The following is a 68,864-nucleotide window of genomic DNA, read 5'->3' as shown; positions in this document are numbered from 1 at the left end:
TTTTCTTTTGCTGTAAGAAATTGGAATGCATTTGGTATACAGCTTTTAATGTAAATTAAAAATTTGTACAATTAAAAAATGGTTTTTAAGATTATATCTGTAGAAGATGCAAATGTTTCAATTTAATGGATTATAATGAATTAGGATTTTTAATTTTTGTATAACTGCTTTCAATTAGTTTGATAGTAAATACTAATCACATAAGGAATTTCTCTTTTGGTTATTTTTTTATTCTCTTAGGAATATTGTCATCCATTGTTTCTTAAATAATTTTAAAATATCACAGTTTAAAAACAAGTTGGGCAGAAGTAAACTCATTAAAGACTAAACTGGAGAGGTAATATTCAATCTATTTAGTTATTTTAAGGATAGTGAGCAGGTACTTTCTGTGAATAATGTCATTGAAAAACAGCGACTGCAGCTGAGGTTAGTACAAGAACTGTTTGGAGGATTTATCTTGAATCTAAAACATTATGTCAGTCATCATTTTCCACACCAAATATTAGTAGAACGAGGAGAATTCTATTAAACGAATTATTTCACATAACTGTTGATTCTGTTTGCAATAAGGTTGTTACCTTTGTTATGTTGGAATTAAAATGTCATTTTGCCATTTCATTCAGAATTTGGATTTCAAATTGAGGAAAACTCTTTTTAGAGATGCATTCTCTTTGACAAACATGATATAAGACTGAAAAGAAATAATTTTTTTAAAAAACATGATACGATATCAGAAAGATGGTTGGAATATTGTGTAGGTAGACAAGACTTATGTCCATAGCAATTATACAACCAGTAAAGCTTGGACAAGTTGAAGTAAAGAAGACCACTTTGCTCCAATTTCTAAAGGAAATCGTCTAATTTTAATTAATGCTGGTGGAGAAGCTGATTTTGTTCCAAACTGTTAACATTTAAGTCATTTTTGATGTCAACGAACTATCATGATGACATGAATTTCTTAGTTTTAAATGTGGGTTGAAGAACTGTTAATTCCCAACTTGCCAGATGAATCCGTTATCATTCTTGACAATGTAATTGTCAAACCCTCTCCCAGTTTAAATACCTGTAAGGCTGAAATGCAAAATTGGTTGAGGGAAAACTGAATTTCATGTCAATGTTAAAACTGAATTTGTATCAACTTGTACAAATTGTGAAACCTAAAATAATTAAATATAAAATTGACCATATTTTTGAATTAGAGGGTCATAATGTGCTGCAATATATGTGCCTTATCATGCACTACTGAACCCAGTAGAGGAAGTATGGTCAGAGGTTAAATGTCATGCAGGCAATAACAGGCAATACTGACAATATGCATGAGACTGTTGAAAAAGTTTTAAAAGAAAAATTTGAAAATGTCATGGCTTCTTAGTGGCAATGTTATCGTAATCATGTAAAGGAAATCGAAACAACTTTATGGAAAAATGAGTGTTTAGTGGATGTTGCTGTAGACGAATTAATTATTAATTTAGATGATACTGATTTATCCACGAGTGATTAATAAAAAATTTTGAGTGTTTAATTTGTTAATTGCTATTATGTACTTTTTTATAAATGATTTTTATGTACTATTAAAAATTTTTAAAAAATCAGGTTAGACTATCTAATATAATGCTAAATATTGGTTGAGTTTTATATTATCTTTGTGCATTTACATTTGACACTTTGTTTAATTTTATTAATAAAACCATTTGTTGGTTAGATGATATTTCCCTTTTTTATTATAATTACATATAAAATATAAAAAAAAAATTTAATTCCCTTTACGATAGCATATTACAAATCAGCTGATCTTAGACTCCCATGTAACCAGTATTATCAAGCTGTTTGAAAGCAACTGTAGGTTGTATTTTAAAGAGTAATTTGTGTCCTAACAATTCTGTTTTGTTCTTTCAAACAATATTTAATATTGATAAATAAAAGCACTAGATCATACTGGGTTTTTTCTTTCTGTTAAAATATATGCGTTATTGAAGTTTTGTTTTTTGACTTACTAATTTAATTAGTTAATTGACCCTTATTTGTTTTGTTTAAATTCATGCATTTTATTTTTTAATGTGTCCATATCAATCTTAAACTAAACACAATATAAACTGTTCCTTAATTAAAAGTTAGAATTTTTTTTTGCCGTATCTTTTGAATTGCCAATATTTTAAATAACTTAATTAAGAGGATTCTTGTTTTATACTGTGTTAAATTTATGTAACAGCACACCGTTAAATATGCTTTGATTGTATATATATATTTCCTTTTTCAAATATCATTATTATCCTTTTTATCAATATCATTATTCCTTTTTCAAATATCAGGTCCTAAGTACTGACAATAAAAATTAAGTTGAAAAATTATTAATTTATTATGGTTATTTAATAGGTAAATATTTAAATGGATTAAATAGCACATACTGAATGACACCAATGAAGTAGATATTTTATTTTTATATATTTGATGTTATAATGTACATCAAACATGTAATATTATACTCCTATACTGAGAGATACATCAGAGCAATTTTGCTGTAAGTTATTTTTCTGTTGTTATATTTTATTGTTAAAAAAAACATTACAATCATACAAATGTTTTAGTCTTCCATGTAATCAAAAAAATAAGAGAAAAGTATAACTCAGTGAAGTGATTTTACTAATAATTAAGTTATATTTATGATAATTATAATGATTTATTGTAATAAGTGCAAAGATATAAATGTTAAAAGGAAATGTAAATGTATTTTAGCATCTTATGTTAGTTTATAAGTAAATGTATTAGTAAAATATACACACATCCATGTGTTATAATTATTTAGTAAAAGGAAGAAATACTCGTTTTTGTTTTGCTATTATTTAGTTGTGTTCATAAAAACTTCAAATCATTCCATCAATAGGTTAAAAAATGTTTAATTTATATCTTTTATAATTCATTTTGTTTGCAAATTTGTTCTTTCAGTTTTTTGTACGTTTCTTGAGGAATAGTAAAAATTTGTTTTAATTTTAAGTTACATTCTTATCATTTTTATTTTTGTATATTTCTGTTTTCTACACAAAAATAATTTTTGTGTGATTACAAAAAAATCACAATTTTAAGTATACTGTTGACTTTCTAAAACCATGCTGCTGGTCAATTACTAATTCTTAGTATACAGTGGAGAACTACTAATTTTGTTATTTGAATGGAGATCAGGCTGTTTGCCTACATAATTATCTGACATTGTGTGCTTCTAAACAAAAATCTAATTAGTTTTATACTTAATAGCTGTAAACCTAATGCAGTTGATCAGCTCAGAAGTTACAACATATTCAGGGATAAGCAGGTGCATTGTTGGTAATATATTCAGAAGTAATGTTTTATTCAATGCATTACACTATGTAATTTTAAAGTTCATTTTTATCTAAAATACTTTTGGAAGCTATTCATTTCCTATCAACCCATCAGTTTTTAAAGAAGAGAGAATCTGGCAAAGAATGATTTAATTTAATTCACTTTTTTGTAATTAATTCTGTTCAGAAGTTGTAACATTGTTGAAATGTTGTAAAACCACAGAAATATTTAAAACCTAATGTTTTCCCTTTCAGCTATCGTAAAACATGATGCAAAAAATGTAAACCGTTTAATATAAAATTATAAGAAAAATTTTCATAATAAAGTTTGTAACAATAAAGTTCTTGTGACATAAATTAAGGTAATACTAAATAGTTAATACTATAGTTAATACTAAATCAGCAAAAATAAACAAATGAAAATTTAAAAATTGTACTTCTACATCTTTAGATATCAGAATTATACTTTATGAATATTATATATTGTATATTATAATAAAAACAGAAACACAAATATTCTATTTTCATTAATCTTCTAACCAACCATTGTAACATTTTTTACAATATTACAGTTGTGCATAAAATAAAAAAAACCACAAACAAATGACATGATGTTTTGGTTGAAATGTGAAGCTTTATCAAATGCAACAAAATATAATCTAAATATTTATATGATCCACACTATTGGACTGGTCAGTATGTTATGATGTACTGGCTTATACCCTTATCACTTCTATTATTTGCCTAACCTGGAAATTTGATGGCAGTTAATACCATATCATATAATTAAATAGCCATTCCTTTATAAATCAGTATCTAATATTACATAGTAATCATTCACCTCTTTATTTAAATTAGACTAAATACATTATTATACTAGCATACAAACCAGTAATATCTGCCATATTGTTAGTAGAATTTTAACATTTTTATAATATGAATCATTTCAAGTATTAGTCTCTTAGTATTATTTATCTTGATATAAAATGTTTACTTCCTCATAATTAAAACTGTGTTTATTTCTTTTTCGTGTTTGGGTAATGCTGTAACTTCATTTTTCCAGTGTTTATGCACCTTTAAACGTGTTTTTAGATATTTCATGGTTTGTCCTTTATATTGTCCTGGCAGTCATTGCAATGAATGCTATATACCACATAGATTGTTTCAATTTTGAGAAGAGATAGTTAAAACGATTAATGTTTTTAAACATCACTTTAATATCTTATTTCAAAACATTTTTAATATTTTCTGGCAAATTCTGGACATATGGAATAGTTATATAGTGCTTATTACCACTCTCAGCATCATGGTCTTCCATCACGTTGTTATCCGTAGAATTACATACTTCATAAATGCTATCACAATAAACACTGTTTAATAATTATAACAATAATTTAGTGAGATAATTATTTTTTAATAAAAGATTAACATTAAAGATCTCTCTACTAAATTTTATACAACAGGATTTTTGTATGACATTGGCCGGGCTGACAAATAGTTTAAATATCTATCCGAAGAAGTCCTTTTAGCAAACCAACTAGTGCAAATTTTCCCATTCTGATGGGATATAATCATATCAAGAAACTTAGACTTTTATCACGATCAACTTCTCTTGTGAATGCAATATCCTTTTAATATTTGTTAAATTCGTTCAGTATTTAATCAATTTGGTTCTCTAGTAAACATAAAATATCATCTACATATTTTTTATAAAAAGCCACCCTGTCCTTCAATTTTGGCCATTATTTGATTCGTAAAATTCCATCATCAAAAATTACCAGGATTTAATGAACATTTATTATATGAAATTCCATCACCAAAAATGCAGAAATAGTGATCCCATGGCCAACCCATGAGGTTGTTGATTAAAATTTCTTCAAATTTGATAAACGTGTTATTTATTCACAACTTAATTCTATTAATAAAATCCTCTTCTTTTATATTGGTAAACTTCTTAATTTCATCCCATTTACTTTTAATATGGTTAATTCAGTACATATGCTGGTGTATAGTGACACCATATCAAATGACACAAGACTAATCTTTCGGTACAGTTTGTTCACAAATAAAATTATGGAATTCCCATGAGTCCTTTATACTAAATTCATTTTTTCCCCACTATTTTTTGAATTAGTTTCACAAAAAATTTTAAAGTTATACATGAGCTCATGAATACAGCTGACAGTTGGTCTCACTGGATAACCTTCTTTATGTAATTTTATTAAACCACACATTCTTGGTGGTTTTGCATCATTAATGCATAGTGGAATTTAATATAACCATGCTCTTTCGACTTATTATTTTCTTATTGTATTTTATTAGTGTTATCTCGGTGTATAATTTCTATGTATTACTATCATTTAACAAATCTACATTTTTTTGATTAGCTATCTGCATCCATAATATCACTGTTTTGTTACATTTATCAACTGTTTTTAAATCATCTTTGTGTGTTTGAAAAAATGTTTTTGTTTTTTGTGCATTCTTGCTAAGATTTGTATTTGCTATTTTAGCTTCTACATTAACAAATTTATCCTTGAATAATTTTATGTGTACAATACTTGGTTTTGTCCCTTATTAAAATTTTTTATATGATTACAAACGTTATTTTTAATATCATTTTTAATTTCCTCGCCTTTGTCCATTATTTTTAATCCTCTTTCAATGTTAGCTATAGTATCATTAACAGGCAATGTTTTTTTTTTAGAAAAAGCAAACAATGTCTGTCTTGTCTTTTGTTTGTGTTTATTTGAACATTTATGAAAATAGAATATTTATGATCTAAGTATTTTATCTGTGTATTTGTATTTTATTTTCATCATCTATATAGTGATTTATTTGTGATCTAATTATTTTGTGTATTTATATAATTGCTATTAAATACCTATTCTTTATATTAGAGTTTTGGTTTGTATTATAGAAAAGTAAAAATATAATAACTTGATTGCTATTTTCTGTCTAAGAAAAAATATAGGGGTGCAAGATCAGACCTAAATTAACATTTAACAGCCATATTCTTTATTTTTTAAGTTAACTTACATATATATATATATATGCATTTTTTCTAGTATTTTTTATGCATTTTTTTAATCCAAATCTATCTGTTAAAAGTTATTTTGAAATGTATAAAAATGTTATTTTGTTTAAGAACTTAAGACTTTATTGTTTTAATTGTAATTTTAATAAAACTAGCCATCATAAAGTAGTGAATTTTGAACGTATATTCCTAAAATGTAAAAAATGATAAAATTAGTAAATAAGTAATTTTATTTATTTATTTCAAGAAACAGTGGTGTTTCTTCCCATTATTCTGATAACATTTAGGCTGACATCAAAAAAAGTCACAAGAAGCATTTAATTTGCAAATAATTCTATGTAAATGTTGTGGATGAAATGTAGTAAAAAGATTGTATTTATTCTGTAGAAGAATTAACTAAATTCAGTAATCTCTTTACAGACAAATATTAAAAACATCAGGCATGTGTACCTTTGCATCTGCTGAATTTTCAATCTGTTGATCTTTGTAATCAGTATGTTCACAGTAATACATCAGCAACTCAGTTAATTGGGTTTTTTTTTATGTTTGACTCCATGTAATGAAACTGCTAGAGGTTGGAAGTAGGGTAGAAAGGTAACAGTTAATCTGTTGTGTATGCTTTTAAAAAATTATCTTTTAGATTATTTATTTAAATACTGCTTTAAATTCTCTATAAGCTACTTACATGCTTATTAATTACAATTATGTATTATAAATTTATTATAATAAAAGTTCTGTTAATTTAAAAAACAAAATTAATAAACCAAAAAGTAACATAAGTTAAACTATATTTAATTAAAAAACATGTGCTTATTTAAAGCAAAAAAAGAAAACTACCGTTATTCATTTCGTTTGATTATAAAAATATAATTAATGCAAAACATTTTATTTTATCCTTTAAGTATTTAAAAAAATAAATAGAAACATGGGATTTGATCAACTTTAAACATACTTTTCAACAGCACTGATTATAACACGCCCTGCTTTCCCTAGTCTTTGCATTATATAGCTAGTAGTAGATTGGTGAGGATTAAAAAGGCTTTTAGGTTAATAATAATATGTGTGTATATATAGTCTTATTAAATAATTTGTTGCTAGTAGTTGTTTAGTTGTAGAGTCTATTTTTATCAAGATATGTGTATAAGATAAATGTCCAAAGTTGAAGGTGGTTGATAAAAATAAATTCTTTCCAGCTCATAAATATCTATTTGAATTTTTACCGTTACTTGTTTTTAAAAGAAATTTTGTGCTGAGAATAAATGGTTTTTTGTACTCCTGTCTAAAAAATTTACTACCTGAGAGTTGAGCTCTGCCATTCTTAATTGCTCATTCTTAGGTGATTGAAATTTCTACTTTATATAATTACTTTATCAGTAATCCTGAGACTTGTTCATGTCACATAAAAGCTACTAAATGGTTTTAGTTAATAAAAAACAGTGGCAGTGATTTTCCATGTTTGTGGTTTGCTTGAATTATTTTCATCATTAACAAAAATTTAATTTTATCAGACTCAACAAAGATGCAAAAAATTAACATTCTATTGCCAGTCTAGTGTGAGGAAAGCTTTACTTACACTCCTTCTTGTAGTTTCTGATTTTTATTAATTAGAATTTTATGAATGCCAGTAGCAATTTCAAGCCGGCCTCCATAGTGTGAGCGGTAGCATCTCGACCTTTCATCCAGTGGTTCCAGGTTTGAATCCCGGTCAGGAATGGCATTTTCACACATGCTACAAATCATTCATCTCATCCTCTGAAGCAATACCTAATGGTGGTTCCACAGGTTAAACAAAAAAAAAGATAGCAATTTCAATACTCATCTCACACAAATTTATGAGTGTACTTTAACCTAGCTTTTTCTTTAAACATTCAAAATACTGTTCTCGGTGAAAGGTTATAAAATTCTTCAACAAAACATTTTTATAAAGTGTCAACCTTCTTGACCTTTTAAATTACACTTTGATCAAAGCCATATGTTGTTCGCTAGGTCTTTTCATTATGACAGTTGTGCAGCCTTCTGTGAACTCACATCACCAGTGCCTTATTTTCACTTACTGTTGTAACTTTGCAAATCTACAGAGACTTTTGGATTATTCATATAGAGATCAAGTCTCAGACTGGGCTTTACAATTTGTTTTATTCTCACAGCCATTATTTATTGCTTTTTTAAATCAGTTGATTACAGACTGATAACAAGATTGCAGTTTCAAATTGCTTGAAAATACTACTCATACATGATTAAGTTCATGGTTAGCAACCCTTTTATTAGAAACTACTCTTTTTTTAAAAAATGTATCTTGTATTTATACTTTCATCAAGTTCAAAGCATTGATTTTTCTAGAAAGTATAGAATTTGTATTGATAGATTTTTTTTATGTTTTTAACAATTAACTACATTAAAAAAAGTTTTTTAAAATTGCAGTCATCCTTTGATATCTGTGTAACTCACATTTTCATGTTTATAAACAAACCTGAGTTAATTGTCTTCTTTTAATAATTTAACTCTTAGAACAAAGTTTATGTCTAGACACTATTAGGTTAAAAGATTTGTTATTAATTTATAATAAAATTGTTTTTTTTTATGTGTGCAATAACCATTAATTCTACAAATTAATAAACAATTAGGTAAAATGTATGAACTTGAGTTTTGTTTCATCTCCGAAGTGTTTAATAAGGCTGCAATATAGCTTTCTTTGTTGATAGTGCTACCAAATGATATAGCAAAACTCCAGGGTTGGAGCTGGAAGTTTTTCATAATCTCCGTTTTTAACTCGTACCTGCACATGAGTTGCAGGTAATGTAAAGTATTTATATATATTGTTTAAAAAAATCCAATCCAAATAATTTACGTAAAGTAAACATAGAAATTATATTTTATTTATGAAGTCTCTGTAGTAAAAAATACCCAAAAACTGTATAAGTCTTGCTTTATATATGTATTTCAGTGTATTTTTATTATTATTACACTTTGGTTAATATGTTATTACTGTTTTTTTGTCATTTTATTGTATTATAAGTTTTTCTCACTTTTCAGTATTAACTACCATGCTTAGTTTATATTTTTACCAATTTCAATTCTAAATTATTAAATTAGCAATATTTTACTAATATTATTTGTAGTTGTGATACTATATTTCAGTAGAACATCATTTGATTGACTTATGTAATTTTCTGATAGATAAAAAGCATCTTACATCAGGCATACTTTAATGTAATGACTAATGAACTGCACAGTGAAGTTTCAGTATACTGAGGTCATGCCAAAAACATTACATGTACTGCTTTAGGAAGATATCAGGAAAGCTGGTATATGTAGTCCACACGTACTACTCTCTACATCCGCCTGAAATGTTTGAGTAAGAACTTGTCTTGTTGCATTTATGACACAAAATCGTGCTTTTTAAATAAATAGGTATAATTTTATTAAAAGCGAAGGCTTTTCAGGATCCTATTTGCTTAAAGTATTTCCTTGCACAACCACAGTATTGAATACTTTTTAGGTTATGAAAGTAATTATGTAAATTTTTGTAATAGTAATCTGATAATTAACATGTTTATCTGTTTAGTTTAATAATTTTAAGAGTAGGAAATAGTTTGGTAAATGGTTGCAACTGAATTTGTAAGGAAATTTTTTTTTCAAATATGCGCAATATTAAAATTATTTACTGAAGATGAAATTAGTAATTATTAAATATATATACATTCTGTGTATACATATATATATTGTGTGCAGGCCGACTTACTGACACAACCCAGGCCCCCGAGCCTACGGCCAAGGTCCGCCAGAACGGATTCAAACCAGACAAAACCCCTAGTGCTCAATTTGAGCACTATCCACCCCGCATTAAGACTGCATCCGCCCCCTAGGAGGAGTAGATAGGGACAGCGAGAATCTCGTTAATCCATTCATGCGCGTCACTAATTGGATAACGAGGCATTTGGCTAGTTAGATGTAGGTACTGCCAACAATGCCCCGAAATGGGTGAGATATGATGTTAACGAAATTCCCCCGAAGGGTATGGAAGATGACTCTCTACCCGCATCCAAGACGCGCAAAGATCCCCGCTGCCTCAAGCGAAACACTGCCCCCACGAGGCCAACACCAATGACGAGCATGCCACCTAAGGCACCGGGCCACTCGTCCCCGTGATACCCAATCATCGGCTTGGGTCGGCCGTAGACTCTCCTAATAGCAGGAAAAGAACAAAACGCAAGAGAAACCAACGAAAACCCAAACTAAAAAAAAAAAAAACCAAAACCCATCACCCGCAATCAAGATGTGCCGGGCAATCGCCACAGAAGAACGAAGAACCCGAACTAAAACCGCCTCAACTTCCAACGCATCGCCCAAACCGAGCAGCGCAAGGTTACGGAGCGTGGAACTGATCAACCGAACGCCGAATGGGAACGCCGACGAGAACCCCTAGCTGGACGATCAGACCCAGAAGCACCCGGCACAGACAAAGAGGAAGGCTCAACAGAAGACTCAAGATCGGCAGGGGCATGCACCACCGCAGTGGTAACAGGCTCCACCTCCTCAGCATCAGATTCAGAGCCAGAACCCCCACCACACAAGTGGAGTGAGTGGACCGGGCAAACGAACCCGCAACTGGCACAGAAGAAGACGTCGATCGAACAGATGAAGGGGCAGAACTAGAAAGGTAGTGCTGTCGAAGAAGACGACAACACCCCTCGAACTCATCCAAAAGTCGCCCATAGTCCTCCAAAAACCCACCAGCCACAGGCTTGGAGGAACCACCGGAGCAAGAGGCCATACCAGAAAACACACACCCACACACACAACCAAGACAACAAGACAAGAAAAAGGAAGAACAAACAACAAACCGAAGTAAACAAAAACAAAACCAAATGTAAACAAAGTAACTAAGCAAACAAGCCTTAGCAACCAAAGAAAAAATAAACAACCAATATAAAAAACACAAAAAAATAACGACAACAAAAAGGCCCTAAACAAAACAAAGGGGGAAAAGAACAACAAAAAGAAACACATAAATAAACAAGAAAAGTAATCAAAAAAAGGGAAGCTTTAAAAATCAAACCACAATAGGTTAGGTTAAAAATCAAACCACAAAACCCGTAAAAAAAGTAACACCAGCCACCTAAAAAACAACAAAACACAACACTAAATGAACACAAAAAACTGGAACGAAAGAACCCGCAAAAGATAGAAAGGCAAGAAAAATAGACGCACTAACGGAGAGTGCATATGCGTGTGTATATATAATTTTTCAGTTTTTTTAATATTTTTTTTAGACTCATAAATACATTTTTAGTGATTGCTCTTCTTTAGATTAATTTTTATTAAAAACATTATTAAAAAAAAATAATTAGAAAAAATTCTTTGTAATATTTCTTAGTAAATTTATCTTCTTCCAGTCATTTGACAAAACTGATTATACAAGTCTATTTATGTATTATGTTAGATAATTAACTTCTTTTACTACATAGCCTTGCACATATATACATAAAAATTATTACACTTCTGTTTAGATAGAAATTAATGATATTTATCCATATCAATAATAATAATAATTTTATTTTAATTTTTAAAAAGTTTTAAATAATCACTAAAAACCTACAAATTAACTTTTATACCTTCTGTCATTATATAATAATTAAAATTTAACCATTAAAACTCATAACTTTATTATACTTTAAGATTTGAAAAAAAATATCATCTAGAAAATGCTTGATGAATTTGTAATTGATAGTTTACTTATTAATAATTACATTTAAAAAACAATTATAATCCATTGATGGCCTTGTAGTTTTAAAAGAATTATTTTTAGAAATCGGCAGTTTCAGCGATTAGGATTTTAGTAATGCTGAATATATTTATTTATTTGTAATATTTTTACTGGCATGATATTTACTTTTTTTTTTTTAATTATTGTATATCATATTATTATTAATTTTGAATTTTTATTATCACTTTGTAAAATAATTATTTGCACAATTAGACTGTATATTGTATTTATGTAAATATCAAGTATATACTACATACTGTTAAAAATTAAGTGTATTATACATTATACGATGCATTGTTATTATATCAATTTTATTAATTTAAGAAAACAGTTGAAAAAGTTTGTTTTAAATTGTATAAATATAAACAAATATACATCAAATTTGTGTTTTTATGTTCTTCCTGTAAATTTGAACTCGCTTTCTTATTAATGCAGAGACCACAGTTGTTAGTCCAGCTGTGACTAATTTAAACATGTAACATATTTGTTGACTAGCTACCCTACTTATATCTGTAAAGTGATCAGTTATTACTATGATGGAAAAAGCTAAAGCCAGTAAGTATATGATGTTAAATACATTATCCCATGTGCATTGGTGACTAAGAGGAGTAGCTCTATCCACATTACTTCCATTGTGTAGTAGATTTTCTATGGCCTAAAGCCTTTGGTTCAATGGATAAGTTTTAACTTATTTTAACAAAGTTGTACATACACACACACACACACACATATATATATATATATATATATATATATATCAGTTATTTTTTCAATTTCAGACTTATTAAGAGACACATAATAATATAATATATATAAGGAGACAGATAATATTAGTTATAAAATTAGATTACTTAAAAGATCAGTTAATCAATAAAGGAAGTAGATAAAGCAAAGGCTAAGAAAAAAAAACTTATGTCAGTTATGTAAAGTGTTTTTGCAAACATACAAAAATATTCCTACTATCAGGAACATATAATAATTGTATTTTAATAATTATTAAAATAATAATTAAGCCTAAAGATTTCTTGCTGTGAGTTTAATTAATAACACACTCATATAACTAAGCTTATATTAAATTACATTATTCTGCTTGTAGTCACAATAATAACATGCTTACCCCCCACCCCCCCTTTCCATAGCGGAGAGAAATATTTTCACTTGCTGCTGTGTGTGCAATGTGTCATCAGATTTATGTGATGACTCAAATGCATTGATTATGAAGTTAATTAGAGGTTGACAAAACAAATGAGTTTGAACATTAGTGAGTTTCTTGATACACCCTTTAAGTTGACAGTAATAATCACTTAGGCTTTAATAATCACCCTTTAAGGTCACAGTAATAACTGTCCTTTTAATATTATCAGGTTAATTCAAGGAAAATCTTCACCAAAAGTTAAATTCATAATACTGGGGAAAAATTTGGCAAATGGAGACTATGTAAAATATTGCTTTTATAAAACCTACCAACCCAGACAAAATGCAGTCTTAAAACTCAGGAATTTTATGGGTTAACACACTCCAAAATCTGTAGTATTTTTACTATTCAGATTAACATTAAATTCAGCCAAAAAGCAAACATATTTATTCTTCCAAATTATTTATTTTAAAATCATAACTATACTATTTTAAAAGATAACCCAAATATTGACAAATAAATATAAACTCAAGATGAAAGCCTTCAATGGACTGTTAATAATTTCAGCTTTAAGATGAACAGAAAAGGCATCTGAGTATTTTTTTACTTGCTCAAAAATCCAGTATTTTTACATTTATATCAACCTAAAAGCTTTGAAGTTTTAGTGAGTTATTTGTATGAAATCAGCTAAATTAGTTATTACATCTGACATTTTCTACAAGTCTGAAAACTCTCAGCAGTTTATTTTGGGCTTTATTGACCAAGTGGTTATATCACTAGACAAAATGTAGGTGGTTTTTTGTATATCTTGAATATATATTCTTAGCAAACTAAGAATATTAAGCATAAAGTCATTTTTCTTGTAGATGTAAATGTATGTTTTTGATCAACCTTTGTGTTCCCAATAATTTAATGAAAAGTGGTACAAGTGAAAAAATTTGGGAAAACTGAACCAGTAAGAGTTACCCCTAATGGAGCTCATAAATAATCAAAATGAAAAATTACACAGAAACTGGTTTAAACTTGTTTGAAAAACCAGCTTAATTTTGACTTAGAGGTAGTTGAGTAATTGAAAAATTTGTTTCATTATGGGGACATATATATAATAAAAATCTCTAACAACATTAAACCGTAGAAAATATATTAGAAGGATCAGGACTATAAAGAAATGCATATGGACTTGACCTTGTGTCTCATACATTGACAATTCCATTAGTTTCTTGAAACAATATACTGTTGAAGTTATCAATGAATTAGGAAACCTGATATTTTAACTGCATAGTTTGGAGTGGACTTCTCAGAGCAAATTATTTTATCAATCTATATTAAATATTACGTTGCAATTAAACTTTATTTTTGTTACATCAAATGGTGCATTTCTGCTGATGTAATGGTTTATAGTTAAAATTCCAAATTCTTTTGTAAAAATGTTTTTTGTAGATGTGTTAGTTAAAAAGTAAATTTTGTAAGATTTTCTAGCAAAAATATGAGTATGACTCATTTAATGAAATGAAGTCATAGTGGTATGTTGTATACTGGCAGTGTATTTTATCAGTTAAGTAATAACACAAGCTATAGTTTATCCAGTCTTTTGATTAGTTTATTTTTACTTAAAATTTCTCAACTTGTATGCACTAATCTATTTATCTATGTTAAGGTGATTTGTACTGGCTTTTTAAAAATATTTCTACATTTCAATTTTGTAGAACATTTTCACATTGTAATAAAAACTTTCAGAATACTCATGTAAATTTTACTGATAATAATGCAATTGTTATCTTAAAACAAAATAAAAAATAAAATGTGAATAAATGATTACAAAGAGTAAGAAGATAGATAATAACTTTGGAGCAGCTGCAAATGAGGGTAAATGTAAATTAAAAGATATTATTAAACTCTTAAATGACATCAGAATGAACATTAAAAAAATCTGAAAGAAATCTATCAGTTGTTATTATGCAATAATGGAAGACATTGTGAAGAAAATAGAGAAACGGGAAAATATAATAAAGCATCACTAAAAAGATTTTGAGACCCATGAAACTGACATCATTATATTAATAAAACAAAAATACTGAACCTGGAAGCTAAGCAGTGATCCTGAATTAATTGTGTAATACAGTATTAGCTTGAAAATTTATCTGAACACCGGGAACATTTTTTTATTTCTATGTTGTGGCTAAGTTGCTTGATCACAACCATTATTTAAGCTGTCTGTGTAAGTGAGGTCATTTAGCTATTTTCATGTTATAAATAGTGTTTTGTGAAAATTGATATAATTTTTTATTACAAAATAAATTTTTTTTTTTTCTGTATGTCTTGAATATGTATAATAATAATAGACATGACTAAACAAGAAAGTGTTTGAAAATTGTTTCTCTTTCTGAGCATACCAGTATGACAATGATATAGCTTCTTAGTGTGGTGTTGGGCTAGGGACAATGAATGCTATTTTAAAACAATTTAAAGAAACTGGTTCCTTAAGGCAAATTTTGCCATAAAGGGAAGTTAAAGAGGATCATTTATTAGTGAGAAAGAATAAACTTGATCCAAAATTATCTAGTGTGGACTTAAATTGAGAATTAACAGCCAGTGGAACAGATTTGTACATGACAATTATTATTAGACACAAACTTTGTGCAACTAGATGGAAAACTTGTCAGCTAGCTAAAGAACAGCTCTTAACAACAGCAATGTGCAAAATATAGGCTCGTGTAGACCAAAGCACATGTTAACTGTACAGAAGACTGGAAAGATGTTTTCCAAGACACATTTTTATGTTCGGGGACAAAGGGTTCCGTACATTAGAAAAGCATCAGATGAAAATCCATCACTGGGTCTTATATTTAACAATCTGTTAAATATCCTCAGAAAAAAATTGTTCTGGGGTTTTTCACATTTGAAGGACCTTTTTCATTACTTCCAGTGGATGGTATCTTTAAAAGTGATGGATATATTAAGATTCTGAAGGAAGGAGTTGGGACACAACTAAGATTTGGTGCCATGCTATACTGCCAAAAAAGTGGAAAAATTTTTCATAGAACAAACATTAAATTGCTCCCAGCCAGGCAAAGATTAATTGAAAATCTTTGGATAATAGTCATAAAATAACTCTCAAAAATGAATTTTACCATAAAAATTGACCTCATTAAAGTAATATCAAAATGGTCATGACAAAAAAATGTGTAGTGCACTTGTTGAATTGATGTCAAATTGTGTACATGAAGTGATTAAGAATTAAGGAGTACATATTAATTATTAGATATTCACAAATTGTACAGGTATGATTTTTTTCTAAATAAAATTACTTTTTATTAAATAACATCTGTGTTTAATTAATTTGCACACTACTGTTCATGAAGTCTCACAGTATCCTAATAAAGATCCAAAACAAATATATGTTTCTGTTTTAAGAGTACTGGGTATGTTATGAAGTTAAAGAGTTATGTGATAGAAGTATACCATTCTCAAAAGAAAAGGAATGATGTCAAAGATCCTTCACCAATAATAGTGAAACGGTAAAAACTGAAGAAAATAGTTGAAAGGGATTTTCCGTTGTGCCATTTAAATTTACCTATATTGGCCGTGGCTGGTGTTTATAAAAGAACTACTTACTTCCAAAAAATTGTAATGAAATAATGGATTCAGTTTAAAGCATACGATTTTCATATTTATGTTCGTGTTACCTTCAGTGTTACCTTCACTGTGTATGCGATCAGCAGTCTTACTCTCAGTCACGACAACATCGTAGCAGAAAGCTAAGTGCATGGTCTGATTCAGTGAAATAAGATCAGTTATCACAGTTCAGCAATTATCGACGTGAATATGATGGTGCCACGCCTAGAAATAAAACACCCCAGTGATTTAATCAGTTTAACAAAGCACGCAGTGTATTAAAGGGAAAGTCAACAGTCACGCTGTGTGTATCTGAACAGAATGTGAAACAAATTCGAGTATCTTGTATGTGTAGTTGAAAAAAATCATTAGCAGTTTAGTTAGATATACCTAAATCTATAGTACACAAAGTAATAGGCGTAGATTATGTGCGTATAATATACAACTTTTGTATGAAATCAAATCCAATGACAAAGTGAAGAGGTTGGTATTTGCAGCTTTAATGCTTGACAACATTGATGAAAATGATTACTACCTGAGAAATGTCTCAGAAATTCAGATGAGACGACATTCTACATTAGTGGGTTAGTAAATCTGCACAATTGCAGGATTTGGGGATCAGAACCACTGTATGTTGAACATCAGTATGACTCCCAAAGTTAATGTTTCGTGTGGACTGATGAATAACTATATTGTGAGCCTGTTCATATTTGTAGGAAGCACAATTAATGGGGATATTTTCTGTGATATGCTCAAACTTTACATCTCTCTACAGATTCATAATATAGAAGAAGAAAAAGAATTAATTTTCTATTTACTAGATGATGCTCTGCCTCATTACAGCAATTGTCTCCATGCTGCATTAAATATTTGGTTTCTAAGCAGGTGGTTTGGAAGAGGAGAGCTAATCCCATGGCCACCATGGAGCACAGACATGACCCTACTAGATTTCTTATTCTGTTGTAGGCGAAAAATATTGTTTATTCAGAGAAAATCCATGACTTCAACGTCCTAAGGGAGGATTGTTGCAGTAGTACTATCCATTACACCTGATATGTTGGCAAGTATATGGGAAGAGCTGTATTACCACCTGGATGTGTGCAGGGCAATGAATGAATACATCAAAGTATATTAAATACAAAAAAAAACTTCATATTTACCCTTTCAGAATGTATACTCATGTAATAATTTAAATATAATGCTGTTTAAATAACACTTGAAACTGAAGCGTTCTTTTATAAACTGTAAAAAATGTATATGTATTATCATACATCATATGAGTATATCAACAACTATCTAATTAAAATTTTTAAAAACTTAGCATGATGGAGAATTTCTGAATTCAGATTTAGATTTGTTTTCAGTATTAAAATGCAGATTGGTTTCATGTATCACATATTAAGAAACAAAAATTGTGTTGATCTGTGATATATTAAGTTATTTCCATATAAGTTAGTTACTGAAAACTTCTGTTGTAAAAAAGCAGCATTTATATTGTTCATATGATCATTGTTTATATTGTTCTTTCTTTCTTTTTCCTGTTTAGCCTCCATTTAACTACCATTAGATAATACTTCAGAGGATGATATGTATGAGTGTAAATGAAGTGTAGTCTTGTACATTCTCAGTTCGACCAATCCTGAGATGTGTGGTTAATTGAAACCCAACCACCAAAGAACACCGGTATCCGCGATCTAGCATTCAAATCCATAAACATAACTGGCTTTACTAGGACTTGAACGCTGGAACTCTCGGCTTCCAAATCAGCTGATTTGGGAAGACGCGTTCACCACTAGACCAACCCAATGGGTATTTATATTGTTCTGAAAGTGACCTAAAGTCACTTTCACTTTGGATGTATATAAGCTGATGGGTGATTTTTTGAACCTTAATACAGAGTTGTGTCATTAGAATTACTTAATGACTTTGTTTTTTTTTCTTTCCCAAATTTCTTCATCTGTTCTGATTTCACCTTTTCTTCTTCACTCCATTTACTACCATTGGGCTTTTTCTGTTCCACAGGTATGTTCAGATTGTACAAGAACATTCTAACTTAATCTCTGCTTGAAAAACTTTCCTGAGTTAAATTGAATTTTTGCATTTCTACTTTCATTTATTTGATGAAACACTGTTGATTTTTATAATTCCAAATTTCATCAAAGATTTGTTTACTCTAGATTCATTCATCCTAAAAGGAAATTTGTGAACCAGCCTGTTCAGTTATAATTTTAAAATCTTCAATTTGGTTTGTTGCTGCTTCTTCTGATCCTGCTAGTAAAGCTAAATCATCAGCAAATGCTAAATATTTAACAGTTATCCCTCCCCAATTGTTGGTATCCAATTCCCCTTGTTCCTTTGTTATTCTCCAAGAATGTTATCCTAATTTTATCTAATACAATATTGAAAAGTATGGATGTTGGACTATCTCCCTGTCTTAAATCCTATAATGATTTGGAGTAGTTTACTAATTTATCCCCACAGTTTAACTTTGGAAATTGTATCCATAAGAGTAAGTTTCAAAGGTTAACTATCTTGGAATCAGCTCCCAAGGCATTTCTAAACATTTAATTTATATTCTAACATTTAATTAATGTTTCTCTATCCAGAGTCATAATACGCTTTTTGAAAATCTATAAATGAGATTAATATTGGTCTGTTTTGTAATATGCGAGTTTTAATTTTTACTTCCTTGTACGAAGTAAAGGAAGTATTGTAATCGCAAAAAATTTTGGTTTTCAGATTTCAATGGAAATACCCATTTTGACCATCCCCGAATCCATTTTGACTAGTTTTGGTGTAACTTCTCTACGCATATATGTATCTTACATAACTCAAAAATGATTAGCCATTGAATGTTGAAATTTTGGATTTAGGACTGTTGTTAACATGTACTGTACATGGACTGTTATTTTTTGGTTCAAGGAAGTCATGTGGTGTCCATATCAGAATTTTAATTTTACAAGAACAAAACAAAAGTAATGAAATGTAGTAGAAATAACAAAGATGGACCACTGAATGTTAAAATAGGAGGAGAAAAGATTATGGAGGTAGAAGAATTTTGTTATTTGGAAGGCAGAATTACTAAAGATGGACGAAGCAGGAGCGATATAAAATGCCGAATAGCACAAGCTAAACGAGCCTTCAGTAAGAAATATAATTTGTTTACATCAAAAATTAATTTAAATGTCAGGATAAGATTTTTGAAAGTGTATGTTTGGAGTGTCGCTTTATATGAAAGTGAAACTTGGACAATCGGAGTATCTGAGAAGAAAAGATTAGAAGCTTTTGAAATGTGGTGCTATAGGAGAATGTTAAAAATCAGATGGTTGGATAAAGTGACAAATGAAGAGGTATTGCGGCAAATAGATGAAGAAAGAAGCATTTGGAAAAATATAGTTAAAAGAAGAGACAGACTTATAGGCCACATACTAAGGCATCCTGGAATAGTCGCTTTAATATTGGAAGGACAGGTAGAAGGGAAAAATTGTGTAGGCAGGCCACGTTTGGAATATGTAAAACAAATTGTTAGGGATGTAGGATGTAGAGGGTATACTGAAATGAAACGACTAGCACTACATAGGGAATCTTGGAGAGCTGTATCAAACCAGTCAAATGACTGAAGACAAAAAAAAAAAAGATCAGCTTGTGGTTCTAGCCTGTTTAATAAGTGTTGAGAAATTATTTTATGTTACTGGAAGTTGTGAAATTTCTCTATAATTATTTACATCTCCTTTGGGCCTTTTTTGTGTAGAGGATGGATTAAAACATATTTCCAACTTTCTGGTATGACTTCATATTGCCAATTTTTTTCAAAATCATTGGTTTCACCTGTTATAATTCATCATTTGTGTACTCCCATAATTCTGCAATATCTTCACCTGAAGTTTTGTTATTTTTCTTTACTTTAATGATTTTTTTTTAATTACTTCTTTAGTTGGAGGTTAGAATTTGGATACTAGGGATTTTTAATGAAAGATAATTTTTTTAGGAGTTTCACACTTTAAAAGGTTATCAAGATTAAAAGAAAAATCACTATATATTCTGTCTACATTGAGACTTTTACCTCACAGTGAATCCATTCCATTTCCCAGTTCATGAAAACTTGTTTCATGAAGAAGTGAAAAGAGATTTAAACTTAGGTACACAAATCTTGGGCTATCAGATCAGATGGAAAGATTTTTCTCAATACTTTGCTGCACAGAATTATTTAGTTTATTACATAAATATTGATGAGCATATGTTATAATTAGGGCAAGTTATAAACCTGAGGAATGGCGCGTTTTTATTTGCAATTCTGTTTTGCAATATAAATTAATATCCTTCTGTACCAGTTAGTTATAAAATTAATGTCATAGAAACATACAATATTATGAAAATTGTTATTGAAAAATTAAATTATAAAAAGCATAGTTGGAACAGGTGTGAAGATTTAAAAGTAATAGCTTTTTTGTTAGGCATACAGTTAGAGTAAACGAAATACTGTTATTTTATTTGTGAGTGGGGCAGCCAAGCTAGGAATCAGCATTATGTATTAAAGTAATAACAGTAGAAGAAACATGAGAACTTAACTCCTGGTGAAAAAAACATTATTCACGAGCCTCTACTTAAACCAGAAATTATATTTTCACTCCCCCTTCATATCAAACTGAGTTTAATACAAAAAATTGTAAAAACTATGAAGAAGGACAGTCAAGAGAATTCATGTACATAAGGTAGAAATTTCAAAAAAAAAGTGAAGCAAAAATTAAAAAAGGTATATTTTTGGACCACAAATAAGGGAACTCATCAGAGATAAAATATCTAGCTAAGTTTTCTCTCACAAGTGCCAATAGGTGTACTTAATGCAGATTTTTATCCTGTTTTCAAATATTTATTCAGAATTTCTCCATCACACAATTTTTTTGTTATTTTAATTTTTTTAAATATTTTAAAACTTTTTTTGCCCATTTGTCCATTGTTAAGTAAAAGCTCCTAGAGCATTGTAAATATGATTGAACCAAATGAGTTAACTCAAAGGGTAGTGTTGCTACTGTTGTGCAGGTTCAGACATGTATAGACATGTACAAACGTGATCTAGTGTAGCACACATTCATTAGAACAATGTCAGTTGTGAGATAGTAGTGAACCATTAAACAAGTCATTGTGAGTGCTTTGTGTGTCTGAACTATTGTATATTACATATTTCCAACTTTATTTCTTTTAATTAGTCATTAGTTACAAAATGTCTAGAGTTTGTTTAAATCATCCTAACAATTTTTGTTATGTATGTGGTGATGTAAAGTTTGAGTCCTAAAGACAAAACCTTACTCCATTAGTAAAAAAGTGTTATGAACTTTATTTTGGTATAAAGTTGGGGACCAAGAAAAGGTCTGGACCTCACATATCAATGTTTATCATATTCTAGTCTTCTCACTGCATGGAAAAATAGCAGATGCCACATGCTCTTTGCTACTCCTATGATTTTGAGAGAACCCAAAGATCACTTTTCTGACTTGTTATTTCTGCTTAACAAACATTAAAGGGATTACATCAAAATCAAAACATACAGTGGTGTACCCTAACTTGTAATCTGCAATGAGACCAGTTCCAGACTGCAAAGAGTTGCCGATACCAAAGCCTCCTGAACATGTAACATTAGATAAAGAGAGCTCAGAGTCTGATGGAAGTAAGGAAAAAAAGAAACAGATTCTGGTGATACAACTTTTGAACAAAGCAGTTCACTGAGCCTCATTTACTGACTCAAGAAAATCTTAATGATCTCATATGATTTAAAGTTATCCAAAAAACAATCTGAAATGCTTGCTAAAAGTATGGAATCTTCTTCAAAAGAATACAAAGATATGTACTTATTATAATCATCATTCTGAATTTAAAGATTATTTTTTTTAAGAAAATGGCTTAGGTTTTGTAATGACATTTCTTCTCTTATGGAGACACTTTGTAATGAACATAACCCAACAGAATGGTGCTTGTTCATTAATTCCTCTAAAGTTAGAGATTTTCTTCAAGATCAAGATTTTCTTGAGTCAATAACATTCAAAAATGTTACTCAGAGTTTTTGCAAAATTGAAAGGCGAAAAATTACCGTGATACTGTTTTATAACATCTTATAAAAATTTGGGTTGTAATATGTCCTTAAAAGTACAATTCCTGCACTCGCACCTAGATCTCTTCCCAGAGAATCTTGGTGCAGCGAGATATGAGCATGCGGAACACTTTCATCAGGATATTTCAGCTACAGGAAAGAGGTATCAAGGCAAATTTAATCCTAATATGCTGGCCGATATATAGGCAAAATATAGCAGAAAATTGTCATTTCTTACTTTCTAGGCGAGTCAAATGTTTGAATATTGTGTAGTTAAGAATGCAGAACGTATTAAAATGTTTGAAATTATAAATGCCTGTCTCTCAGATACCTTGCATGTTGGGGAAAATTGATATCATATTTGAATTTAGGAGAAAAAATATTATCAGAATCATATATTTTTCTGATCACTTTTACTGAGTTCAATTTAGGGGGTTTAGCTTTATCCAATAGATATCTCAGAAGTTTGTTTGGCTGTTTTTGAAACCCTATACAGGAAACAAGAATTACCATATTTTGACTAACACACATTTTAACCATAAGTATGGAAAATATATATGTAGTATGTTTATATGAAATGATATAAACTTGCTAACTACTCCTAAAGGGTACAAAATACTTGAAACTACATCAAACTTTCTGTATGTTATTGTACAACTCATTTTATATTTAAATACACAACTAAAAAAAAATTATGTGACAATAGAAGGCTACTAGAATAGAAGGCAGCAGAACAGCTACTAAAGTGTTAATGATGGATAAGGTAAAATATGGGTAAATCAAATACATTCTAGACGTTCTTTTGTTGAAATAATACATATTAACCTACTTTCCTACTTAACTGCTGTCAACACTGAGATAACCATGTCCACACTGAGATTATACCACATTGTGGTATAATCCATAACCTTCCAAATATCTTTATCATTTTCCTTTGGCGTACTCCATTTAACCACTGCTGGATGTTTTCTTTCAATTCATCATCACTCACAAATCACTTGTCACCCAAAAATTCCTTCAATTTTTTTCAATAGAGAGAAGTAACTCAAGCTAAGTCTGGAGTGCACAGTGAATATGAAAAGTATCCCATCCAAATATTTCTGGCAAATGATGAGTCACAATGTTCAGATGTGACATGTATATTAAAGTGATAATGTTTTAATTGCATAATCAGCTTTATTTATTCTACATTTATAAATATTTTGGTTTATATTTTTATTGTTTAGTTTATATGCGTAAAATTGCACAATGTATACCAGAGAATTAATAAGTTGTATTAATATAATAAATTATTAGATGATATTTATTATAAATATACTGAATATAAATAATGAATAGTAATTTATTCATTCTGGTAACACTATAATGTATATTTTCAGTAGTTAATACTGTTCAATGTATTTTTTCTTATTGTACACAATGTTTTACAGTTGTAGGATATTCACATTGGTTTTGTTCATATCTACTGTGTCCGGTGATAAGCCGTATGTGTGTTATTTTTAATATAAGGAAATCATTTTTGTAATTGTGGTTTGTAAATAATACCTTGTGTAATTTGTTTTCTCAATGTAAGTTGTGCTATGTTGAACAGACATTCTTTCTACTGGGTTAACCCTTCAGAAAATAATGATGGTAATTATGGTGGAAAACAGTTTCTGTTTTTTTTTTATATATGTTTTTAAAATTTAATCAAATAAAGTGAATCAATTAGATTTCCTGTTTAGTGTGATATTAAAATTATTATGATTTCAGGAAATATGTCACGTTTTAAAAACTAAAACAGTAAAGTATTATAACGTTTTAAAAATAAAAATTGTATTATTTTTAAATCTAATTTTGATTTTTGCATGCCATATTAAGTTACTGTAGATTATAAAAAGAATATTTTTTTATTAAAAGAGAAAATGGAATGCCCAATTAGTTTAGCTGATTTCTTAATTATCTTCATGTCGTTTTGTTTTCTTGTGGAATATTCGTCTTGACAAATTAGCTCGAATTCAATACTTACAGAAATTTTCCTTTGGTAAGGTTAATATTTGAAAAGAATGCAAAATTAAATTTATAAGTCCAATCAGAGAGTATACATACATACAATTATTTAATTAATGTAATTGAACTGATTTCAACGTTGATTTTAGTTTTCTAGAGCAATGTAATCAGCTTTCATATTAATTTTGTATACCATTAAGTTATTGATAGTTTAAGAAGTTCTTATGAGTTTTGTGGCCAAAATGTTTTTGGTTTCAAATAATAATTCAGTTAGTTATGATTATTTATCACTAATATCAATGTCAGTTTACAAGCATAGCATAATTGTGTTTTTTTATCAGTCATAATGAAGTTATATTTTACTTTTCATCATAATTACAAAGGTTACTTAATTTTATAAAACAAAAATCATTCATATTTTGTATTTTTATAGATGTATTCACTTAAAGTTTTAAAATTTAAAACAGAAAAAATAAAACAAAGAAACATGAAATCATCTGTTCATCATGAAGCCATTTATCATGAAAACATTTTTTTTTTTTATGGATGAGTATAAACAAGATAAATTAAGTGCTGATAATGGGGATGTTACTGCAACTGCACAGCACTTTTTTTGTTGCATGTCATACAGTCAGGAAAACATACCAGAAACAAAATTATTCTTTATTACTTTGAAAATAGAAATTTATCGTTTTTTCAATATAATTGATACTTACTTTTTAATATATTTTAATTTTTAACTTCCTAATCTTACACTAATCCTGCATTATGTTAGAAAACAAAACACTCTGTAACTGATACTAAATAATTAGACATTTTCTTATTTTGTTGAAAGAAGGTGAAATGTAACACAATGTTTAGCTTTGTTATACCGTTGAGTGATTAGTTATCAAACCTAGAAGATTCAAGGATAATTCTTATAAAAAATAACCTATTTTTAATGTAATTAAAAAAGTCACATTTAAAGACTGAAATAATTAAGTATTGCTACTGCAAAATATATGTTAGAAAGGAGCTTAATAAATATAATAGTAAGCATAACAAGTCAAGCTGATTTTCAAAACCATCCAGTCATATTCTCATCCAATGAATCAAAATTATTTTATTTTTGTAATCTACTGGGAAAGTATTGTAATCAATCCAATTTGGGCATATGCAGTTTTCATTAGATCTTGACATTTTGACACCTAAGGAACTCAAAAAACCAGATGGAAATTTTCCAGATGTTCATATGTACATGTGTGTTTGGTGTCTCACACCTTATATCTGCAGAACTACTGGACTGATTTTCACCAAACTTAGTCAGATTACTTCTGTATATGAGTCATTGATGCTATTAAATTTTCAACTTTAAAGGTCAAGGTGGTGAGGCTGTAGATCAAAGTCATCCTCAATATCTCGAGATTTCACCTAATTAAGGTCTTATTTTTCTTAGGGACATTTGTTAACAATTAAAAAATAATATTTGCAAAAAAAATATTTTTTTCCGAATCGCACCCGTACCTCAAAATATGATGCTTTAAAACTAGTGGCTAAGTGGGTATACTGCATCGATGGTATTGCTTATCACCACAAGGAGCTCTAGTATAGCACTGACATACAGATGTACAACAAATATTATATTTAAATAAAATTATAAATATTTTAAATTAAGTTGTGTGCGTGTAAGCCGTGTTTCAGAAAAAGCCGCATGATGGGATAATACTGTAACACTGTATTATAGTTTTTTTTTTTAAATGTGTTCACCTTTGGGAATTTAATTTTCTGCTCTCAGTAGAATAAATATTTCTTTATAACACTTACAGGTGACAATTTAAATGTTGTATTATGTACAAGTAAGTTGTTTTAAAAATCTACCTGGATGAATTCAACAGAGTTAATTCAGGGAAAGTTCTATAAATCTCAGTACTGTCAGTAGTTTTAGTTATAAAATGTTATCAGTTACATAAAAATATATATGTTCTAACATTAACTATATTCAACTAATATATTCTAGTAATTTTCAATTTTTCAAATTTGTTACTTCGGTTTCAGTGGCAATTGTTTCATTCACTTTTTCAAATTTTTGTTTAGATTCTTGAGCAATATTATTTTCTGTAGCCAGTTATACATTTCAGTTTTTGTCGCTGCACAAGTTGTGGTTCATTTTGTTGGAAGCAATATGAATGAAGCCTCAATAACCATGAAAGAACAGTGTAGTAAACTTGCTAATAACACTGGTCAATAATGATTTTGTTACTGGTCAATATTTGCTGAATCTTATGTATTTTTGAACATTGGTTCCAAATATGAAGTCAAAATTTCCTTATCAGGGTCAGATTTTTTGTAATTACCCTTCCTATTCCAGCAAGTAGATGTGCACGAATAATGCAAGTACAATATATTTATTTTATTTATTGCAGTAGTAAAAAGCTGCTAAATAAACTATAATTTGAGTTGATAAATAGCCATGAAAAATAAGTATTATTATTATTGTTATATCATTTGTGATGTGGAGGACCATAAAACCTTTGTGTTAGGTTTTAGAGCAAGTATGAACTGTAGATGCATAGGTGATAAATTGAAGCAACGCCTTGTTGCCTTTGAATGGTTATATTTAATATGTTGTTACTCTTGACATAATAACTAACATGATAAACTAAATTGACAATAATAAATGCTAACATAACTAGACTTTAACATTATCAAGTATATTACTAGTAAAACTAATTGTCCATCCGGACAAAATGAAAAATACAACTGCTGTTTGCAGGATTCGGACACCGAATGAATAAAAGTCGCTACATCATAATTACCACTCCTTGCAGTATTATGACGTATGACCATAGCTTGCTGGAGAGCTCTAGTCCATGCTAGGTAGCAGCACCCGACGGCAAAAGTGGAACGTAACACACTGCCCACCAATTATAATTTTATAACATTATAAATTAACTTAATTAAGTTTTAAATTAAAGTTAATTCAACAATACAATGTTGATAAGAGCAAAAATTGAAATCAAAATAAATTATTGAATGAACATTTATTACATTAAGATGAAGTTAAATAAGTATTATTGATTGCATTGAGAACTCATGTCATCACAATCATTTAAATTTGGAAGAACAATCAATTTGTTAATTGTTATTTTTATTATGGTATTATTGGTTTTTACATCTGCTAATCTAATCAGTCCATCCTTACCTGGATGTACTTGAACAATTACTCCTAATTTCCACATCAGTGGAGGAAGGTTATTTTCCTTAATTATAACTACATTACCAACACAAATGTTAGTATTTGAAATTTTGCACTTATTTCTCTGTTGCAGAGAATGTAAGTAATCATTAGACCATTTTCCAAAAATCCTTTAGTAATTTTTGTATAAGCTGTCACCTAGCGAGCTTATTTTAATTAATACCTGAGAAATCAGGATCAGGTAGGGAAGTTAAAGGAGCAAAAATTAAAAAATGTCCAGGAGTAAGTGGAGCTGGATCAGATGATCAGATGAAGGTATATTTGTCTGGAATTTTAACATGCTATCTGGATTAACAAGGTGGATAACTCTTCGTAATTTAGAACAGACAGAATTTCCCATAACTCTTTGCAGGTGAAATTTCATGCTCATCACAGCAGCTTCCCATAAACCACCCCCAATAGGAAAGTACAGAGGAATGAATATGTTATTTGAGGTGCAGAAAGATTTAATTATGGAACTAGCGGTATCAGTTTTATGGAAATCATACATTTCTTGAAGATAACGATTTGCAACGCAAAGCTTTTTCCATTATCCGAAAAAATATGAGAGGGCAATCTTCGGCGTCCTACAAATCTTCGTAGGGCAGCTATAAAACTTTCTGTAAATAAATCAGTCACAAGTTCAAGGTGTACTGCCTTGGTGGTGAGACATACGAACAGTGCAATGTAAGCCTTAATAGTCGAAGGATTGGTAGATAGAGTACGCCATCCACCATGACGGATAAGTATTGGGCCAGCATAATCAACACCAGTTGACTGGAATGGTTTGGAAATTGTGATTCTCTCTTTAGATAGTTGACCAAGTAACTGACTCTAAGGATGACCTCTAAAACGAAAACAAGTTAATCAGTTATGTATGACTGATCGATTATGATCTTGGAATTGACGATCCAATATTTCTGCCTAAGTGAAGAATGAATTTACTGTAATCCTACATGGGATAATCTTAAATATTCATGAGAAATAATCAATCGAGTGAGATGACTATGAGGACTAAAAATTATAGGATGTTTAGCATTTAAAGACAAGTTGGAAAAACTTAAACGAACTCCAACACAAATAATACCATTTTTATTTAAAAATGGATTAAGAGAAACTAATTTACTTTAACTTGATACAGAAGAATTTTTCCTTAAATCGCTTAATTCTTTAGTAAAATATAATTTTTGTGTTTGACGAACAAGAACTTCTAACGTGGAATTGATTTCTTCTGGAGAAAGATCTGACAATATACCATTACTTTTATTTCTTAAATTATAAATAAAGCGACAACAGTATGAAGGTATGTTTAAAGATCATCCGAACGAAGAAAATTACCTTGAAAGTTCTACAGCTTCTGTAATTTGAAGAACAGCTGAAAACACATTAGTTTTGCTAGACTTCTTCTCTTCCTTGAGAGAATCTGGTGGAATTATATAAATGATAGGTTGATTGGATGGTCAGGCGTTCTCATCTTCTTTCAGAAAAAACGGACCATTCCACTAAAGCTGTAACGAAGTTAATGCATCCAGCATACAACCACGTGACAAGATGTCTGCGGGGTTATCGCTTGAAGGAACGTGGTTCTATAAGCATAACTTAGTTAACTCTTGAATTTCGCAAACTATATTTGCGACGAATATCTTCCATCTATTAGGAAGCGAAGACAACCAATAAAGGATTACTTTAGAATCCGACCAAAAATGAATTGAATGAAATCTATACCTAAAATACACTTAGTCTTATTGAACAAACGAGATAAAAGAAGGGCGTTCAGCTCCAACCTTGGAATAGAGATTTGCTTGACTGGCGCAACTCTACACTTTGAACAAAATAAGTGGATTCCAACGCTCTCATTGCTATCAACAGATCTGACAAAAAGACAAGCACCATATGCGCTGCTGCTTGCATCACAAAATCGGTGTAATTGATAACTCTTACTTAAACTAATTTAGGAATCTTAAAATTACTTGACGATTTGAGTTGAGAATACAGAGAATATCATTTTTCAGGTAGCGGAGCGGGAAGAACTTCATCCCATTGAAGGTTAGCGCACTATAACTCTTGCATGAACACTTTAAACGGAAAGATTATAGGAGCAAGTAGTCCTAAAGGATCGAACAATGAAGAAATAATTGACAAAACGGAACGCTTGTTGTAAGAAGTATTTTTATCCCTCGGTTTGAATTGATAAATGAAATCATCGCCTTGAGGATTCCAAAATAATCCAAGTGTCTTCATAGTTTCATCCTTATCTAATTTGATGAAAGAATCTGAATTGTCAAACATATCAGGCACGTTTGAATGACATTTATGCAGGGAAAGTCCGTATTTGCAATAACGAAATATCATTGTATAATGGTTTTAACTGATAAATGTTGTCACAATCAGTGAGCAAATCATCGACATAAAAATCTTGCTTGATTAATTGGCAAGCTTGAGGAAAGGACGCTTCATTTTGATTTGAAATTTCAATCAAACATCAAGTTGCTAGAAAACTTGAAGGTTCTAAACCACAAGTAACTGTTTGTAAATTGTATGGAATGATTGATGAGTTGTCATTATCATACCAGAGAATTCTTAACAATGGGAAATCTCGAGGATTAATGCGAATTTGACTGTACATTTTTGGAATATCTCCTGATAGTACATAGCTATGAGATGTAAAACGAATTACGATTGAAAATAAATCTTGTACTACTGGACCCGTAGCAAGAATTGAATTGAGTGATTGGCCATTCGAAGTTTTCGATTACCATCAAATACTACTCTTGTTTTGGTAGTGGTTGAAGATTCACGAGATACTGCGTGGTAAGGCAAATAAAAGGTTTCAGATGGAACCTTAGACTGAAATGATTCTACAGGTTGCATGTGATCCAATTCTTGATATACCTTCATGAAATGGAAGTAGTCTTCCTTGAGTTTAGGATTTTTCTCAAATCTACGCTGTAATAAATTGAAACGATGTTTGTCATTTGCATAAGAATCTCCTAAAGTACAATTTTCCTTAACAGGAAGAGACACAACAAATCTGCCTTGTTGATCACGAAAGGTATTTTCAACGAAATGTTTTTCGCAGAAAGATTCCTCTTTGGTTGTTAAACGATCTTTTATCTCTTCAGATCTCCAAAATGATTCTAATTGAAATGAAAGCTGTTCATTACTAACAAGAAGAGGGGTGTGAATTTGAATTGTTTTTCCGCTTACTAGGTTTAGTGGGGATTTGACCAGAAACCAAGACGAGTTTCTTGAAGTATATGGTATGATTGGAATTATGAGTTAATTGTACAGGCTTAAGTAGAGAAAGATAGTATTGAGCTCCTAGGAGAATGTCGATTTGTACAGGAATATTAAAATGAGGATCGACGAGAAAAAGGTGAGAAGGAATTTCACAGTCAGTTACGTTTACAAATTGATTGGGTAACAAGCCAGTAATGAATGGCAGTACATGAAATTTTAAATTAAAATTAAAATCTTCATATCTAGAATTAATATTTAAATCAACACTTAGCTTAGACAGTAATAACATTACTAATACCTGAAATCGGCATGAGAACAGGTTTGATTTGAAGCCCAAGTTTAGCAGCAAACCTTTCAGTACAAAATGAAATCATCGAAGCGGAATCAAGTAAGAACTTGGCTTGGATGAAATTACCTTTTCCGTATTTTATATTAACTACAGCTGTTGCAAGTAAAACAGACTTGTTAGGTTCTGATTTTAAAGTACAATATGAACTATTAGCCGGAGGAGTTTGATTTGGCTTAGCAATTTAATGGCTGCCTCTTGCAGCGTTTTATCTAAATGAATTAGTATATGATGCTTCCGTGAGCATTTTTTACATTTATGATTGCTTGGGCAATCTTTCACATGTTGTTTACTTAAATAATTAAGACATAATATTTCTTGAAAAACAAAATTTTTTCTTTCATTAACATTATAACTTAAAAATTTATCACATTGATAATATTTAAGGTTGCTAATTTTACATTATGCGCACATAAAGTTATTAGAATATTTACATAAAATACATTTTTACAAGAACTAGGTTTCGAATAGTCATATTTTTTGCCGCTAATTCCTACATTAGACGGCTGTGCTTTTTCATTACTTTGAATCAAGTAATTTAAGCTTACATTCTAAGAAAGACATAAGTTTTTCTAACTTATATTGGGAATTCATTACTTTGTAATGTTTTTCCCAATCACTTAAAGTATTTAAATTTAAATTCTGAGTAATTAACTGTATTATAATAAATTCTAAATAATCAATGTTTAGATTCTTTAATGCATTAATGTTTGAATTAATTTGGTCAATGAATTTAAATAAATTTTCAACATTTTCCTTTTTTAATGGTCTTAAATTAATAATTTCTAAGCATGTTTAGTTGCAATTAGCCGTTTGTTATCATAACGATCTTTAAGTAATTTTATTGCAGTTTCATAATTTTCAGACGTTACTGATCCATTTTTTATTACGTCAAGCGCGTTACCTTTTAAGAAATTTGTGGTAGTAAAATTTATCAACTTCAGAAAATTCTTCGAGATTGTGAACTAAACTATTAAAAAGATCAAAGAATTTATGCCAAACTCTCACATTACCGTGAAAGGGCTCAATTTGCATAGGTTTTAACGTAATTGGATTAGCTTAATTAATCATTTTATTTAAACAGTTACCTCTGAAATTTAGAAACGATTTTCTAATTTTTTATATTTTAATTTAAGTTTGTCGAAAATATTATTCATATGTGTACCTATCCTGTAGGTCTTTATTTATTACATCTTTGTGTAATTATATTTCAGATTGAGCTTCAAAAAATGCTTTTTCGTTTTCTAATGGTTTGTAAAGAATATTCTAATAGTAAAGAGATCGTAACGTCTGACTCAGGGTTGAAGTTGTCAATGAAGTTTTAAATCTTGTTATGCTATTTTTTATAATACTTCTTTTCGTAATTAAATATTTAAATTCCACTTTGCCAGAATAATATTAACAGAGATAATATTGAATCTGTATAAAATGAAATTATCATAAAGTAATGTTAGAAAAGATAAAGTTGTATATAAAACAATACCGCTAAATTATTATCTATGTCTTAAGTTGAATGAACAAAATAACTTTTACGTATATTTAATACGATTATATCAACTAATATCTGCCTGTCCAGGTCAACGAACAATGTGAAATTTGAATTGTGAGTGTGAGCGTACGTGCTCAGTATAGCTTTAACAGCAAATCTTACCCTAACCGGTGTGGAAGCCACAAAGTTAACTGTATTGCAACCATTGAAATATTTAATCTGAATATTTCACTAATGTTAATTGTATCATTAATGAACTTTTAATGTACACCTTTATGGTTTAAATACACTATTTATAAATAAATTATTCATACCATTTAATCCGGTGGCTTGATTTGACGTTACGAAACTTGCGTTGAATCTTGTTCTTTGATCCGACTACTTGACTGTCCGGTGACTTGGCCATGGGTAAATGTTGTAGCGGCGAAATCCGACTCTTGAATCCGGCGACGGAGAATCATAAAAAGATGTTATATCCTTTGCGATGTGGAGGACCATAAAACCTTTGTGGTAGGTTTTAGAGCGAGCATGAACTGTAGATGCATAGGTGATGAATTGAAACAAAGCCTTGTTGCTTATTGAATTGTTATTTAATTTCTTGTCGTCTTGACATTTCGATAACATATAATTGAACATCTAACGTATAACGTAACACATATAATTAAACTTAATAACATAAGTATACAAATAAAATAAGCGTTCATCCGAACATTAGTATGCGCGTCCATCCGGACTGAATGTACAACACAACCGCTCTGGGTCAGATTCTGGCGCCGAAAGAATAGAAGTCGCTACATCATAATGACCACTCCTTGCAGTATTGTGACGTAGGACATCGTATGACCATAGCTTGCCGGAGAGCCGGAGTTTTGCCGAGGCAGGAAGGCTGAAAGCTAAAAAGAGTCCCGGCCTCGACCGGGTTACTAACGAGGTTGCGGCTACAAAGGTGGAAGTTGCTGCGGACCAAGTGCTGGCGGCCTTCAACCGAATACTCCTGGATGGTTGTTTGCCACCAGAATGGAAGGAGGGCAGGATGGTTCTATTGAGGAAAGGTGAGGGAGAGGTAGGAGGGCCAGTCGCATACCGACCTCTTTGCCTGTTGAGTTCCCTAAGCAAAGTCTTCGAGAGGCTGTTAGCGGAGTATCTCAGAGATGAAGTAGAACGGAAGGGAAGACTTAGTGAATGTCAATATGGATTCAGGAGAGGGCGGATGTCATAGCTAGGATGATGAGGGTTGTTGATGAGGGCGCAACGGGTTCTTGGAGGACCAGGTGAATCCCGGCTGTGGTGATGTTGGATGTCAAGAATGCATTCAACTCACTGTCGTTCGGGTGCATCATGGATGAGTTGACTCGGAGAGATATCAGCCCGTATCTTGTGCGAGTCCTTCAGGACGATTTTATTGGCAGGAGGATAGTTGGTCATACAGAGGGTAAGAAGATTACGACCAGTATGGAGCGCAGTGTTCCGCAGGATTTGGTAATCGGATCGATCCTGTGGAACCTAGCATATGATGGCGTCCTCAGGTTGCGGTATCCTGACGGGGTTTCGGTTACCGTTTTTGCCGATGTCTCCATGGTATTAGTCGCCAGAACAGAAGAGGAGATATTCAGGAAAGGTGAACTCTATTGTTCAACAGATGGTTAGCAGGTCACGGCCTCAGCCTCGTCGCAGAGAAAACGAAGCTGCTAGTGAAGGCTGGGAGAAGGTGACTCTTCCCCATCAGGCTACATGTAAAGGGGGTCGTTATCGAATCGGTCAGTAGAGCCAAATACCTGGGGGTTTGGCTCGACAGCCGGAGAGCCTTTTAAGATAATGTCAGGGAGGCAGTCGACAAGGCAGGTAGAACAGTGTCGGCTGTCTCGAGGCTCATGAGCAAGGTTGGTGGGCCAAGCTCATCAAAGAGGAGGATACTGCGGCGGTGGCTTGATCCATTGCCTTGTATGCCGTGCCAGTGTAGAAAAGGGCATTGTAAACGAAAGTGGCCGTTCGGAAACTTGCGGGGCCGCAGCGCCGCAATCGGCGTTGCTAGGGCTTACCGAACGGTCTCTACAGAGGCAGTTCTGATTGCCTCGCTTCCCCCTATGGAGCTCTTGTCGGAAGAACGGGTGCGAAGAAGAGAAGGTATGACAAAGAGCATGGCCAGGAAGGAGACGACAGAGCGCTGGCAGGAGAAATGGACTGGATCAGAGGTGGGTCTCTGGACGAAGAAGCTAGTACCAGATATCAGACCTTGGCTCAGACGTGAGCACGGGGAACTTCCGTTTGAGCTAACCCAATTTTTACCGGGGCATGGTAGCTTTAATAGCTCTCTATGCGGCATGAAGAGACGACCGTCTCTTCCTGCCGCATAGAGAGCGTCAAGCTGCCTGTATTATGAAGAGCGGGATACCGCGGATCATACTGTTTTCCAGTGCCCAAGGTGGGAGGAAGACAGGATGATGATGCGGACGCGGCTTGAGAGGTTACCGCAGATAATATGGTGGAGGTAATGCTTCATGGTGAGCGAAACTGGTCTATAGTTAGAAAGATAACAGGGAACATTATCCGAAAGAAGACCCTGGAAGAAGTGGAAGATGGATGGGTGAGGGGTGCTAGAGTTAGAGTTATGGCAGGGAGAACAGCCCCGTTCTGTATGGATGGGATGCTCCGTCGTCCCACCTTCAATGATTGAACGGGGACTGCTGGGGTCCTTTTGTGGGAAAAAGAAAGACAGAGACCCGGTCTGGGGTCACGGTAGGGGACCCCGGATTAGAGGCAGGCACTTATTAAAAGACAGACCCAGGCACTGTGAGGTGCTGTCAGGAACGGCATAGCCGGGTCTGGCATGGCCTCCCAGGGGAGTAGAAGCAACTGGCACCCTCAAGGCCTTGAGGGGAAGGGGAAAAAAAAGTCTTATTAGATTCAGGAAGTCAAGTAAATTTCTGTGCATATAAATCTGCCCAAAGGTTAGGGCTTCCGTTAGTAATAATTAATCTTCCCTTTACAGGAATAAATAATTCACTTTCTCAATCTCAGTACAGGGTTGTAATTACATTGCATTCTTTATATTTGGATTTTTCATTTATGGTGCAATGTGCTGTCTTGTCAAACATAACCGATTGTCTTCCACCATATATCTTTGATATTTCACATCTTAGTTTATTATTTTTGGCAGAGTGATGTTGATGTGCTTGTCAGAGCTCAATATTACCTTAGCATTATTCCCTTTGAAATTTATTCAAAATGACTCATATGTCGATGATCTTATTACAGGTGCAGACCACATAAACGGGATCATTCAACTAAAAACTGATATCTCTATTATGACAATATGGTTTTACATTTCACGTATGGTTTTCTAATAGTCCTATCAGTACTTCCCTTGATCATAATTCTTCTATTCCATCTCTTCAAGAGGATTATATAAGAAGTTAGGAATTCTTTCGAATAACACCTCAGACACATTGGAATAACACCTCAACTATCTATAATAGCTGATGTCTTTGATTGGTTCTATTATATTTTCTTACAAATATTTTATGCAATCACTATGATAAATTAAAATCAACTGGGATGAAACATTACCCTAATCATTATTATCTCAATGGCTCTCTTTACATAATCAGTTATCAGTTCAACCATTTAAGATAAATCGTTCTATAAATCAAGGGGCTGTGGTGGTATTTATATACGATTATTATTTGCCAACAAAACAATCTCATCAAATGTACTATGCACAAAATCATGATTGGCCTCTCTTAAACAGATAACTTTACTGAATTATATGCTTGTTTGTACCTTCAAAGTACCTTCAAGGTACTTTATCAAGTACCTTGATAAAGGTAAATAATGTGTTACGGCTTAATGTTTACTGGATATCTATATACAGATTCAGCAATTTCACTTTATTGGATTCATGGGCAGTCATCCATCTGGAAGTGATTTATAAGCAATAGAATTGCTGAAATTAAAACACAGCAGTTGCTAATTGGAGTTATGTCAAGTCTTCAGGCAATCCTGCTGACATATAATCTAGAGGTTGTTTCCCAAATAAATTAATGTTCCTATGGTGACATGGTTCGAGTTGGCTTTCACAGTCTTCATTATCCTGGCCGAATAATTACAATTCTAATTTTAATAACTGTGACTTGAATCCAGAATGTTTACTCGAAAAACGTAAAACTATTTCAATGTCAAACGTGTCTACTGTTTTGATTGATTATACCCAAAGGTTCTCGTCTCTACACACGTTACTGTGTGCATTTAGTTTTTGCTTCCGGTTTATTCATAATGTTAAATTGAACCGATCAGAATGAATTTTTGGTCCATTATCTTCACAAGAACTAAATCATACGCTTATCTTTTTCTTGCTACAATCCCAATCTGTACACTTTGGTAATGAGAAATATTTTTTTGTCTTCAGTCATTTGACTGGTTTGAGGCAGCTCTTCAAGATTCCCTATCTAGTGCTAGTCGTTTCATTTCGGTATACCCCCTACATCTTACATCCCTAAGAATTTGTTTTACATACTCGAAATGTTGCCTGCCTACACAATTTTTTCCTTCTGCCTGTCCCTCCAATATTAAAGCGACTATACCAGGATGCCTTAATATATGGCCTATATGTCTGTCTCTTCATTTAACTATGTTTTACCAAATGCTTCTTTCTTCATCGATTTGCCGCAGCATCTCTTCATTTGTCACTTTATCCACCCATCTGATTTTTAACATTCTCCTATAGCACCACATTTCAAAAGCTTCTAATCTTTTCTTCTCAGGTATTCTGATCGTCAAGTTTCACTTCCACATAAAGCGATGCTTCAAACATATACTTTCAAAAATCTTTTCCTGACATTTAAATTAATTTTTGATGAAAAACAAATTATGTTTCTGACTGAAGGCTCGTTTCACCTGCGCTATTTGGCATTTTATATCTCTTCTACTTCGTTCATCTTTAGTAATTCAACTTCCCAAATAACAAAATTCTTCTACCTCCATAATCTTTTCTCCTCCTTCTTTTTACAGTCAGTGGTTCATCTTCGTTATTTCTACTACATTTCATTACTTTTGTTTTGTTCTTGTTTATTGGCATGCGGTAGTTCTTGCGTAGGACTTCATCCATGCCATTCACTGTTCCTTCTAAATCCTTTTTACTCTCAGCAAGAATTACTATATCATCAGCAAATTGTAGCATCTTTTACTGTTACTCCAGATCTAAATTTTTCTTTAACATCATTAACTGCTAGTTCCATGTAAAGATTAAAAAGTAACGGGGAAAGGGAACATCCTTGTCAGACTCCCTTTCTTATTATGGCTTCTTTCTTATGTTCTTCAATTATTACTGTTGCTGTTTGGTACCTGTAAATGTTAGCAATTGTTCCTCTATCTCTGTATTCGAACCCTAATTTTTTTTAAAATGCTGAACATTTTATTCTAGTCTACGTTATCGAATGTCTTTTCTAGGTCTATAAATGCCAAGTATGTTGGTTTGTTTTTCTTTAATCTTCCTTCTACTATTAATCTAAGGCCTAAAATTGCTTCCCTTGTCCCTATACTTTTACTGAAACCAAATTGGTCTTCTCCAACACTTCTTCCACTCTCCTCTGAATTCTTCTGTATAGAATTCTAGTTAAGATTTTTGATGCATGACTAGTTAAACTAATTGTTCTGTATTCTTCACATTTATCTGCCCCTGCTTTCTTTGGTATCATGACTATAACACTTTTTTTGAAGTCTGACGGAAATTCCCCTTTTTCATAAATATTACACACCAGTTTGTATAATCTATCGATCGCTTCCTCACCTGCACTGCACAGTAATTCTACAGGTATTCCGTCTATTCCAGGAGCCTTTCTGCCATTCAAATCTTTTAATGCTCTCTTAAATTCAGATCTCAGTATTGTTTCTCCCATTTCATCCTCTTCAACTTCCTCTTCTTCCTCTATAACACCATTTTCTAATTCATTTCCTTCGTATAATTCTTCAATATATTCCACCCACCTGTCGACTTTACCTTTCGTATTGTAAATTGGTGTACCATCCTTGTTTAACATGTTATTGGATTTTAATTTATGTACGCCAAAATTTTCCATAACGTTCCTGTATGCTCCGTCTATTTTACCAATTTTCATTCCTCTTTCCACTTCTGAACACTTTTAACCACTCTTCTTTCGCTAGTTTGCACTTCCTGCTTATAGTATTTCTCAATTGTCGATAGTTCCTTTTACTTTCTTCATCACTAGTATTCTTATGTTTTCTACGTTCATCCATCAGCTGCAATATATTGTCTGAAACCAAGGTTTTCTACTAGTTCTCTTATTCCCGCCTAAGTTCACTTCTGCTGATTTAAGAATTTCCTTTTTAACATTCTCCCATTCATCTTCTACATTTTCTACCTTATCTTTTTTACTCAGATCTCTTGCGATGTCCTCAAAAATCTTCTTTACTCCTCTTCCTCAAGCTTCTCTAAATTCTACCGATTCAACTGACACCTTTTCTTCAGGATTTTAAACCCTAATCTACATTTCATTATCACTAAATTATGGTCGCTATCAATGTCTGCTCCAGGGTAAGCTTTGCAGTCATAACATTCCATGCTGCAACTCGTAGAATGTTATTTTTTAATTTTCTGGTGACTCCTTCCTTAGCAGTCCCCACCCAGAGATTCAAACAGGGGACTAGTTTGCCTCTGAAATATTTTACCAAGGCCTCCATCATTGTTAAATGAAAATGCAAAGAGCTACATTTTCTTGGAAAAAAAGCAGCTGTAATTTTCCACTGCTTTCAGCTGCACAGTACTTAGGAGATTGAGTGTTGTTGATATGGTTGTTTAAGTCGTCCTGACGTATGCCCTTAGCCCTTAACAACTACTGAAAGAGCTACTGCCCTCTTTCAGGAATCATTCCTTAGTCTAGCTCTCAACAGATCTCTCTGATACGGTTGCACCTTCGGTCCAGCTATTCTGTATAACTGAGCACTCAAGCCCCCTTACCAACAGCAAGGTCTCACGATTCATAGAGGAGGGTAATGAGTCTTAAAAATAATCAAGCTATTGTTAAACAAAGTCAGCTTATTTATCTCGATCCATTTTTTAATCAATTTGGTTTACTACGTGTAGGAGGTAGGCTACAACACTCTCTATTATATTAACATTCAAAGCATCCTATTATTATACATCCAGATGCTAATATCACCAGATTAATTATTACTGCTCAACATTTAAGATTTTTACATTCTGGCATTCACTTAACACACCATTGGTTGCATCAAAGGTACTGGATTCTAAATGCTAAAAGAATTATTTCATCAGTCATTCATAAATGTTTAACTTGCTTTAAGATTACTGCATCAACTCAAATTCAACAACTTGGTCAACTACCATCTTACAGAGAGACTCCCTCTCGACCTTTCTTTGATTGTGCAATAGATTATAGTGGCCCGATTATAATACATTATGGCAGGCAGAGATCTAAGTCCTTGGGTAAGGCTTATATCATTATAATTTGCTTGCTACTAAGGCCATACATTTGGAATTGGTGACTGACTGATTTCACTTCACAAGCATTTATTGCGGCCTTTAAGAGATTTATATCTTGTAGAGGTATTCCTGCTCAAATCTTTTCTGACAGTGCCTCTAACTTTCGCTGTACTAGAAATATCCTTAGAATCTATATCAACACTTGAAATCAGATTAATTTAAATCAGACATACATTCATTTTCAACTATACAAAACATAGTGGTCATTTATACCACCTGCTTCTCCCCCATTTTGCTGGTTTACCGTAGAGCGCAATAAAGAGCATTAAATTTCATTTTTTGTCTTGTAATAGGACAGACAATTCTGAATTTTGAGGAGTTATATACAATTCTAACTCAAATTGAAGAATGTTTCAATTTGCGTCCTATGTTCGCTGTTTCCACAGATTATAAGGATCCAGAACCTCACTCCAGAACATTTTCTAATTGGATGTCCTCTTACATCTTTGCCTGAACCCAGTTATCAGAAGGTTGACATTAATTGTTTAGGCTGTTGGCAATTTATTCACTCAATTTGGAACAGATGGTCTAAAGATTATCTGCATTATCTACAACAGCAACACAATGAATAATGTTTTCCTTCCTGTAATCTTTTGGTAGGAGATCTAGTTTTGATCACTGAGGATTCTGCTCCCATGCTTTGGAAGTACAGAATTATCATTCAGATTCATCCAGGTCCTGACAAGTTGGTAAGGTTGTGGATTTAAATACTGCTAAAGGGAAAATAAGCGTCTTTAGGGGGGGGGGGAAGTAAGACTGTAGTCCCGGCGGGGATCCCTTTGGGGTTCCTCAGCAGAGGTAAGGCATTAAGACCGGAGTCCCGGTGATCCTCAAAGGGGGAGTCCCTTTGGGATCCCCTCATTTGAGGTATGGCAAGCAAGGAAGACATGGTCTGCCTGGGCGGGTCCTTGTGCCCTTCCGAGGTAGTTTAAGGCGATAGCACCCCTTGCAGCTGATTATGCTTAGCCGGAAGTCCGGTGGTGCAAGTGCGGACTTTGGGAAAAGGAAGAAATGTTTGGCATTTAACACCGGAGTTTTACTACGGTATGTCAAAGAACTGAGTTTACTTGTACACCAAAACGCGACTACTAAGCTTGAAATAAAGGAGTGTTCCCGCAATATGGAAGGTATTGCCTGTATGGTGGAAATGTTTAAAGACGTACTTAACGATACAACTGTGGGGCCTCAGCTAAGATGGCCTGCACAACTGGGCATGGTGGATAAGGGCCACACAGACTTACTTCAGCCTCACAGACACCGGATGTGGCCTCACAGACACCGGACAAGGTCTTGCGACAGAAATGCGACAAATGATGCGTGTAAGATAGATCTTGAAAGGACGATTACGTTTTAGTAATCGATTTGACGGTTGGGGATCGTGGAATGGCTTCTGTTATCTGGAGATCAGTTCCCTGATACTGAATGATGAACAGAGTCGACCGGTCTGATTCTACGGGCCATCTGAGCGGATCGGGCAGATTTTAAGGCGCACCGTTGAGTATACGTTTAGGCGGGTAGGGTAGCGGCATTTTGTTCATTTGTTGCGTCCGTCTTCAACATTGATGTCGCAAAGCAGGAAGCGACCGGCGGGGCCACCGACCACCACACGGTGGTGATCAAGGTGGAGGGGAAGTCCAACGCTGATCTCCTTCGCTCTATGAAGAGTGCAGTGTCGCCGGGTGAAACCAGGGTCCTCTTCGTACGGGAAGGCCAGGAAGAGGATCTTCACCACCGGGTGCGAGCCGATGGTGATGCGGCCGAACGATTGAACAGAGATATCGCCGAAAAAGTGGAGGGTGCTTCTACGGCCCTGGCTGGAAGGGTTGGTAGGAGGGTCCACGTCCCTCCTTCCTGCTTCCGTGAGAGAAGCCATCCACGTCCTTGTTAAGGACGTGGATGCTCTCACGACGCAGAATGAGTTTCTCACGGAAATTCGTAAAATAACTCGCGAGTCGGTCACTATAGATGTTTTATTAATGCGGCCGGCTTACGGCACGACGCAAGTAGTGACATTAGCAGTGCCGCCCCTCCTTGCGGACAAGCTGCTGTCTGATGGGCGTGTTCGCATTGGGGGAGGGTGGCCTGTCTGGTGACGCGGCATGCCTCTGACGAACTTTGTTTTAGATGCTGGAGTCCAGGCTACAGGGCGAAGTTCTGTAATGGCGCAGATAGAAGTGGCCATTGTTTTACGTGTGGTAGGGCCGACCATATACGTAAAGATTGTAAGCAGGAGCCTCAGTGTACATCCTGCAAGTTATACGGTCATGCGGCCGGAGGTCGAGGATGCAACCAGCAGATGGACCCACCGTCCATCTGCTTCACAGTAACGTCATGGTGTCTTTGAGGGAAAACTCCACCCGGAAGAGATGGGAGGCTTCGGTCTTCCATCTTGATCGGGTGGAGACTCCTTTGCGATGCCATTGGGGTGAATGTAAGATCGTAGCCCCGGTGGGGGATTCCTTTGGAGGTTTCCCACTAGAGATGAGGCGTCAAGACCGGAGTCCCGGTGGGGAGTTCCCGTTTGGGAACTCTTCACTTGAGGGATGGCATGCAAAAAGACCGAGTCCTGGCTGCCTGGGCAGGGCCTTGCGTCCTTCCGAGTTAATTTGAGGTGAAGGCAAAGGCTGAATTTAAGCGTAAACTCAGCTCCTGAGGCTGAGTTTATGCTTAATTGTGTGTCCAGCTCCGGGATGCGGGAAACCTACAGATGTATTAAAAAAAGCTTCTTCATGAGCTTTTGAGTATTTTCCTTAGCTTTCAAAAGGCAATCAGCCTTGGCATCTCTTTACCAGTGGCTAAATTGCACAATTGATTACGATCGATTTCATTATCTTTAAAAGGGTTTATGTTCTGATTTACACTGTTTTTCAAAGCTTCCATTTCTTTGTTTGACTTAACTATTATATTTTTTTCCTAAATCTGCGGTTGTATTGATGTTTTAGGCCAGCTACGTCGTACACGAGGGAAATTATGGTGGTACGAATACTGTTACTTTTTGCCCATCGCTTTGCGATGGGCTTCGAGCTGAAATCGAGTTGATAAAGTGGGTAATACCAGTTAAACGTCTTGCAGCATCTGCATTTACTGTTTACTCTAAGGTCAAGTCGATAGGAGTTCTTGAAAATGGAGTGCTCATTTTCTTAATACCCAACATCTCTCCCTCAAGATTCCTATAGATTTGGGGATGCGAAATATCCATTTTCAATAAATTATGATATCGTGCAAGCCATCGAGCACAATTTTGCTGTTTGAATGTAAAGAATAAATTAGTTAGTTTTGGTGTTATAAATTGGTAAGAATCAAAATCACCCTTGCGAATGCGTTAAAATATTAAACGGTTTTATGTCAATTCCATCAAAATTATATAAAACTTTGCAGTCTTGTCATATTTGCCATCTATAGTATCGCGTTTATAGGCTGACAATTTTAAACTAAGGTCTGCTAATTCTGTATTTTCAAATATTTCTGGTGATACTTTTTCAGTTTACACTTTGTAAATTATATATCGTATTTCGTCATTATTAATGCGAAGTCTGTAGGGTTAGAATATTATTGTATACAGATGCTTGCATCTGTTATAACTTTTACCAGAAAGAAATCCATTAATGGAGCCACTGGCTAAAAGCCCAGACGAAACCGTAAGAGTCGAAAGGCTGCAGCTGTCAATGTATTTCCCGTGGGCCGTCTTTAAAGCCATACACAAATTCTCCTGCATGAATAAAATTACGATCGAAAAGTGGCTGTTCTTCAAACTGTATTTGTAAAGCCGCTTTAGCAATAGCCAAATAATACGCTAATTGTATTTCAATTTGCCCACATTGTTCAGCTATTTCTAATGTTTGTACCAATATGGCATAAACTACTGATTTGTCTGTAGGAGAAAAATTTATCGGTGATAAATAGCAAATATTTGTCGGGGACCAAAAGAAAGTCACCAAAGAATCTGTTCCATTCTCGTTCAAATAATGATTGGAAGTCGTAGAAAATATATTCCTGTATAACTAAAGGTACAGTTTATCCTGTTAAGCTCATATAACAGAAAAGTGTGGAAATTGTATAAGCCAAATTTCTCTTATTGCAAAAAAAAAATTAATTTAAATATAAACAAAATCAAAAATTTGTGTACGGATTTGTTGATTTAGTTATTTACGTTCATAAATTGTTGCTATTTAGTTAGCAACAATCCAATTATATACTATTAGCTCAATTATATACTATTTTCATATATAAATAGCAAACCGTACATAAAATTCCTTGCACGGTGAGTGTATGTAAATAGGGGTCTAAACTGTTGTTTAAGATATAAGTTATTTGCAAAATTAAATTGTTAAACATTATTGAATGCATAAAGCATAAAAAAATGCATTTACGCAACTTATTTGCAACTTACAGCGCGCGTATCTGTGTGCTCCACGCGCATAGTGCGTACATGGGCGCGCGACAATATAATCCTGTTTTACTGCCTTACGTACCAACCAAGCTGTTAGCCATTTCTACACATGCATTGTTAAATGTTAAGGAACAAGTGGTTCAATTGGCTGACATATCCGCAATGAATTTTTTTTGCAGAAATTTTGGCTAACTTTACCTCTGTCTGCCAATCCCTTCATCCCAACTTACCTGTCAGCCCTTTCAAACTTTAGTACGCTGTTTACTTTCATTGTAAAAATTTTCAAGGGCTATATCGATGAATAGGGTTTCCCAAAAAGATGGCACTTTTCACCTGTCTTGCCTCTCAGCCCACTCGGATCCGAAACATACCTTAGCAATACGTAGATTTCAAATAACTTTTGTCCACCACAAATATCAAACCACTTTTTCGGCACTAGCTTTCCGACTGTTATTTTTCCATTGTCTCACAACGACTTCAGTGTAAATATTAAAAAGAGTAGATGATAAAATTATGTGCTTGTCTTCCACCTGTATTAGTTAACTCTTAAAGCCATCGTTTATTATAATCCTTGTTTTAATTCATAGACTTTTATTAGATGCGTCGGATAACCCATTTTTATCATAATTTCCCAGAGCTTCTGCCTTAAAACACGATCAAAAGCTTATTCATCGTTAACAAATGTAGTATGTGATTCTAAACCAAACTCCCTCCACTTTTCAGTCACTTTATTAAGAATATTATGTCAAATTATATATTATTGTATAATATCAAAAGAGGAAAAATAAATTAAGAATAATTTTTATTTAAATTAAATTACTTATTTTATCCTGTTTTGTGCTTGTAAAAAAAAATTAATTCTTTCGATTGAAATATTAATGAGAAGTAGATTTTTTTACAGTTGAAGGATTAGTTGATTAATATTAAGATATTGAAAAGTAACTCAATTCTCGTAAAAAATTTCCTTATTTTATGACATCCTTATTTTATGACATACTTATTCAGCAATAAATAAAAAAATGATTATTCCTATTAGATAGGTACTCATAGTAGTATGTGCCCATCGTCTTGATTAGAGTACTCATAGTGAATATTATTTTATTTGCAGTGCAAAACAAAGAAGGAAACGATTTGTCAGAAACTTCCGAAGAAAGACAGAAAAAAGTCAAATCAAGGTTAAAGAACTTCTTCAATCGAAGACCACCCATGGAATCATTAATCAAGAGGGGTATTTGGAAAGGTAATGACAAATAAGATTTCATATTATGAGTTGCTTGTAATAAAATGTTTGTTTTGTTTTGCTTGCTTTAAAATATTACAAAAGTAATATTCCAATGATTTTTAAATAAAACGATTGAATCCTAGCTGTAGAATACAATATTTTATTAAAAATTACTTTATACCGCTTTATTTTTTTGTTATCTACATAATTTCACAAAGAGCTCTGCTTCTTCAGAACATTGTTTTATAAATGCATTTAAAAAAAGTTAAAAACTAACAACTCGGTCACTGAAATAAAATGAACCGCTCTGCAGATATTACAAATCTCTTAACAGATAATGGAACTATTGTGTTTGGTAACAAATTTAAATGTATTTTTACATATACATTTAACAATTTTAAATAGTTTAAATTAAATGTATTATTTCTCGTAACCTGTTCAAATTTTATCTGTTCATTATATATTTTCACTTTTACTCTTTTATTAAAGATATTTTTTCAAGTATAATAGAATTAAATTTGTTGCTACTGATTTTTTACAGACTAATTGAAAATATGCTTTTGTTTTCCATAATCTAATCAGCGTAATTAGACATTTGTTTGTCATATTTATATGCTCGTAAATATCCCTGGAATAATTTTTATATGAAATAAAAAAAATTGACCCAAATAGTTATAGAACGGTATGGATTTAGGAAGGGGAAAGACTCTAGGGATGCGATTTTATCAAGAACTATTGATGAGGAATATAAACAGAAATTAGTAAAGTAAAATTTTAAGTAAGAGTTAAATTTATCAGTTATTTTGACACAGAAATAAAAAATTCTGAAAATCTAATTTCAATTCCTTACGATCATTTTTTAATTTCAGTTACAGCGTCATTATATTTCTTAATTTTAATGCAGTTCTAAAAAAACAATAGTTGCGCAATATTTTTTGAAATCTTGCACAAAACATTTCAGTCCGTCCTTCATATACAACTGATTCGCTGAATAGTATTCAAACGTTTAACAGTAACGGTAGAAAACTGATATCTTCGTCAAACCCATTTTTATTGACTAATTATTTGCTTATTTATTTTTAATTCATATTCACTTTATCGAACCACAAACATACCATTAATATTCTCCTTCTCTTCTTTTCATTTACACAAATTACAATGAGTATGAATAACAATTAAAGAAAGAAATATTGTTCTTTACGTTTCCATATACTTAATCGAGCTTTTTACAAAATCTTAAATAATTAATGAATACGATTATTTTTTTGTTTGCTTATTTAACAATCTATAAAAATTTAATCGTTAGTTTATCATTATTAAAATTTTTGTTCTTTATTTAGTCGTATAATGTAAGACAAATTATTTTTTCGTCCCTAAATATTAAAAAGATTACTGTTAATTTCATTGAATTAACAGTAAATGTCTGTAAAGCAAAAAGACATTTTTACGTTTGAATGCGAATGATTTTTTTTTTTGCTTATATTTAAATAATTTTTGTTTAGTCTTCATCATCATCGAAATTTCAGAAGTAAAATAAATAATAAACCGGTAATTATTTTAGATTAGAGATTACATTTGTCACATTTGAGATTCGATTCATCGAATTTGAACGAGTTCGAAAAATTTTGTTTCGAAAATTAATTTCTTTTAAATCGATCGAAGGAATTCTTGAGATAAAGAGCTAAGATCTTGTACAAAATAAAGTTATTTTTTGTTAAAATATGAAAATTTTAAATTCGTATGAAAGAGTTTTTACTAATGGTCGGTTTTTATGAAACAATTTAAGATTCAAAATTAGCTAACTTTTGGACTATAATAATGATAATTAAATGGCTAAATTTTATTTTTATTGGAACCGATCAGCGTATCATTTATTTAAATTATAATTGCATGCAAGCCCGAGATACAGTATATAATAGTTACAATGTCAATTTTTAAATTTATTTAGTGTTTTAGTAAATTCTTCCTATTACTTAAATTCATTTTGTTCAAAATTTACGATAATTATTTTCCAAAATATTTTTTTTATGTGATAAATGAAGTTATTGTTTCCGTTAATCACGACAAATTAAAATTTTCCGTGCATGTATTTTCCTCTTTCTATTGCTTGTTGTATGAATGATAGAATTATTGACCTAAATGATGAAATGATTGATAACAATATCAACGGCCTAATTACTGACCGACGTTTTCTTTGTGGTTACGAAATCGTTGAATATTTAATTACCTTTGGTTTTTTACTTATTTTGAAGGTTTTATTCTCTTTTAATCAGTAGTAAAACTGGCTCAATTACATGTATATGGCTCCTTACAACTTATTCATTAGGCAATACCAGAAAACGTACATCTCCATTTCATTTTAATACGCCGGCATTTTGGAACAGATTCCAAATGCTTGCTCGGTCAGAAACCAAGATGTACTCCGTGACTAAGGATTTCTTGATGAGTTGCCGCTTCCGCGGTTGATTATTAAAATTAAATGGAAAATAATATAAATTCTTCTAATTATGAATAATTTTTTTAGTTTTTCTGGCCAGTCATATATAATATTAACCGAATCCTTCGTTTATTTGCTATTATAAAATTTGTTGATCTGCCCATTGCATTTCAACTTTGTTATTTTTATAAATCCCAATGCGAATGTCGAGGTAGACTATCAGAAGCAGTTTTAAATCTATTTATCTGATCCTTTAAATTAAATTTATTTACGAATATACAGGGAAATTTATGAATTTTTCACTGCATTTTTACATGTTGCATGTAACATGTAACAACATTGTTACATGTTGCCTATTATTTATACAGGGTCATTCACGGGAACCGGATGTTTTTGAAGTGGGTTGTACTCGGGCGTTCGTGGTGGGAGGGGCACGTGGCTGGTGTCTGACGTTTCCTTTGTTCATAGCATTTACATTTTAGTCGTTGAGATGGAGCCGTGGACGCTAGACCAACGTCTGTACGCGTATGACAGTTTTGTGCGAAATGACGAATCCGTAACTGCTGTTCAGCGAGATTTCCGCCGTCAGTTTTATATCCATCGTAATGCAAGTGTCCCTTCTCGTAACACAATATTGCGACGGGTAAACAACCTTCGAACAAGCGGTTCAATGTTGAGGAAAAAACCACCGGGTCCCCGACCAACCGCTAGCACTCCGGAGAACATCAAACGAGTAAGGGAAGCCATTGTCAGAAGCCCACGCCGCTCTATTCAGAGGCATTCAGCAGCGCTTCAAATGAGCACAAGTACGGTAAGACGAATTCTGCATACAGACCTGCATTTCCATCCTTAAATGATAGCCATCGTGCAGCAGTTAAACGAGCAAGATTTCACGCAGCGATTACAATTTTGTCGACAAATGCTTACCATTTTCGAAGAAAATGAAAATTTGTTATTATTAAAGAGTGACGAAGCCCATTTTCATCAGAATGGATTCGTCAATAAACAGAATTGCCGGTATCGGGCAGAAAGAAACACACATCGGCTTCACGAGAGACCTCTTCATAGCCCAAAGGTGACTGGTGTCTGGTGTGCAATAGGAAAGGTCGGTGTTATTGGACCATATTTTTTTGAAGAAAATGACGCTGGCGTAACTGTAACAGCTGATCGTTACATTGCGATGTTGAATACGTTTTTCATCCCCGAATTACGAAACCGGGGAATCGATTTTCAAAACGTGTTATTCCAGCAGGATGGAACTACAGCGCACACAGCGAGGGCAACGATGGCTGTTCTCCGTAACTTGTTTCCGGGACGGATCGTTTCCAGATTCGGCGACATTCCTTGGCCCCCTCGGTCCCCCGACTTGAGTAGTTGTGATTTTTTAATGTGGGGGTTTCTGAAATCGTGTGTACGGCAATAAACCGCGTACATTGGAGGACCTAAAGATCGCAATTCGTCATCACGTCACCCAGATTGATGTAGACATGCTGCAAAGAATTGAGGCCAGTTACCGTGAAAGGCTACAACAACGTATTGCCCAAAATGGACATCACTTGCCGGACATAATTTTTTGTTCATGAGCAAGTAACAAATGCTTTGATTTAACAAGTGTTTCAATACCAATAAAACTTTTTTAAAGTAAATATTCAATTTTTTATGATTATTTTAAAAACATCCGGTTCCCGTGAATGACCCTGTAATAGGCAAACATATTGCCTATTACAAATAATATGACATAATAATATTACAATATGTTTGAGAAATGAATCGATGTGATGATATAAATGAATTTTGATATTTTTGTGAATAACCTGGAAGAAACAACTCAGGTCGGAAAAAAAGGAAAAATGTCGAGAGTATTTTAAGAAACCAATCAGATAAAAAGCGTTAACCATAAATTAGCTGATTAACAATATATTTAACGGTTTTTAACCCTTAACTATACGTTAAGGGTTTTATCTTTTAATTTTTATCTAGAAAATGATAATGTATATTTTTCCACATGTATGTATCCTACATATTTACGTAAACCTGATAATAAAAATTGTATAAATAAGAAAGTTTTCCTCAATAAAAAATGTTTCTTTCTTGAATTAAAAATATTGAGAAAATTACTTGAAATTACGTTGAAAATTGTTGTTTGCACCAACCACTGATTTTGTAAAATCTAAGAATAATCGGATGCATCATAGCATATGAGTGATTTTTTTTTTAATTTCCCGGTAAAATAGAAGTCGCTGAAATTTGTTAAGTGTAGAACCATTATCCACTATTACAGCCTCAGGCTAACTGATGGAATTCTTAGCAAAGTACGCTGTATATTTTTCAAGGCAAAAGAGGTATAAGATGTTCACAAAAGGTGGCCTTATTATTATGAAATCGAGACAGAAAGAAATCTAATCTCTGTTATAGATAAAAAAGGAGAAGTTATGGCTATCCACTGGATATTCCCTGACAAACCTCACGTCATTAAAATCCCTTTGACATAAAATTGTCCGGTCCTGTTGACAAACCGAAGATATCGAGTAGGATATCTCAAGGTCATGTTCAAAATGTCATATTTATATTCCGGTTCTGTATCCAAGCGCGACATCAAATGGAATTTTAGTGAAACTATCCTGAATTTTTTTCAAAATAAAATAATTATACCCCCTACAGAGGATTCAAAAAACTTTTCATATTTAGGTAACATGTAAAACTTGCAATTGTACAATTTTCAGGAGATTAGGTAAAAGATTACACTTTTATTCCATATATATCGTCTTCAAATGTGAAACTTTTATATATCCACGATAATATAATCCGCTTATTATACACAACCATTCTAATCTATTCGCATTATTTTGAGGTAAATACCTCAAAATAACCTATTGTCTAACGGTAAGTATCTGTCTAACGGTATTTAGGTGGCACGTGTTAACATAATTTCCTGTAGAATGTTTGCACTTTAACCATTAGGGGAAAGTGTTTTGTATTTTAAGAGATTATAATTACTGCAACTTGAAAATAAATCTGGCTATTTTACCGGCCGTAAAAATCTTGTCAAATCGTTAGCAAGTAAACCCCAAAAAAATGAGAAGAACTGGTCTAAAAGGGAAGAAATATATTGAGTAATATTTATTGCAGTCATAACCACATACTAGCACAGTCAAACAAGAAAGCACAACAATGGTGACAGATGTTAGTATATAATAGGCCGTGTAATGTTCCTATTCGCATGCTAATTGAAACTGAAGGTTTTGCACGAATCTATTAAGCTATTATGAAAACTAAACAAGTTTTAATGAACTAAAAGTAAAATATTTATTTAGTCAAGTTTAATTTGCAATTTTCAAGTACAGATTCACACATCCAGGAACTGTACTAATTATTTAACCTTTGTTTTATTCTTGTTAATTATACATAAAAGATTTCTAAAAATCGCTGGGGAACTTTCCGTTTTCCCTGAGATCTTAATAACTTATCACACATACTTGGATTTTAAAATATAAAATTACACTATTCTGAATGTGTAGAACAATGAGGAAATCAAGTTATTCATATTTAATTCTAAAATTCAGATTATACTCTTATCTTTAATTTTTTTTTTGTTAAACCTCAGTAAAGAATACAAAGGAAACCGTTTCACACCCAGTAAGTTCTGAAATGCTTGATTGTCCAGAAATGAAAAGTTTCTGGCAGCATAGAAACACAGCAGAGTTTTTAAATGCATCAAATGGAGAACAGGGTAGTACACATTCTTGTTTATGAGATTGATTATTGTGATAGGCTAGTTAACGTTTCTCAACGTTAACGTTGAGAAATAATAAGGATTGTTGTCACCTTTGGTAAATAAACGGGGTTTCCTTTATAAAATCGTTTTTTCTCTGAATATTTTTGGTATCAGAAATATCAGATGGCGGCCTGAGGATATAATATAGAAGCTTATCTCGACAAAGCCTAATAACATTCAGAATTTTACTGCGTTGTGATCCATGAACGGTCGATAGAGAAAAGGTCGATGTAAAGGATGCAGGTTGGGTTGTTGGAACCGATCTGAAGTTCAAAATGGAAATAATTTGCATATTGATATTCAGATATACGTCACGAATTTCCAAGTAAGAGTCGTTGGAACATAGGGTTTCATAATTAAATTTATTAAGAAACCCGTGGATGCATATAAATTCTTTACCTAAATATTGGTAAATCTAATATGATATTGTCTGAAGCAGAGAACTGGTAAAATACTTCTTTGCCGGCCTCCGTGACGCGAGTAGAAGTGTCTCAGCCATTCAACCGGAGGTCTCAGGTTAACATGTTTTAGGCAGAGAAATATTTATGCGGAAACAGAAAGGTTTTAAATCTGTAAAAATACTCTGTAAGGATGAGCTGAAAAATGGTTCTTTATATATTATTAATTTTTTCTTTTATCTACTCTCAATATTGTTTATTTCTGTTATAATTTTTCTTGAAATTATTTTAAATCTTATTTTCTTGGATTGTGTTTAATAAATTTTATCTACGGAATACATTTATTCTCACCTCTCGCTAATGCTTATTTATTCTGTACCTTAAAATTTTTTCTAACCTTCAGTTTGATATTAATTAGTTAACAATATTTAAATAATCATATATTGATTAATAAATACATAAGTTTTTTCCTTGATTTGTCTTGTTTGGCAATTTTTTTTTACTTATCTATCCACGTATTTCTGTGGTAATTAGTATATGTATAATTATAAGTTTTGTGGTATTTACGAAACAGCTGAGCAATTAATCTGTCAGATATAAAATGTAAATTTGTGTTGTTAGCCTTCACAATTTCTATTTAATTTCCTTTTCTCTAAGTAGGAGTTGTTAATCAGTGTTACAGTTTCACACCGCAAAATGAAATCATATTGATTTTAAATAATTCAGTAAGTTACTATAGTAATGTTTTTACTCATTACCCGGCTTCTGTCCTTATAATTATTATTTATATACGAAAAATATAACAATTTACTGCAGTAGTGTTCACCTACCTTTACGTGTTTATTAGATTTTTTTGTTTTATTTTTACTTTCTCATAACTTATAATCTCAATCGGTACGAGTGTTGTATCTAAGGTACCTTCAATAGTCACGAATCAGTTTTAATGATCGCTTATTTAACGTGTAATACCTGTCATCACAAATAGATGACATATTTTTCACTCAAAATTTACAGGAATAACTCTCGTAATCCATAATAGTAAATCTGCATGCAACCTGAAAAAAATGAAACTGTTATTGGAAATCGTACGCTCAATTAGCTATTGCTGTGATTTTCCAACTAAAAAGATCGGGCGAATTTACTTTCTTCTGTATAAAGAAATGATTAGCATCGGTATTAGCGAATTGTGAACTGTGGAATTAGTTTTTTTTAAGTTTCGTAAGAATAAACACATCACACCGTATTCAACGGGTTCTAAGATGAGCTAGTTCATCATGAACAGCGGGCGAAAGTACTTTATTTTGGTTTTAATACCGTTATCATTATTAATTAACTAAACAGCTATTCAGTAACTCTTACCTGCTTAAAAAAAATCGACACCCGCTAATATCGGTCTACTAAAAATAGTCTTATCATGTTCTAATAAATAAATAGGAGAAACTCTTTCTCTTAATCTGTGCGTAAATTATATATTTAACGTCAACTGTAGAAATATTTAAAAGATAATTTCTTCTAATTGTTGTGAATTTTAATTTGCATGAGCGTGCGTAGCGTCTTTCATATACACGTATACTCACAAAAGGAATCCAAGAGATTCAATCAGGTAATCTAGCTGGCCATAGTTGAGGTCCACCTTGACCAAACCAGCGGTTAGGAAATGTTTCATTTAGATAATGAGTAACAGTAAAAATGGGCTGGTGTACCAATTTGTTGTAAATAAATATCAGTGTTTGTACTAAGTGGAACATCCTCTAAAATTGAAAGCTCTTTTTGAAGAAAATTCAGGTAACCATTACCCGTAAGTCTACTGTTTAAAATGTGAGGTCCGATAAGAACATTATCTCCTACTATGCCGAACCATACATTTGATGAAAAACGGTGCTGGAAATTAGTTTTATGGTTTCACGAGGATTGACATGTTTGCAAAAGTGTTTGTTTCATGTATTGTTTATCCCATATCTCGAAAATGTTACTTCATCTGTAAATAATATCAGCGATGGAAGCACGTTGTTATGTAATAACCACTGACAATAGAATCCCCAAACGTGCAGGTAATCTAAGAGTACTAGTAGCTAAACTTTGCTCTATCATAAGTAAAATCTACTTATTTATATCTGTTTCCCGTTCAGATGTTACATTAAATGTTCCACGTTTCCTTAGGTGCTGGTGAGAATCTGCAAATATTTACTGGTTACAAATGTTTCGATTGGAAAATCTCCGAGTATATTCTTCAACGGCTTGTGTAACATTGCCATTACAAAAACCATAGATGAAATGAATGTCTGCATATTCCTGATTTGTAAACTTATACTGCATTTCTCTCGCTTACTACAGAACAAATCACTTACTAATTATTAATTATTAGCTTACTAGCTTTTAAAATCAGTGCAAGTGAACTACTTACATACACATAAATCACAAATGCACACTTCACAAATTAAATTAAATTTTATACTGAAAATTAACTTTCAATACAAAACCCCTTAACTTACCTTTCGCAATTTAAGTAGGGCTTCATTTCAGCAGAGGAGCAGAAATCGAGGCGAAATATTTCACTAGCCATACCTCCCTAACAAAGCGTTTTCGGACACATGTTTATAGAATTTTTTTTTTTCATTATATAATGAGAAATATGCCAATTAAGTTTACCAGAATCCTCTCATGACACTATATATTTTAAATTTAAGAAAAAATTATTTTTCTTTCGTGAGAATAAACCCAATTTTGGTTTATATATATATATATATATATATATATATATACTAGCGGACCCGACAACGTTATCCTGACGCGGCATTATTCTGTAATAAATGTACACACATAAATATAAGTAACTTAATTAAATTAAAATTAGCAGGAATGTGTTCTAAATTTCATTAAAATGACTATTAGTATGATATTATCAGTTTGTGATTGTTGTATTATTGTAATGGGTTTATTGATTAATTATGTGTAGTATGGTTAATATTTATTTTTACTAAATATTGAGATGTCCTATGAAATTGGGCCCGGTAGGCAGCGTGTGCTGCCTATTGTGAACCTTAACCATCCCAAGATCAACAACACATAAATAAATTAAAAAAACATTTTCACTTCAATACTGTACCTTACAAATTTGCACAATGTATATTTTTTAATTACACTTTAAAACGTTATTTCAATAAATAATAATATAATATTTCTCAATACGCGCACAATTCTAAACGCGATCGCAGTGTTCCCTACTTGTTACTTAATCAGTTGTGATTTTGTTTACATTGGCAACGGCCATACGGGCTCTTTGTGATTGGTCGTTGTGTTTGACAGCGGCCATCTTGCATTGATCTGATTGGTTTTCCTTTGTTTACATTTCCATAGGATTTATTAGCCTCTTATTTATTAAAAAACTGTTTTCTCGCGATTTTTTGTAAAACAATAATAACACAAAATTACGGAATATTTTTCTCAATTTGATCGCAGCACCAACTGTCGGGACAAACTAAAATTAAAATAGAATATTATTGAATATTCGATACTGCGGTGGTAGTGCAGTCTGCCGGATCCAATGTAAACCATTCCAAAATCAACAACTACTTATAAATAAAAATTAATTAAAAAAACATTTTCCAGTGGACCAAATTGTGAATCTAAATCATTCTCGAATCCCCTTGAACACACACACAAAATTTCATCAAAATCAGTCCAGCCGTTTAGGAGGAGTTCACTTTCATACACACGCACACAAGAAATATATATATAAAGATATATATATATATTGAAGTCTTACAATCAGTAACGGAACGGAACGCAAAAGTGGCGGGAGTTTCACAAATTTCTCCCTTCGAATTGCAGAGCCTGGACAGTGTCCCTTGCTGCTGTATAATTCTGTTAATCAAGTGTTTATTTTTAATGTCGGGTCTAAGTTTAAAGTTTTGTTTTAATTTAATGGATGGATTTGTAAACAGCGTTCCGTATCCGTATGGACCAGCGTTCTTAAACCCATTTTTGGGTCCGACCGCGGGAGACTAGGCTTTTAAAACCTGTGCTCCCAACGTATTCCCCTTAAAATCGGTAAGAATCTTAAATATATTTTTAAATAATGAACTTGTACATAAAATCAATTAGATATATTTACAAGTATAAATATATTCATATTTTTCATTGGGATGTTTGTACATTGGTAATTACTTTTATAATTTTTATTTTTATTCCTTTTTGTAAGTAAAAGATAACATTTTGAATATAATAGTAACGTAAAGATTGCATTTTCTGCTTCACCCCAATAAGAAACTTTCATTCCAACAAAAGAGAATTACAAAATATGAGGTATTTAAATGCTGCTTCAGATTATATTAGCACAAAATGTCCACTTAATATGGCACATCATTTCAAGGATATCTTAAAAAAAAATTGTGATCTTTGGCCTTTGAAACACTATTCAACTGATGCTGTCACATCTGAATCGATAAAAAATGTGTCCCTTTCAAATTCTTTTAAGGTTTGTAAATAGGAAATATTCAGATTGTGCAATAGCTGTTCATTTAAATCAACGGTTAAGAGGTAAAACATCTGTTTTTGAAGTAGGTCTATATCATCATCTTGGAAAGTAAATCGGGCTGAGAACTTTATGGGACTCTTTTCCTGATGTACACCTATCAATAATTCTTTAACTTAAGGACCTTCAAAAATTTAGATGTACGTTTGTACATTGTAACTTCTTATTTCTGAACAAAAGAAATCTTTTAAAATTAAAAATCTGAGTTAAAGAATTGACCATTTTGTATCATGACCTTTTTTTTATACGTGAGAAAACATAAAATGCTATTTCATAAAAGTTAGGGAATGGTAATAGTTGGAAGTCTTCCATGAAAGTGTCTGTATAGTTCCATGAAATTGTTCTTTTAAATGTTATATTTATGGTAACCTGCCAGGTTAGTCTAGTGGTTAAACTCATCATTGTAAAATCAACTAATTTTCTAAGTCAAGAGTTCTAAGGTTCGAGTGAGTCCTTGTAAAGGCAGTTGCTTTTATATGAATTTGAATACTAGACTGCGAACACCGGTGTTCTTTGGTGGTTGGGTTTCAATTCATCACTGTCTCAGGAGTGGTTGAACCTGAGTCTGTACAGAACTACATGTTAGATTTACACTTAACATTTGCAGCTACAGGCTTGTCAAGCCAATAGCAGTAATTGCATTTGCCTCCACACACACGTGCGCGTGCACCAATATATACATATATATATATATATATATACACATACATACACACACACATACACCCAGATCTGGACGCAACCTGGAAAACTGGTTAAAATATGTATATTTCTGGTATTCCAATTCAATTGTTGACTTTAATATACATGATTTCAGAAATTTATGACTGATAAAATTATTTTTTCATTCATTTTTGTTCTACATATGATTATTTATGTGTTTAATTATACACACTGCCCGTAGTTGAAAGAATGATTCACACTATTGTCTTTATCTCGAAGATTTAAAAAAAAAAAATAATTGTTACCTAAATGATTTTAAGCATTATCCAGACAGGATTACTTACACATCTTCAATATACAGACTTCATCTGAGGCAGATAAATAACTGTATTACAATCTAACCACATTCCCACATCTAAAGTAATTTTGTCTGAAAAATTTACCTCTTGAAAAATCAGTTGTTATTATTATGTTAAGTGATTTATTATCAATTTTGTGTTACGGTGTAAAATCCTTCAAATGTTTTTTAGCCTCATTATCATTATCTGACTCATGCCAATGACAAAAAATATAGTACTATCCTCAGGAAAACTCAGTCATTCTTTACTTCTATGTTTATGATTGCACTAGATAATTTTTTTGATTTCTTAATATATTTTTATATTATATCTTTATTTTCTTCTGTGAAAGTATCTCTTTTTTGCTAATCTTTTTCTAGTGTTTGTTCCTCTTGCAATACATTCTGAAGAAGTTGTTTCTGTTGTTACATTCTAATTGAGCATTTTAAGTTGGATCAGAACAATATTTTTGCAGGTTTATCATCATTCAATAGTATTTTTTTTATTGTAGATGAATTAGCATTTGGGGGCTCTCTGGAGAAAGTGTGTGGAAATGAACACCCACAAGTGCCTATCTTTGTACAACATTGTATAAAGTGCATTGAAAAAACCAAGGAAAACATGAAGACTGATGGTTTGTATCTAGTTTCAGGCAATCTTTCACAAGTGCAAAAGATCAGATTACAGGTATGTAATTTATTTATATATGCTTGTATGTGTGTGCGTGTGTGTGTGTACACATGCATTAAAATAGTGTGTTTTAATTTGTAACATAAACTTATTAAATAAAATGTAATTACTTTAAAAGCACTTTATAACTTTCATTGTAATTGATTGCATCCTTCAGTTAATTTTCAAAATAATTCATTAAATATTGTAAATGAACAGCATCTTTTAATGCAAAAATTTGAATCTAATAAATTAATTCAAAATGTAATCAATCATTACAAAAGCATGTACTCATCATACATCAATCTACTCTAGTTATATGGCACCAGCTGAGTGGCAATGAGAGTAACTGTTTGTTTATAAATTATAATTGATATGATTAATTTTAATCATTACTATTAGCATATCCAGTTGTGTTGCATGCTTACTTGGAAAAGTAAAAGTTTGTTATGACTGGATGATAAAAGGACCTCTGGAGGAGTATTAAATCCTTAAATATTATCCAACTGTATTTTGATTTCTGTTAGAATACATGAATTTTATGTATTAAAAAATTTTAAAACTAATAAGGAAATGACAATTCCTAGCTACTGAGGAGTGGCTGATGATCTGAACAGACTATCAGGGTTATTCTTTATTTTCACCCAAAATCTAATCAAATATCTTACTGTAGGTTGACCAGAGTAATTTATCAATTTTGGATCAAGAAAAGGATATTCATGTACTGACCGGTGTTCTTAAGCTTTTCTTTAGAGAACTAAAACAACCATTGATACCATTCAACCTCTCCAACAGAGCTCTTGAAGCTAGCAGTAAGTATATCAGCAGCTAATCTTCTAAGTAATTTCATTTAGTTAATCTAATCATTTTTATCCAAGATCTGATATGATATTTTGCATGATGTTCAATAAAAATATTTATTTCATAAAAACAGTTATAAAAAGATTATATTACTCATTTTTAAATTAATGGAACTTCTTTGCAATTAATCTCTTAACTGAAAACTGATAGCAGTGTTGCTATCCATTTATCTTAGAAAAATTTAGAATAGTCTAATCAAATAATATACTCAACCTACACTTCGTTTTTTTAAAATGTTGAATTTGTCTAATTTAGTGAGTTTAAAATGTTAAAATTTAACATTTTTCAATTATGTGACGTGTGTAAAATTTGTATATTGTGATTTCTCTGTGTATATGTATCACTTAGAAGTGATACATATACACAAGATATACATAGATGCATAGATGCAAGGTAATTTGCAGAATTTGATTCATCATACACAGTTCCTATATGTGATACATATCACAATGGATCATATACATATTACAATGTATATGATCCTACTAGTTGAATTTGTGATCTGTCCATCGAATAGTGTGATCACTGTAATTTCATTTATATACCCTTTGGCTGATGTGTTTCTAGCATGTTTTGTTAATTTTTGTTTGAACTTGTGTATTTCAGTACCCTTCTTTACAACAAATTCCAGAAATTTTGTACGATACTTTCTAAATGAACATAATTACACTTAAATTTGTTAAAAATGAAATCTGTTTTAAATCAACTTTAACTCTAGTACAGTCACAAGACAGAATCTTTAAGTTGAACACTATTTTTCAGAATTCAGATTTCTTTATTTTTCCTGTAAAGATGTATAAAGTATCGTCCTCACATCAAATTTTGCGATCTGTTTTACATGATTTTGAAGTTACAAAAAAATAATTTATTTCAGATTGGAATAATTTTAATTGATTTTGAGGTTACGTAAAAATAATTTAACCCTAGTGTACTAACTAAATTAATGAGTTAAAAAATCTGTTAAAAAATTTAAAAGAAATCTTTTAAAGCATCTGTTTAAAGATGTGGATTTCTCAGGAGAACAACTTGTTAATGTTACTGTAATGTATATTATTTATTAATTAAAATAATGTAATATTTATTCAATAATATAAAATAAGAAAAACATGTAAGTAACAATCAGATGTCTAAATTTAAAACCAGAACCACATTTTACGTAATACACTTTTTACACAAAACATTTTACTTCTCATTAAACGTCAATTTTATAATCTTTTACAATATATTAAATAAATGAGTAGACATTTGATATTATTTACAGACAGTTTATGGATGACTTCTTTTGATGCTCCCCCACATAGAGGTTTTTTACATAATACAAGTAGGTGTGCGCCATTCTTCTCTTCTCATAAGAGCAAATTAAGCAATAATTTCTTTTCTCTTTTTGTTCAACACTCGTCAATTCTGTAATGTTTTCATGGCAGATTTTACTTACTGACATTCATATTTCTCTAGAAAGACCTGGACAACTAAGCCGATGTTTCTGCCATGGAATAGTTAGTTGTTCATGCAATTCCAGCATGAATTTTAATCTGCTAGGTGGTTTTCTTTGGTTTTTGTACTGTTTATGACAATAAATCATAAAGGAGTTGTCACACGCCATATTCAATATACTATAAAAAATACAGAGAAGCCATCTTCTCGTCTTTCTATTACAACACATGTTCTGGCACATCTGGTTTAATGAGTATCACTTGGAAATGATACATATACACAAGATATACATAGATACCTTGCATAGATGCAAGGTAATTTGCAGAATTTGATTCATCATACACAGTTCCTATATGTGATACATATCACAATGGATCATATAGGATATAGGAGTACTATTTAAAGTACTCCTATATTTATAGTACTCCTTTAGTACTATTGTAACTGAGTATTATGTCTCCTTTTTTTGAGATGCTGTCAATGATTCCTTCATCATGTGCTGTTGAAATACATGTCACGAGCTTTCCCTTTTTTGGATTATAAGAGAGCACTGTGAGGTTTTTCAAAAAGAAACATTGTACTTCTGACTTTTCTGTGACCATAAGTTGGATTGATAAGTTTGTTGGGCAGCTCCCTTTTGTTCTTTTTTATGGTGCCAATTATTGTGAGTTGATGTTCCTGCAAACGTTTGTGGGTAAGCGGCACACTTGTGAACCAATTGTCAAGAGTAAACCATTTGTTACCACCTCTTTACGGATTCTGTCAACTTTTCGACAAAGAAATCTGCCGCTAGAATTCCAGAAGACCTTTGTCAAGACGTGGTTTTGTACCTTTGCCAAGATGTGGCGTTGTATCAATGATGTACTTTGTTGAATTGTCACACATGATAATGAGTTTAATGCCATATCTGTTCGGTTTTGACAGGATATATATTCAAAAGGGATAATGCCCTTGGAATCCCACAAACTGTTCATCTATTGTTAGATATGGCCCTGACGTGTATGACTTGTGACAATTATTTGTAAAAATATTCCATATATGTGAAATAGGCAAGAGTTTTGAAAGGGTTTGTCTCTCTGGCCTCAATCTCTTGTCATCAAATCGAACACAGTTTACCAAAAAGTTAAACCTCTTTTTGACATTGTTGACTTGCATCCTGAACCATAAAAATCATGAAACAATACATCTGTTGTCAGGTGGTTGTTTTTCAAAGCCACAGATAAAAAATGGATTCTGATTAGTGAATATATTTCTTCCAGGTTCATGTCCTTCAACGTGGAATTATTTTGGTTGGCATAGTTATTTCCTTGTAAACTAATCTCTTCATTCATATGGAGAATAATCGTATCCATTATTTTATCGTCTAAAAGAAGCTTGAAGCACTCTTTTGGTTCCACGGCATTTTTAGCTAGATAGGTTGGTTCTGATCATCTATAAATAATATTTTGTTTCTTGATTTTGCCCCTCCAAGGGGCACTGGTTGCTTCCATATGTAACCATTTTTTCCAATAAGTTCATCATCATTCGGAGTCACCAATGAATCATTTGAAACATTCTGTAATTCTGGTTTACTTTTGGATTTATTGTTTTTTGGACAAGCTCACATTCAATGTTTTTAATTTCCTTCTCAACTTGATCTTCGAATTCCTCCATGTTTGGTAGGTAGTCAGGATCCTTGTACGTGTCCATCAGGCTCCAATTTTTCTACTTCAAGGGTGTTTTTACGTTTTCCTCCTCCTCCTCATCAAATAGTTCTTTTAATAACTAAAGAACGTCTTCCACCTTATAAAAAGTTTTCTCCATTTTGAATGAATAAAAACAAAATACTCTTAATAAATCATACATTAATACTAACTCTATGTAAAATTTACGTACGACCAGTGCAGCACTTACTGTTAACTCTACATAAATAATACGCACACTAAAACACCTTAATTACTAACTACAAGTAAGTTTTACATACCTTTTCTTAGGACAAAGAATGAAAAAATACAAATAGCAGCTTCCGGCACTTGAAACATGGAAACACTACAGAACACTAAACCGCCATAGCATAAATGATGGTGGGGAGATCTGTGAATCACAGTACTTCCCACCCACCTGATCATCGCCCGTACATGTAAATTTTATGTACATTAATGGTCTAGGGTTAATATATTTCAGATTGGATTTATTTTCTTTGAGCATATCTGATTAATCTACTTGGCAGAGAGTATTTAGATATTTATTATAATTTTACACAGGCAACTATATTGACAGTATGATATATCATTTTATGATGAAAATGTTAAAAATCTTATTTTATTTTACATTTATCTGAGTTGCATACTAATAAATATTACATTTCTATCATTATTCTTAAGAGCTCTATAATCTCTGAACAATATTATTTGTTTACTACTGCAGTACTATTTACTTTAGATTTCTGAAAGTATATTCATGGATAGCAATGTAACTGTGGCTGTGTATCACTAATAACATAGACTAACTTGTTGTACCCACATATACATATTTTCACCACTTGTTTTTTAAATTATTACTATTTATATTTTTATAATTTACCGTTTTTTCCTTTATTTAAAATTGTTTGAATGTGATGATTTTTAAAAAATTTATTTATTACATAATTTTAAATAGCAGTAACTGTTAAAGATTGTTAAACCACTAGTAAATGCTAGCAACAATTAAGTGTTGTATCTAAATTAAAACCAAACCAGAGAAGTATTTTAAAGTTGAGGAACGGTCCACTTGTAAAGAGATGCAATATGTCAATCTGCCTAGGATGCAAATGTGTCTGTTTTACTTTTGTTAATTTTTCTGTTTGGAAAGTTGATTATTCAGATACAGAACAATTATTAATATTTGTGTGATTTCTTTCAGCAAATAAAAATAGAAATAAGAAGTTATCACAGTTTCAACGAATAGTTAAAAATTTACCCACTCCTAATCATGATACTTTGAAATTTCTTTTGCAACACTTAATAAGGTAAGTTTACTCAAATTTTGTAATTATAATATTGTATATTCTAATATATATATATAATCCTTATTTATATATTGTGTATGTTTTGTTGCAAATTAACTGAACTGTCTGGCCAGTTGGTGGAGTGGTTAGCATTACTGACTTAATAGATCGGCTGTTCTTGAGTTTGTCTCTGGGTAAGGGTCACACATTTTCTCACCTACTATTTCATCTATTTCTTTGAATTGTTAAGAATAGTGGCTACAGACTTTGATCTAAATGACTGACGATCTAAACAAGTCACCAACTTCTCTGATGAAGAATCATTCATGTATTTTACAACATAGCAACGAACATTTTTATCCTTGTAACTTATGATAAAAATTAAAATGTAGAAATTATTGTAATTTTGTAAAATATCAGAAATACTGTTTTCAAGTGAAATAATATTACATGTTTGAATTTTTTTTTTTATAGTCCAGACTATAAGAACAACCATACTTCAGGATGTATTTTTGGTTTTTCAAGCTGATAATATGCTTAAACTACTTATTCACATGTGCTTATTTTAGAAAATGCTTTGTTGTTGAGTTAGGTAGGTTTTAAGAACAATGAATCTGGAAGTTTATCCTTTAAAATAATTTTCATACGCATTTTGAAATTTAATCTACTGAATTTCATGAAATACAAACCATAGATGAGATTATGTAAGTGATTAATTTCTTACTGTTTTATTCTGACCAGTGGAAAAAAATTAAAAAATAACAAATGATCAAAAAAACAAGATGAAACAATAGTAAAAAAGATGGCTGTTGGTTCTCAATTTCATTTTATTGTAATATTTGTGTAAATATTTGATTAAAAGAGTAAAAAACATAAAACATGTACATAACAGTGGAAGAAAGAACAATATGAAAATATTTCTAGATCTAAAAACATTCTATGAAATTATATCATAGATAATGATGAAACATATGGGTGTGTGTATATATATATATATATATGAAGGGAGTTATATGTGTATGTACATAACTGAGAATTTTTGTGGTTATTTGTCCTCTTTGTTTTGTAATTATATTAAAATGATAATGATCTAAAAAACAGTGTGGTTTCTTCATGTGTCAATTGACAACCGATTCATAAGTTTATTGGTCTCACTGAAAGAAACTAACACCATTAACAAAAAAAGATATAATAATCTATATATGAATATTATGTATCACTGATAAATGGGGAGATGCTATTAACCAATTCAATTTTATGAGTCAGTAAAAAAAACAGTGAAAGTGGTTAACTGATTCTTTTACTTAGCAATGAAGGGAGTTGGATACCTGTCTAATTTTGCTAAATAATCCATATATATATATTCCATATGTGGAATAATCCATATATATATATGGTGTTGCCAAACACACCATTAATTTTTTTTATAGAAGTAATTTTTTTTAAAGAAATAAAATGCGATTAATATAGAACTTCATCACTTTACTTTGAAAAATATCTATAGCTGTGGTCAAACAATTGTAGATAAGTTTCTCTGACATATATATTTTCTACTGCTCTATTATGATATCATATTTTTACTTCCTTGTACTATGTAAAGGAAGTATTGTGATTGCGAAAAATTTCGGTTTTCAGATTTCAACAAAAATATCCATTTTGACTAGTTTTGGCATGACATCTATATGTACATATGTATGTATTTATCTTGCATAACTCAAAAACGATTAGCCGTAGGATGTTGACATTTTGGATTTAGAACTGCCGTAACATCTAGTTGTGCACCTCCCTTTTTGATTGCAATCGACTGAACTAAAAGTTGCAGTAATGTCCTCATTAAGAGCTTTTCAACGATATATCATAAGTGGTATTTATTTTCATTGGTTTCAGAATTATTCAGTTCTGTCTTTAATGACTTAATTATACAGCTGCATTAAAAAAAATAATAATTTAAGAACAACTTACTGAAATATAATATATTGTTCAGTATGGCTTACACAAGTAGCTAAATATAATTGAAACCTCATGCTTCAAAAGATTGTTTGTAAACTTCATTATTATTAATCATAATTAATTAGTAAAAATTTCATTTCCAATTTATGTTACAATACAAAACTATTAATCTATATAAATAAAAATGTAAATGTTAGTTTGTTCAAAATCTTAAATCTCTTAAAGTTCTTCACTGATTGCTTTGAAATTTTTATCCAATGTTGCATTCGAATACACGTTTTTATATACCTATTATTTATATACCTAACATCTCACACTTGTGACAGGTAAAAACATGCTTTTTTTAAAAAAACAGCGCTATCTGCTGGTCGTAAAAGCAACACACACTATACTAAATATTTTACGATTCCATTTCAATGTTTCCGATATGTGTGTCTGCTATAGACTAAAAATCTACTGGACCGATTTATGCGTGGGGAAAAAGGGAGAATGGGAAAACAGAAAGAGAGAAAAATCAGAAAAGAGAAAAATCAAAAAACAATAAAAGGAAAGAAGGGGAAAATTGAACAAGGAAAAAAGAGAAAACAGGGAAAAGGAAAGGGGAAAGCAGAAAAAGAAACGGAGAAGGGGAAAAGAGGAAGGGACAAAGGTAAACAAGGAAAAGTGAGGTGGGGAAAGGGGAAGGGGAACCAGGAAGGACATATGGTAAAAGGGAAAAAAGAAAAAATGAAAAGGGGAGAAAGAAAAAGGGAGGGGGAAAGGTTACATTTTGTGAAGTTCCGTAATGTTCATTTTGTTAATGTTTTATTAAATTTTCAATTGAGTTCATTTAATCTACATATATACTCAAAAATAGCAATAACGAAGCATTGCTAGGTCTGCTAGTGTGTGTGTGTGTGTGTTTAAATTGCATCATTAGCAATAAAAAATTATAATTCCTAATTTTTTTTATTAGTTATTTTTTTAAAATTAATATTCAGATTTTACTTGTTGCTTTTTGTTTTTATAATCAACTTTTGCATTTTTTATAAAAAAACATAATTAATATTTTTTAAATACAATGTCTGCTCAATCAATAAACTGATTTCATATTAATGAATAGTGTAGAAAAATAAGCTCTATTTGTTTAATCAAAGATTTTTAATAATGATTTTAGTAATTTTTCATAAAAATCTATTATTAAGATCATAGATCTCTAAGAAGGTATTCAACAGAGATTATAAAAACAAAAATCAAGAAGTAAAAAAAAAAGTAAACAAAAAAAATTGAACTTACAGTTAATTAAAAATTTTATTATTTTACATTTTTTGATATTGTACATTTCCCTTTCAGAGTGACAGAATATCAAGAATTTAATAGAATGCACATTTCAAATTTGGCAATTGCATTTGGACCTACACTAATGTGGCCAGAACAAGAATCACAGCTGGTTAATTACATGAAGTATCAAAGTCTTGTAATAGAATTCTTTCTTGGTGAATTTACAAATATCTTCAAGTGAATAAGTCTCCTGTATACATACTTTTTTTATCAAGAACCTGAAACATTACTAAACAATAACTAGCTTAAACTCTGTGAATTTAGTACTATTCGCTATCATAATCAAATTATGTTTTCATTTTGTCAATTTATATTTATGGATAGTATCTCTCAGTTTTCAGCTACTATCCAGGATAACTTGTAAAATAAACCTGTCGATCTCTTCCTGTCCTAACATCAAGTCTGTTTTACTTTCTCTTTCTTTATACACTCTTTCACTCCCTACTAATTTTCAGCCTTTTTTCCAACACTTCCCTTTTTAGGTCTCATCCCTACTTCCATTCTCTTTATAGCCATACTATCTCAACCTTGATCTACCATTATATTCTTTCTGTCTAATATCAATAATTATATGTACATACAGGCATCACTTTTAATTAAAATTTTTATGGAAATGTTCTTAAGTAGATTAATATGTATTTATAAACAATTTTAAAATCATATTACTAATTTTTAAGTAAATAATATAATAATACAGAAATACCTCAATTCTACTATGAATAATTCACTTAAATTTATAATATTTATAAGACAATTTATGTAGATTTATCATTAAAAGATATTTATAATTTTATATCAAAAATTATTTACTGCACAATGAATCTTATATCTTGTTTTTACTTTTATTTATTTTATTGTATTAAATAAGTTTTTGTGTTCTTCTAATATTTATGATTGTGGTCTTAAGAACTTACATTTTCTTATAAAAATCAAGTTCATGTAGACAGTGTAACATTTGTTACAACTATTTCTGTATTAACTGAAAATCTATGCGGAAAAAATATGCAATAAAATGTAGATATTTTTATGATGAACTAAAAAAAAAAATAAAAACAAATTTCAAAATTATTATAAGTTGTTATAAGTAATACACCAAATACATAGTGCAATACTGGAAAAAGAAAAATATGAAAAAAATCTTGTATATTATGTTATTTC

The 68,864-nt window shown here is 31.6% G+C and overlaps 1 protein-coding gene across 2 annotated transcripts; it reads left to right on the top strand.

Moving 5' to 3' along the window:
* Window positions 1-24,431: 24,431 nt before the first annotated feature.
* Window positions 24,432-68,517, top strand: LOC142332561 (rho GTPase-activating protein 15-like). 2 transcript variants are annotated; one of them, XM_075379076.1, is made up of 6 exons: window positions 24,432-24,585; window positions 46,249-46,380; window positions 59,019-59,194; window positions 59,850-59,988; window positions 64,352-64,457; window positions 67,719-68,516. In XM_075379076.1, exons 1-6 carry the CDS (start codon window positions 24,534-24,536, stop codon window positions 67,885-67,887), a joined length of 774 nt encoding a protein of 257 aa, XP_075235191.1. In that variant the 5' UTR covers window positions 24,432-24,533; the 3' UTR covers window positions 67,888-68,516. The 2 variants fall into 2 exon arrangements, with proteins under 2 accessions (XP_075235191.1, XP_075235265.1); XM_075379150.1 differs by lacking the exon at window positions 24,432-24,585 and adding an exon at window positions 24,716-24,735 and having other exon boundaries at window positions 67,719-68,517.
* Window positions 68,518-68,864: the final 347 nt, after the last annotated feature.

The sequence above is a fragment of the Lycorma delicatula genome, chromosome 1, assembly GCF_047948215.1.
Source record: "Lycorma delicatula isolate Av1 chromosome 1, ASM4794821v1, whole genome shotgun sequence".
Classification (NCBI taxonomy): domain Eukaryota; kingdom Metazoa; phylum Arthropoda; class Insecta; order Hemiptera; family Fulgoridae; genus Lycorma; species Lycorma delicatula.
The sequence above is the reverse complement of the archived record's forward strand: the minus strand, read 5'-3'. Positions and strand labels throughout refer to the sequence as shown.

Bases quoted from the DNA above. Each gene is read 5' to 3' on its own strand.
- LOC142332561 (XM_075379076.1), top strand. From the start codon at position 24,534: ATGTTGAACAGACATTCTTTCTACTGGGTTAACCCTTCAGAAAATAAT. The intron at 24,586-46,248 runs GTAATTATGGTG...TTTTATTTGCAG, and splicing joins CCCTTCAGAAAATAATGATG to TGCAAAACAAAGAAGGAAAC. The intron at 46,381-59,018 runs GTAATGACAAAT...TTTTTATTGTAG, and splicing joins CAAGAGGGGTATTTGGAAAG to ATGAATTAGCATTTGGGGGC.